The 71,644-nt window shown below is 45.5% G+C and overlaps 2 protein-coding genes across 9 annotated transcripts in view; both read right to left on the reverse strand.

The window, feature by feature from the left end:
• PYGB (glycogen phosphorylase B) overlaps positions 1 to 3,349 on the reverse strand; it is a 63,887-nt gene extending 60,538 nt beyond the window's left edge. For 3 of the 5 annotated variants that reach the window (XM_044919133.1, XM_021700646.2, XM_044919134.1), the window contains exon 1: positions 2,993 to 3,348. In XM_044919133.1, coding sequence (XP_044775068.1) covers positions 2,993 to 3,235 — 243 coding nt within the window. In that variant the 5' untranslated portion in view covers positions 3,236 to 3,348. Of the gene's footprint in view, positions 1 to 2,992 lie in introns of all 5 variants that reach the window. The other 2 variants (XM_021700647.2, XM_044919135.1) reach the window with 2 other exon arrangements.
• Positions 3,350 to 24,328: 20,979 nt separating this feature from the next.
• Positions 24,329 to 51,353, reverse strand: ENTPD6 (ectonucleoside triphosphate diphosphohydrolase 6). Of its 4 annotated transcripts, none has more exons than XM_021700662.1 (13): positions 51,062 to 51,353; positions 47,188 to 47,264; positions 44,823 to 44,966; positions 43,330 to 43,405; positions 42,605 to 42,640; positions 41,610 to 41,698; positions 40,821 to 40,900; positions 40,139 to 40,203; positions 30,617 to 30,718; positions 28,007 to 28,144; positions 26,300 to 26,356; positions 24,995 to 25,107; positions 24,329 to 24,883 (listed from the first exon to the last, which is right to left on the reverse strand). In XM_021700662.1, the coding sequence occupies exons 1-13, from the start codon at positions 51,351 to 51,353 to the stop codon at positions 24,785 to 24,787; spliced, it is 1,368 nt and encodes a 455-aa protein (XP_021556337.1). In that variant the 3' UTR covers positions 24,329 to 24,784. The 4 variants fall into 4 exon arrangements, with proteins under 4 accessions (XP_021556337.1, XP_021556338.1, XP_044774442.1 ...); XM_021700663.1 differs by having other exon boundaries at positions 28,007 to 28,147; XM_044918507.1 differs by lacking the exon at positions 44,823 to 44,966 and having other exon boundaries at positions 28,007 to 28,147.
• Positions 51,354 to 71,644: the final 20,291 nt, after the last annotated feature.

The following is a 71,644-nucleotide window of genomic DNA, read 5'->3' on the forward strand; positions in this document are numbered from 1 at the left end:
CCAGCTCTTTTCTATTCCTGAATTCAGGGTGGAATTCCAGCTCTGGAGTTTTATCCCATACTCCTGGCCTTGCCATTACCTCGGCGAATCCTTGAACCATCTTCAGAACTAAGCACTGCCTCCTGCCAACCGCCACCCTCTCAATTTTAGCCAGGTTTTTTGACTTGATTTGCCATGCTAATTCCCTGAAAAATCTTTCTCTGAGCACAAGTTTCATTTGTTTCTGCTACTGCCAAAAATAGAAGGCTAAAAGGGTTCTGAAACAATAGGTACAGCACGATACTATTTTGTATAATAAAAGCAGTGTTGCTACCAGTGTAGAAAAAAGATGTAGGACACAAAATGTTTATAGCATTTATCATGTTATTACTCGGTGTTGAGAGAGATTAAAATTAATTTTTTCCTTCCGGCTTATCTGTTTTCCAATTTTTCCTCCAATAATCATAACTTGCATAATTGTCTGGAAAACAAAAATTAAGTAAAAGCACTCTAGTTTATTAAATAGAAATCATTCAGCTACCCCAATCAGAAGTGCAGTGGTACAAGTCTCCGAGGTCATTCCCAGGCTGGGGTGCAGCTATGCAAGATTTTTATTGGGAGCCTACCTCCCGTCAGGTTCTGACTCTTGTGGGGCTTGTTTCTGGTCCATTATAAGCAAACATGTAACCTCTGCAGAAAAAGGAGAGGAGGAGCTTATTTTTCAATGTGAATTACCCAGACTGAAACACTTAACTTCCAATTTTCTGTTTTAAATGGCCTTCCTAAACAGAACACGCAAACAACCTTCCACTTACAGGCTGTGTGGTTTCTTTAAAAGACAAAACTTTCCTCCCGTAGTCACCACAGCAAACAATCAAAACTCAGACCTCTCCGTGAGGACTGGGAAAGCCGTTTTGTTAGAGGGATTAATTCTGTTCATGAAAGGTTGCTTCTGTAATCCCTGAGCCTCACTGTCCTTTTCAGGATCTAATTATATGTAAACACTCTAATGGGAATGCAAGGTTTTGGGGTGTGTCCTGGTCCAGGTCCAGGAAAATGTCCTTGAATGTGCAAAGCTGTACCCTTGTCATCTGCTACACTGACAGCAAAAATGATGTTGCAAACCAGAGCTCTGCCATCAGCAAAGGATTCTGGGGGAGCCACTGCCTCTTGGCTAGTGTCCCTGGCAAAGTCATCCTAAGCCCCTGTTGTAAAAACCCGCTTTACCCATTTGGTGCCACTTCTTTCTACGCTGTCTTGCATACTAAATGTGAAGGAGCCCAGTTGGTATTCTAATAAATCTGTCCTTCTTACCATCTCTATTTTAGAAAAAAGAGTGCCCCAGAGTAAGTTTGGAAAAGCAATCAATCTCACTCTTAGCAATTATTAAACATTTAATGCCTCATGAAAATACTCTAAAATACGATCAACAAAGCAACTACCCACTGCCTATGTGTATACTGCAAATCAAATCTTTGCAAACTGGCTTCAGGCCTGCAAGTGTGTCCTTTCTTCGCCAGTCACTCTACCTTAATATCATGGAGTCCAGGACAATATTCTCTACAGTCAAGAGCAGGAAGAAAATTCCCAAACAGAGAGCAGATGGGTGGCCAAGAGTATGATAGGCCTATCAAACTACCAATGGTACTGGAGAAGCATATTTACTAACTTGGAAAGCTACTGAAAAAGTTACAAATGTCAATGAATGAAACAGAAAAACCACAAAACTGTACATGCAATAGACTTTTAAAAATGTGTATGTAGGGCGCCTGGGTGGCTCAGTTGGTTAAGCGACTGCCTTCGGCTCAGGTCATGATCCTGGAGTCCCTGCATCGAGCCCTGCATCAGGCTCCCTGCCCGGCAGGGAGCCTGCTTCTCTCTCTGACCCTCCCCCTTCTCATGTGCTCGCTCACTCATTCTCTCTCAAATAAATAAATAAATAAAATCTTTAAAAAAAGTGTATGTATATTTAAGAATAGAAAAGGATCTGAAAGTACATACACCTTCATTTTAATATGGTTAAGAGTAATGGAGTCACATCAGTGACTTTTCTTTGGCCTATTTTGTCTTTTTCTGCCATAAGCATAAATTTCTGCAAAATATAAAAAGTAACAATTAATCTCTGTGATTAATTACTTAATTTCTGTGAACTTTAACCCAACAATGTCCTTCAAGGTAGGTGTGGAAACCCCTAAAGACTGAGCCTTCTTTGAGGGCTCCTTCTCTGAGCTCCTGACCCCTCCTGCTTTAGCAGGCATCCTCAATGATTTTCTTCCGATCACTGCCTAGCCAAAAAAAGCCCCACAATTCCCTGCAGATGACTGAGCTCACCCACTAACACCACCAAATTGCCCAGGCCTAGTTCCAGGACCCTGTTCTCTCACACTCTGCTGCAGAAAAACAGAAGGTGGGGGGCGGGGGCAGCGGAGCAGGAAGCACCGGGCTAGAAACAGGCTGGAAAATTCCGCCAGGACTCCAGGGCTCAGGAGTCGCGGGGAGCACAGGACTCCCGCAAGATCGAGCTCTTCGTGCAAAGGGTCTGCGGGCTCGCGCCTAAGCAGAGGATGCCGAGGCCAGGCCCCCCGGGGAGCCGAGTGTAGACAACATCCTAATCTGCCTACTTAGACGACCTCCTGACCGCCCGAATCCGCTCTGCGCCCAGGGTGGCAGGGCGGGAAGGACCGAACCAGGCCTGTGCAAAGCTGGCTGACCCCCGGGGAAAGGCGGTGGGAGAGACGTGACCCCAGCCGAGGCTATCCTCTTCGGCAAGAGGCCAGTGCGTGGACCACCGATGGGCTGCGGGGGCGGACAGAGAGTGGCCATGCTCAACTTAAAGACACGCCGCAAGCACTGGCCCTACGTGCGTCTTTCCGGGAGAGAGGCGCATCGCTCTGCTCTCTTCACATGGGCCCGTGGCTCGGGTAACCCGGCACAAGGGCTGCCCTTTTCCGGGGTGGGGCAGCGGGCGTGGCAGGATGAGTACAGTGACCCCGGGCAGGCGACCCGGCCTCACCTTGGGGTCGCGCTCGTAGTAGTGCTGCTGCGTGCGGATCCAGCGGCCCACCAGGTGGTCCCGCACAGTGTGAGCCAGCGCGAAGAAGTAGTCACGGGGCGTGGCCACGTTGCGGTCCTTGACCAGCGTGAAGTGCAGGTGCCGATTGAAGCTCTTCCGCACCTCGGCCACGTCGCCCAGCCCCGCGATGCCGCGCACACTGATCTGCTTCCGCTTCTCGCTGTCGGTCAGCGGCTTCGCCATCGCGCCGGCCGAGGAGGAGTAAGACGAGATACAGAGCCGGGAGGACACGCGAACACCGAGGATGCTGTGGCGGCTGTGGCGCCGGGCACTGCGGCGACGCAGCTAGCACGGGCCGCGCCTGCGCGATGTGCCGGGGCGGGGCCGAGAGGCGAGGGGGCGGGGCCTCCATAGGGGAGAGGAGGTAGGTGAGTCGGGGCCTCCGCAGACGCGGGGCGGTCCGAGGGGCGGGGCCTCCAGAGAGGCAGGGCAGGGTCGCTGGCCCAGGTGGTAGTCCTCGGACGTTGGCGGGGGCGTGCCGTTTCATAGGTGAGGAAGATGAAATGATTTACCCAGGCCAACCAAGAGCGGGGGCCTGCCCCCAAGATGGCCAAGCCCGGCAGGAGGGGAGGAGACTGGAGGAGCAGGAGGACTCGGGAGTCGGAGCGTTGATCTCGCCCCTGCCTGCCCCCCACCCCCAGGGCCATGTGGGGGTGGGGTGTACTCTGCTTTCGCGGCTTTCGGGATTTGGGGGCCGGCGTCCCTCGCCCGGCCAGGATCCCCGGCTGCCGCAGCTGGGATGCCCTGGGTGCTGGGGTGCGGCCGAGGCCTGGTAAATGGGAAGCGAAACCTGGTGCATGCTAGAAACGCACCCACCAACGCCTGGTGGGCTCAATCTCCTGAATTGGGGGCGGAGTGGCTCTGAAAATGACAGCTAGGAATGTAAAACTTTGTTCATACTGAGAAATGCCAGCCTGCCTGCAACCCTCAGACGGGGCTGACACACACGGCTGGTGAACAGGAGACAGCATTCCCCAGGGGTGCTGCGGTCCTGAAGTGTCACAGCGACCCCTCTGAGGAACCACCGCACCTTACTCACTGAGAAGCCTTATTCCCTAAGTCACTGGCCCTCACTTTGCCCTTCAAATTACGACGTCAGGAGGAAAGCAACACCCCACTCTGGCCGAGGATCCGGGTCACTGTGACAGAGACACAGCCTCCTCCATTCCACCCAGGTGCGAGCCCCAGATAAGGGGTGTCTGGACACAGCTTCTCACATCTGCTTAACATGGGGGGTGGGGTGGTTTCCCAAGGAAACTGCACCTGGGCCCACCTTGCATACAGCTCTGCTCTGAGCCTTTGGGAACACTGCTTCATGGGAGTTTCACCCTGACCCCTGCCTTTTCCTTTGTTCCCTGGATGCCCATGGACCCACCCGATTTTGTGCCACTGCAGTTTGCATTTGGTGGTCTCACACTGATGGGCTGTAAAGAATCCCGACTTAGATGAAGGTCAAATTTGCCTGCAAAGATGCCATGAAAGTAGATGCAGGAGTTTTCCTGGTGTGATGCTTCTAAAGTAATCTTACCTGGACCCTCTCCTACATGCATACTTCTTGGGGGACAATAAATGTGGAATGCCCTCTCTGTCCCACCTATTCACACACCCACCCGCTCCAGGTGGCCACTAATATAACTGGAATGGATAATGAACCCCATGGTCATCTCAGCCATTTTCACATAAGGAATTTTTAGATAGTTATAAGTGCCGTGAAGAAAAGCACATTAAGCAGCCAGGAGACGATACCTGAGTTGAGACCAAAAAAATATTAATGAGTAATGAATCTGGGGAAGAAGGAAGTACAAAGGTCCTGAGGTAAGTACCCACTTGGACAGTTCACTGAACATCAAGTCCCGTGTAGGTGGGGCAAAGAGAGCAGCTGAGAGGTATCATAATATGGCACCCTCCAAAATGCCTCTTTGGCTTATAGGTTATTTTGAGCTAAAGACTTCTGAGAAAACAGGAAAAGCAGGAAAAGCTCTAAAAATAGGGTACCAGTTTTCCCTTTGTAAAGGAAATTTACATTTAAAAGGGCATTTCCATTCCTAGAAACCTTTCCTCTCTTGACAGGTCTGATCATAAAACATTACAAACAACTTCTATTTACCGTACTTCTGGTCACCTTCCCATGACTTGCCTCCCTAGCTAGAAGCCCCAAACCCTTTCCTTTGTTTTAGCCTAGGATGATATTTAAACTCAAGTTCTAACCACCACTTTGAGTTACTCATCTCTGGGTACTCCTGGGTGTTTATGTGATGCACATGCTAATAACCTCATGTTTGTTTTTCTCTTGTTAATCTGTCTTTGGCCAGCCAAATTTATAGGGCCCCACATGGAGAACTTGAGATGGGTAGAAGAAAAGATTTTTTCCTCCCCAACACAACCAGTGGGTACATTCAGTCTGGAGGTGGGGAGCCAGGTCAGGCTTGATGAGGAATCTGGATCTTCCAACAAAACTGTAGGGCTTCCGAACAGATAAAATGGAATGAAAGTGGGCTCAGCTTTGCCCCTCCAAGGAAAAGGACTGGCTTTTTTTGGCAGTCTGGTCTCAGCTATGACTAGGCCAGAGCACCTCCTCCCCTAATGGGAGACGGTTGTGAGGCCAGTCAGGGCACCTTGTAACAGTCTGGTTCTCTATTTTTGGGAGATCATTTTAAATATTCATTTACTAAGAAGTGATCCAGGTTCAGTTACTTTTTGTAGTGAGCTATTCTGTATTACGGGAGATAGATTACCTTTAAAGTTTTTTCAAACAGGTATGTCAGACTGTCTATAGCTACTTCTCTGCCTCAGAAACAGACAGAAGATGCCTGTGTGTGGAATGAAATGCTGCAGGAGTTAGAAGAAATTGGATGTGGAAAACAGACACTTGTGGTCTGCTTCAGCTTCTTGAGTGTCTCATTGATCATAAAGGTTCAATAAATGTTGGTTAAGTGAGTGACTTGGACACTCTGCCAGCCTTTGTTGAGACTGCACAAGATAAGGGTAAAGACTGCACGGGACCCCAGCAATACCACTGCCCAATCTGTGAGGGTCAGTTAAGTATTTGCAAATGAACACAGACCTGGCCTTTCAGGAAACAGGAGGCAAACAATAAATGCATTATTTTTGAGAGGTCAATAATTGTAAACCTCAGTAGAATTAAGACCACTAGCTAGAATGATATTGTGGAATTGAGGTTCTCCCTTCACTAGGATATGTAACAGATAGATACTCATAGTGACTTAATGTATTGTAACACATTGATGTTAAAAAGAAATCTGTGGGTCCCTGGGTGGCTCAGTTGGTTAAGCATCTGACTTTGGCTCAGGTCATGATCTCAGGGTCCTGGGATTGAGCCCCTGTCAGGCTCCCTGCTCAGTGGGGAGTCTGCTTTTCCCTCTGCCTCTCCAGCTCCCCCTACTTGTGCTCTGTCTCTCTCTCAGATAAATAAATAAAATCTTTAAAAAAAAAAAATCTGTGAGCCAGAGTATATGAAAAGGAAATAAAATGGGGGTGGGGAGAAAGGAAGCTCTTCTCTACAGAATACCAAATAAATGTAGGAGTGGATGCTAGAACTATCAGACGAAGGCTATAAGTATCACCCCACAGTTACCTTAATAGTTACAAAAAAAGAGGAGGCACTTTACAGTGGAAAAAACTTCATGAAGTGATCCAACCTAGCATTACCAGTTAAAGGGACTAAAGGATACTATATGTTTTCTGATTCAATGCACTGAGAAGGACACATCACTTATGTGAATATAATATAGTATACTACAAATATCATGGTAATATAGTAAAGACACCTAAGCCCCAGCTTATAGAGGTACAGATAACAGCTAAAGCAGTTTCCCAAACTTGCTGATGAGACCTCCCTGTAGGGGCTTGTTAAAAGCACTTTCCCCAAGCTCCAGATCCAGATTCCAACCGTCTAACTTTTAAGGTATTTTGTGTGTATGTGCAAATGTGGGGATCTCCACTCCAGGCAGCATTTCTAACCCAGCACCCAGAGCCCTGTCCTAGTAGGAATGCCATTAATGCACTGCTGGAGTACCCCTGTGTGTGCTAGAGGTGCTAGGGCTTTCAGGAGTGGTCAACTCAGACACTGTCACATGCTCAGCTGGGCCTAAGGTCTGATACTTTTTAATGTTTTTAACATACAGTGCTATATTAGTTTCAGGTGTACAATACAGTGATTCAACAATTCTATACATTACACAGTGTTCACCATAAGTGTACTCTTCATTTCCTTCACCTGTTCCACCCATCCTCCCTCCCACCTCCCCTATGGGCAACCACGTTTGTTTTCTGTATTTAAGAGTTTTTTGTTTAATAAATTCCACATATGAGTGAAATCATATGGTATTTGTCTTTGTCTTATTTCACTTAGCATTAGACTTTCTAGATCCATCCATGTTGTTGCAAAATGGCAAAATTTCATTCTTTTTGTGGCTGAATAGTATTCCATTGTATGTATATGTGTGTGTGTGTATATTATCACATCTTCTTTTTCCATTCATCAGTCGATGGACACTTGGGTTGCTTCCATAAATTCTGTTGTAAATAATGCTGCAGTAAACCTAAGGATGCATAAATCTTTTCGAATTACTGTTTTTGTACTCTTTGGGTAAATACTCAGAGGAATTACTAGAGCATATGGTAGTTCTATTTTTAATCTTTTGAGGAACCTCCATACCGTTTTCCAGAGTGGCTATACCAGTTTGCATTCCCACCAATGCAAGAGGGTTCCCCTTTCTCCACATCCTCATCAATACCCATTCTTTTTTTAACCTGTTGTTTCTTGTGTTCTTGACTTCAGCCATTCTGACTGGTGTAAGGTGATATCATTGTGATTTTGATTTGCATTTTCCTGATGATCAGTGATGTTGACCATCTTTTTATCTGTCTGTTGGCCATCTGTATATCTTCTCTGGAGAAATGTTTGTTCATGTTATCTGATCATTTTTTAATTGGATTATTTGTTTTTGGGGTGTTGGGTTGTATCAGTTCTTTATAGATTTTGGATACTGACTCTTTATCAGACATGTCATTTGCAAATATCTTCTCCCATTCTGTAGGCTGCTTTTTAGTTTTGATTGTTTCTTTTACTCTGCAGAAGCTTTTTATCTGGTTTCAGGCCTCACATTTAGGTCTTTAATCCAGTTTTGGGTTTGTTTTCATGGTTGTTTTTTTTTTTTTAAGTAGGCTTCTTGTCCAGCATAGAGCCCAACACAGGGTTTGAACTCACAACCCTGAGATCAAGACCGAAGCTGAGATCAAGAATTGGATATTCAGGGTGCCTGGGTGGCTCAGCCGTTAAGCGTCTGCCTTCGGCTCAGGTCATGATCCCAGGGTCCTGGGATTGAGTCCCGCATCAGGCTCCCTGCTCAGCGGGGACCCTGCTTCTTCCTCTCTTCCCCGCTCGTGCTCTCTGTCACTATCTCTGTCTCTCTCAAATAACTAAATAAAATCTTAAAAAAAAAAAAAAAAGAATTAGATGTTCAACCGACTGAGCCACCCAGGTGCTCTGGTCTTTAATCCATTTTAAATTTAGTTGTGTGTGTGGTGTAAGAAAAGAATTTCATTCTTCTATGTGTAGCTCTCCAGTCCTAAGGTCTGCTACTTCTTAAGTGATTGTGAGATAGGGTCTAAGGCCAGCAAGAGTCAGTTTAGGAGGTCCCCCTTACTCAGGGGCCCCTCCCCCTGGAAGGGAAGGTGGCACAGACAGGGGTTGGTGAGGGACAGGGTGGTGAACATGCTAATGAGAGGAAACTGGTTACACTCCAGGATCATTGCCCTGCCGTCCTCCAACCAGAAACATTCCCCAACTTTTTTTTTTTAAAGATTTTATTTATTTATTCATAAGAGATAGAGAGAGGCAGAGGGAGAAGCAGGCTCCCTGCTGAGCAGGGAGCCCAATGCGGGACTCGATTCCAGGACCCTGGGATCATGACCTGAGCCGAAGGCAGAAGCTTAACCATCTGAGCCACCCAGGCGCCCAACATTCCCCAACTTTAATGGGGTTGAACTGGACAAACCCTTGCAGTTTTTAGGATTAGCCTGGAATTGAGTATGAGATGGGCTTTCTGCTACACTGGAGTAACCTGGGGGACCAGGGTAAGAGGGCCAGGCATGAGGAGAGCAAGTCTGATGTGCACACCTGCACCCCTCAACTCCTGCTCATTCAGGGTCAGACCCATCAGAAGGAAACCAGCCCTTAGAGGATCAGGGTCCTCAGTATCACTTCTGTCCCTCAGCACAGACCTCCTGACATGGAAAGGAAGATTCCTCAGGCAGGCGTGGTTGTTGTACTGCCTGTCTCCGCAGAGCGTATGTTAAGCTCACAGTGAGAAGACTGTCTCAGCACAGCCTGAATTAATGCAAAATGAGGGATGAGAGCCACCTGTGGAAGTCACCCTGGAAAACAAGTGTCTTGAACCCATGTGCCGCCCAGGGGAGGCCGGGGAAGAGCCAGACTCGAGGTGAGGCTGAGCCAGGCCGGCACCCCTCAGGCTGCACAGGGAAGCCCCGGTCTGCTGCCCCTGCTCCCCAGTCTCGGGAGCTTCCCAAAGTCGCTGGCACTCCTAACACCTGCCGTGCACAGCTCAGGCCGCGCATCTGCTCCACACCCACACAAGACACCAAGAAGGGCTGGAAGGAGACGGGGGTCCAGCCAAAGGGGAATTTTAGGATGCTTTCTGTGCGAGGAGCTGTGTAAAAGTCCCCTAAGAGGACAAGGGTAAATGGCTCCATTATTCGTTCGTTAAGGCTCCTTGAGTCAGATCTCCACAGGAGATCTGACGCACACTCCCAGGAGACCCGCTTCACCTGGGTTACAGTTACAGCAGGCCCCTCAAGTGGCGCTTCCTGGAAGGTACACAAGAATGTCAGAAGGCAGATTCTGGCGGCGCTTGGGTGGCTCAGTTAAGCAGCTGACTCTTGATATCAGCTCAGGTCTTGATCTCAGGGTTTAAGTTCAAGCCTCGAAAAAAAAAAAGAAGGCAGGTTCTGATTCAGCAAGTGTGGGGTATGGCTGCAGTCTGCATTTCAAACAGACCCCCACGTTCTGGGAGCTCACCTTAGGAGGCAAGGCCTTCTGGCATAAGCGCAGCTCAGTTTTTAATGATAGAAATTACTAGAAAGGGGGTTTTGAAGAATCACAATTTCCCACACTCCCTGCCACTGTCCTGAGCAGGGAGGGGAGAACAGCAGTTCCTCAAGGTGGCTGGTCGGGATGGAAGCAGTATATCCAGCTATCTCTTCTGACTTGGAATTTTCAGGCTGTGCTGTGACTCTGAGTGAGCTTACCTGGGGCTGTTAGGGACAACCAGTGCCTTTTGGGGGACCAGGAATGCCACACCATAAATACATCAAATTCTTTTTTTCTTTTCTTTCTCCTTCCTTCCTTCCTTCCTTCCTTCTTCTTTCTTTCTTTCAAGTAGGTTCCACGTGGAGCCCAACACAGGGCTTGAACTCATGACCCTGAGATCAAGACCTGAGCTGAAATCAAGAGTCAGACCCTTAACCAATTGAGCCACCCGGGCACCCCTGTCACATTGTTTCTTAATTGGCATCCCCTGCAACTTGCTACATGACCGTTTCCTGCCATCTCCTTACCCCTGGTTGAATGAATTAGCTGAATTTTTCAGTGTGTAGATCTGAGGATGAAGTCTGGACTTGTGGTCCATACTCCTGCTGGCATCTCTCCTTCCCTCCATCCCATGAGACTGTCTCAGCACCCCTCTGCTCTTGCGCCTCCTCCTCCCCAAAGCAGGGTCACCTGGTTCCTACCTGCAGACCCTGGGCTTAAGGACCCCTTGCTCACTCTTACCAGCAACTCAGGTCCACACATATTAACATCACTGCTGGTGTTCCTCAAGGCCATAACAAGTCCCTGGCTTCAGCCCTGCTCTCACTGATCCTGATCTCATCTTGGCCTCTGTAGTTTCTATATCAACAAGAACACTTATAGATTGGTACTTTGAAAAACTGGTAGTATTCCTTTTTTTAAAAATTTTATTTATTTATGTAATCTCTACACCCAATGTGGGGCTTGAACTCATGACCCCGAGATCAAGAGTCACAGTGCTCTTCCGACTGAGCCAGCCAGGTGTCCTGGTAGTATTCCTGAAAGTTAAACAAATACCTGCCTTGGAACCAGCTATTCTAGTCCAAAGAAAATACCCAACAGAAATGAATGCTTATGCCAACCAAAAGGCATACACAAAAATGTTTGTAACAGCCTTATTCAAAACTGTCCAAACTGGAAACCATGCAAATGTCCATTAACACTGGAGTGGATAAATACATTGTGCATATTCCCACAGCTGAATAGTCTGCAGTGGTGAGAATGATCAGCCACAGCCAGGAACGGGGGCGAATAATGCTGGGTGAGAGCATTGGAACTAGAGCACATCCTGTAGGATTCCATTTACATGATGCTCTAGGACAGGCAAACCTCTAGGACATCAGCCCTAAGAATGGTGTTTGAATTTGAGGGGTGGATACCACTGGGGATGACGTGAGTCTGGGGGGTCTGGGAAAACTATTGCAGTATGGCGTGAACAAGTGTAAAAGTTCACTGTGTGCACACCAGGAGCCAGCCCCTTGTGGGGAACATCTGTGGGCGTGGTGGACACCACAGACCTGGGGCAGAGCCTGGGGGCTTCACACTGTGCAACCCCTGGCCTTCCACCGTCTCCTCACCAGCTTATCCTATTTCCTCCCTCCACAGCCAACCGGGCTCCAGATCCTTTTTTAGGCCAGTGGCTTTCTGCCTACTTCCAGATCAGGTGCCAACACCACAAAGGGCTGGTGGGCATCTTCTCTCCCAAGCTCCCAAGGACTGTCTCAGGAACTGGTCCTCCAAGAAGAAGCCTGGGGCCTCTAGCCGCTTTGTTCTCTGTAGGTCTAGACTCCTTTCACCCATCCTCAGTTGCTCTTTAAGTCCTCCTGCTGGGATTCCTGCTATAGTTTCCTAATGGGTTCCCTTTCCTCGCAGACACTCTCCAGAACTGTCCTACACAGACTGCAGAATTGGACACTCCCTCAGCAGAAGGCTGAGCCCAGTACTGCTCTTACAAACCCCAACGCCAACTGGGTAAGCTTCCTAAGCGAGTCTCAGCCACTCCCTGGCAGGCCTCTGGGCAGGTATGGGGCTGGCCTAGAGGGGGACCTGATGTGCAGGCGGTGATGGGGGGGGCACCTGACTGCCGTGGGCGGGCATTCTGATGTGTCTGATTCCAAAGGAATCAGGAAGGAGCGGGAGTGTCAGAGTGAGGTGAGGGTGGGGAGGAGCCCCAGAACTGTGGAGCTTGGGGCTGCCTGTGTTGCTGTGAGGGGCTGGGAAGGACACACAGCCAGGCTTTACAGGCCTTCCCATTCGGGTTCTTGCTCCACGGCCCCTTGCAGCCTTTCCCTGAGCGGGAGGCAACCCAGCCCCTCACCCTCATGGAGTCCCTTTCTGGAGGAGTGGGATGTCGCCACTCTACCCGCATGGGTACCTGGCCCTCAGTGAAGCTCCTGCCTGGCTTAGGGCTACATCTGAATCGGCTGCCTCTGCTTATCTAGGGCAGGGGCAGCAAACTGCAGTCCTCAGCCCTTACATGGCCCTCAAGCTTGGAATATCTTTTACATTTTTATTTTTTTTAAAGATTTTTAAAATTTCTTTATTTGACAGAGAGAGACACAGTGAGAGAGGGAACACAAGCAGGGGGAGTGGGAGAGGGAGAAGCAGGCTTCCTTCTGAGCGGGAAGCCGGATGCGGGGCTCAATCCCAGGACCCCAGGACCACAACCTGAGCCAAAGACAGACGCTTAACGACTGTGCCACCCAGGCGCCCCTGCCTTTTACATTTTTAAATGATTGAAAAAAAAAATCAAAAGAATAGTAATTCTTGATATACAAAAATTATGAAATTCAAATTTCAGCATCTGTAAATCAAGTTTGGTGGGAACACAGCTGCAGTCATTCTTTTACATTTCGTCTAAGGCTACTTTCACACTTCCACAGCAGAGCTGAGCAAATGGGACAGAGACCACATGCCTGCAGAGCCTAAAGTATTTACTATCTGCCCTTAACAGAAAGAGGCTGCTTCCCCTGACCTGGAGTACGTCCCCAGCACTGCCTCACAAGTGTGGGCTCCACGAGTGTACACTGAATAAAGTAGTTCCAGCGGATCTGTGTGCAGCATGGCAGCTAAGGTGGACTGGGGGTGGGAGAGGTGGCTGGCCCAGGCACGACTCTTGAAGCTTCTTTAGTATATGTGCTGCCTAAGCGAGCACTCTTGAAGCTTCTTTAAAATTCATTACATCACATCAAGGAAATGCATGGTCAAACCACAGCGGGGTACCCGAACTCACCTGTTAGAATGGTTAGCATTAAAATGACCCATGAAAGTACCAAATGTGGGTGAGGATGTGGAGCACTGCTAGTGGGAATATAAGTGGTAATTCACACTGGAAAATGGTTTGGCAGGTTCTTATAAAATAGTTAAACATACACTTACCATATGTCCCAGCTATTCCACTTGTAGGTTCAGGCATACCTCAAAGATATTGTAGGTTTGGTTCCAGACCATAATAAAGTGAATACCGCAATAAAGCAAGTCAAATGAATTGTTTGGTTTCCCAGTGTATATAAAAGTTATGCTTGGGTGCCTGTGTGGCTCAGTGGGTTAAGTGTCTGCCTTCGGCTCAGGTCATGATCCCGGGGTCCTGGGATCGAGCTCCACATCGGGCTCCCTGCTCAGTGGGGAGTCTGCTTCTCCGTCTGCCCCTCCCCCTGCTCGTGCTCTCTCTCTCTCAAATAAATAAAATCTTAAAAAAAAAGTTATGCTTACAGTAGGGTGGCACAGTCAGTTAAGCATCCGACTCAAGTGCATGCTCTCTCTCTTAAATAAATAAATCTTTTTAAAAAAAGTTATGCTTACACTATACTGTAGTACATTAAGTGTGCAATAGTATTATATCTAAAAAATGTATGTACCTTAATTTAAAAATCAGAGCCATCATCGGAGCTGTCAGTGAGTCAGAATCACTGATCACAGATCACCATAACAAATTTAATAATAATGAAAAAAGTTTGAATTATTCCAAGAATTACCAAAATGTGACATAGAGACACAAAGTGAGCAAATGCTGTTGGAAAAATGGTACCAACAGATTAGCTTGATGCAGGGTTGTCACAAACCTTCAATTAAAAAAAAAAAATTATTTGTGAAGTGCAATAAAGCAAAGCACAATAAAATGAGGTACACTTGTATTCATCCAAGAGAAATAGAAACATGTCCACAAAACAACTTGTGCAAGAATGTTCACAGAAGTCTTATCATTAAAGTCCCAAACTGGAAACAGCGCAGGTGACTGTCAACAGGAAGAGGAGAAAACAAAGTGGAGAATACGGAAATAATGGACTCCTACTCAACAATAAAAAGGAATAAACTGCTGATCCACACATTGATATGGGTGAATCTCACAAACATCTTGAGCCGAAAGCCAGACACAAAAGAGCACATACTGTAGGATTCCATTTATATGAAGTTCTGGAACTGGCAAAAGTACTGTGCTGTGATGGAAATCAGAACCGTGGTCTCCAGGGGCCAAGGGTGGGTGGCTTGTCTCAGGACTTTCTGGGCTGACAGAATAGGGGTATGGGCCCCATGAGTGTATTTGCCAAAATTGTTTGAACTGTATAATTAAGATCTGTACATCCTACGATATGAAAATACCTCAACAAAAATATTCTTAAAGAAATTCAGTAGGTCAGAAGTAAAAGCCCAAACGATCTTCAGTTCCAAACACGGTGCAGCCTTTTGCAAATCCAGGCCTGTAGGAAGCAGCACCAAATTCTTTCTAAGATTCATTTTGTGCAGAGGAATTTCAGCTGAAGCTTTGAGCCAACTGTGAAGACTCCATGCAAGAGGGAAGTGAAGGAAGTCTTCTTGCATTAAACCTATTTGCTTTGCTGACAGTTTAACCTCACTGTTTGGCTTGGGTGGAGTCCTGGCCAGGCACTCCCATTGAGTAAACAAGAGGGTTATTGGGTCCATGAGGAAATTGGAGGGTGGGGAGGGAAGGTCAATGTCCCTATTCTCAGAGGTTTTCAATTCTGCTTTCTTTCAGCCAACCTTTCATTATTCAGTAGGCAGGTGAGAGCTCTTCCCCAGGAGCCCAGAACTTGCAGGACCCAGGGGTTCAACAGGAAGGAGCAGACTTGACTCCTCCCCAGGGAGGGGATTTTCTCTTAGCCCACAAGTTCAAGGGGTGTCCATGATGAGAATGGAAAAAGTCTAAGGGTTGTCTTTCCATTTTGATTCCCTTTGCTCTGCAGAAGCCTTTTAGTTTATGTAGCTCCACTTGTTTATTTTGCTTTTGTTGCCTTGCTTTTGGAATCAGATCCAAAAGATCATGGCCAAGGCTAATGCCAAGGAGCTGACCACCTAGTTTTCTTCTGGGAGTTTTATAGTCTCAGGGCTTCTGTTCAAGTCTTTAACCCACTTTGAGTTAATTTTTGTGTATGGTGAAAGAAAGTGGTCCACTTTCATTCTTTTGTATGTGGCTGTCCAGTTTTCCCAATACCATGTATTGAAAAGACTGTCCTTTCTCCACTGAATATTCATCTCCTTTGTCATAGATTAATTGACCATATAATTGTGGGTTTATTTCTGGGCTCTCTATCCTGTACCATTGATCTTTGTGTTTGTTTTTGTGTCAGTACCATATCATGTGGGAAATAAAGGCAAAAGAATTAAATTTCCTTCCTACTTACAGCCCACTGACAAATCCCTGAAACAGGTAGAGTGACCTTCCTCTGGGAGCTCAGCTGCCTTGATGTTGATGCTCAGGGCAAAAGGCAATCTTAGCCTGACCCCCCCCAGGATCCTTTAAGTCTACTTTAACATATAAATTCCTTTGGAAACCTCCTTTATCTCTAACTGCCCCTCCCACCACCACCACCATACATGTTAGCCATCATCCTCCAAGTATATGGCCCACTGATACCATCTGAAGGGTCGCATGACTGAGGGTTTACTAAACAATAATAAATGACCTTTTCCTAACAATAGCTAGCCCCCGCAGGATCCTGGAAACCTTGTTTCCAAAATACCTTGAAGGCTTGTGCTATCCCTAACCCCTCCCAACTTGAAAGTATATAATCAGCCACTCCTCATGACCCCAGTGCAGCCCTTTCTGCCCATGGGTCCTGTCCTTGGCTTCAATAAAACCATCTTTCTGCAGCGAAGATGACTCAAGAATTCTTTCTTGGCTGTTGGCTCCGAACCCCACCACTTCATACTACATCACCACACTGTTTTGATTACTACAGCTTTGTAATACAGTTTGAAATCAGGGCTTTGTTCTCTTTCTTCTTCTTTCCCAAGATTGCTTTGGTTGTTTGGGATCTTTTGTGTTTCCATACGAATTAGGATTTTTTTTTTTCTGTGAGGAATTCTGATAGGCATTGCATTGAATCTGTACATTGATCTGGATAGTATGGACATTTTAACAATATTAATTCTTCTAATCCATAAACATGGAATATCTTTCCATTTATTTGTGTTTTCTTCGATTTCTTTCATCAGTGTCTTATAGTTTTCTGTGTACAGGTCTTTCAAAAGCTTTTGCACAGCAAAGGAAATCATCAACAACACAAAAAGGCAACCTACTGAATGGGCAAAAATATTTGCAAATCATATCTGATAAGGGGTTAATATCCAAAATATATAAAGAAATCATACAACTCAATAGCAAACAAAAGACAAATAATCCAATTAAAAAATACGCAGAGGATCTGCATTAACAGTTTCCCAAAGACATATAGATGGCCAACAGACACATAAAAAGGTGCTCAATATCACTCATCATCAGGAAAATGCAAATCAAAACTACAATGAGATATCACCTCACACCTCTCAGAATGGCTATTATCAAAAAGAGAAGAAATAATGAGTTTAGGAGAGAATGTGGAGAAAAAGGAACTCTTGTGCACTCTTGGTAGGAATGCAAACTGGTGCAGCCAATGTGGAAAACAGTATGGGGTTCCTCAAAAAGTTAAAAATAGAACTACCAGATGATCCAGCAATTCTACTTCTGGGTATTTACTGAATAAACAGAGACATTAACTCAAAAAGATATATACACCTCCGTATTTACTGCAGCATTATTTACAATAGGCAAGATATGGCAACAACCTAAGTGTTCATCAATGGAGGAATGGATAAAGAAGATGTGGTGTGTGTGGTGTCTGTGTCTGTGTGTATACCTTATAATAGATTACTATTCAGCCATAAAAAGAATGGACTCTTACCATTGTGACAATGTGGATGGACCTTGAGGGCATTATGCCAAGTGAAGTAAGTCAGACAGAGAAAGACCATATGATCTCACTTATATGTAGGATCTAAAAAAAACAGAACAAACAAACGAAACAAATAAGCCCAAGCTCACAGATACAGAGAACAGATAGGTGGTTGTCAGAGGCAGGGGGCAGGGGGTGGGCAAAATGGAAGAGGATGGTCAAAAAATTACAAAATAGGGTGCCTGGGTGGCTCAGATGGTTAAGCGTCTGCCTTCGGCTCAGGTCATGATCCCAGGGTCCTGGGATCGAGTCCCGCGTCGGGCTCCCTGCTCCTTGGGAGCCTGCTTCTCCCTCTGCCTCTCTCTCTCTGTGTATCTCATGAATAAATAAATAAAATCTTTAAAAAAAAAAATTACAAAATAATCAAGTCCTGGAGATGTCATGTACAACATGGTGACTATAGTTAATAATACTGTATTGTTTATTTGAAAGTTGCTGAGAGAATAAATCTTAAAAGTCCTCATCACAAGAAAAAAATGTTTAAGAAAAAATATTTCTAACTAAGTATGGTGACAGATCATAACTAGACTTAGTGTGGTGATCATTTTGCAATGTGTACAAATACGAAATCATTATGTTGCACACCGGAAACTCACATAATGTTACATGTCAGTTATACCCACTTAAGGGAAACCTGCTCTTTTAGGCTTTTGCCCTTTTGGAGTTCCCGTCCTCATTTTTTATTTATTTTTTTTACTTACTTATTTTTTTTTTTTTTTTTTTTTGAGAGAGGGGGAGAGAGGGGTGTGGAGGGGCAGAGGGAAAGAGAGGGAAAGAGAGAAACCCAGATTACACACCCAGCATGGAGCCCGATGCAGGGCTCAGTCTCACAACCCTGAGACCATGACCTTAGCTAAAATTACGAGTTGGATGCTCAACTGACTGAGCCACCCAGCTGCCTCTCCAGTCCTCTTTTTTTTTTTTTTTAAGATTTAATTTGTTTATTTGACAGAGAGAGACACAGCGAGAGAGGGAACACAAGCAGGGGGAGTGGGAGAGGAAGAAGCAGGCTTCCCGAGGAGCAGGGAGCCTGACGCAGGGCTCGATCCCAGGACCCTGGGATCATGACCTGAGCCGAAGGCAGATGCTTAATGACTGAGCCACCCAGGCGCTCGCCAGTCCTCATTTTTTTTAAAGGATTTTATTTATTTATTTGACAGAGAGAGACACAGCAAGAAAGGGAACACAAGGAGGGTGAGTGGGAGAGGGAGAAGCAGGCTTCCCGCTGAGCAGAGAGCCTGACGCAGGGCTCGATCCCAGGACGCTGGGATCATGACCTGAACCGAAGGCAGACGCTTAACAACTGACCACCCAGGCACCCCTCCAGTCCTCATTTCTTAAATTGCTGTATTAAGATATAATTTATACACCATAAAGTTACCCATTTAAAAGTGCATGATTCAATGGTCTTTAGTATATCTGCAGACAAGCACACCCACCAAGATAATCTAAGTTTAGAACCTTCCTACCATCCCCCCAAAACCCTATGCCCAGACCACTCAGCATGTACTCCTGATTCTCTCCCCCTCACCCCAGCTCCGGGCAACCACCAATCTGCTTGCTGTACTATCGAGTTGCCTGTTCTGGACACTGTATATGAACAGAATCATGTAATATAGGATCTCTGTGTCTGGCTTCTTTCACTAACTAGCCTAATGTTTTCAAGGTTCAGCCATGATGCAGCAGATGTCAGTACTTTATTCACTTTTACTGGCAAATAATGTTCCAGTGTATGGAGAGTCCTTAAAACCTCTTCATCCCCAGCAAGCTGAAAGCCCTGGGTTACATTCCCACTTCTCCTTGTTGCTTTAGGACAAGCCCTGTAGCCCCCTGAACTTTGGCATTTTTACTTGCAAAACCATCTGATCCTTAGCTGATCTCCAGATAGATCTGGGAAACCACGAAGCTGGTTTTTTGAGCACCTTGGAAGCTGTTTGGAGCCATCCCACTGCCCTGTGTTCCACACCATAAAACGCAGCTCTGGCGCTCTTCTGACCTTGAGAGGCAGGAGGCCATATAGGGGGATGTCTGCTCTGCACTATGTAAATCCGGAGGCAGACATGCAGATTTACAGAGCTGCACTTAAGCTCTTAAGCGGAAACCTTTTTCCACCAATCAGTAACACAGAAAAGTAGGAATCAAATGTCAAAATGTCAAAATTAGATAAAGGGGCATTTAGGTCTAGAGTTAGGTTTAATTTCTCTTGACTGTATAACTACTTTTCTAAATACTCGATCAGTACCTGCTCCATGGGCTGCCACAAAGATGCAATCACCCGTGCTTGATGCATAGAAAGCACTCCACAACAAAGGCCACCGTCATTATTTCAACTCAAAATTCAGGGACATTACATGCAAGTATGCTTACCTGGTCATTATGTTTAAGATCATTTTCAAGGCGAATCCAAAGATCTGGAGTGTGAAGAGGCCTTGCAGGTGCCTGATCCTGACCTCCTATCTGGGTAGGAATCTCTTCTTGAGCACCCTTGAGTGCTGACAGGGCAGGGATGCACACAACTAAGACCTTGTCTTCTAGGACATCTTTCCTTGTTACACAGAAACCTGAAAATACTCCCTGTAACTTGTGCCCACATGTCTGAGCTCTGGCCTCTGCAGTAACACAGGCAAGGCCAGGGTCTCACAATCCTCATAATACTGAAGATGCTGTCAGAGTACCATTCACCCTAAAGCCTCTCTTTCCAGGACTGTGCATGTGATTTGTAACAGGAAACAGATTTGGCTTTCATTCCTGCTCCTGGCTCACAGCTCCCCAAACCCTTGGGATTTCCTAAGCATTAAGAGTAATGGGAGCATCTTTTGTTTTAATACTTGGGTCTTTTGTCCCAGGTTCCGTTCAACCACAGCTCATTCAACTACATCTGAATTTACGTTAATGAGGTGATTTATGGAGAGCCCCTAGGTGACCAAAGGGTGGGGGACAGTTGTCAAGGGGAACCGACTGTGTAATCAGAAGGTTGGAACTTTTAGGGGCGCCTGGGTGGCTCAGTCAGTTGTGTCTGACTCTTGGTTTCACCTCAGGTCACGATCTCATGGGTTGTGAGATCAAGTCCCGAGTCAGGCTCCACGCTCAGTGGGGAGTCTGCTTGAAGATTCTCTCCCTCTGCCTCCCCCCACCACCTCTGCACTCTCTAAAATAAATAAATAAATCTTTAAAAAAAAAAAAAAGCAGGTTGGAACTCTCAGCCTCCCCTAACCCTGACCTCTGGGAGGGGAGAGGGGCTGGAGATTGACCTAATCACCAACAGTCAATGACTTAATCAAGCCCACATAATAAAGCCTCTATAAAAATCCCAAGTAGGGGTTTTGAGAGCTTCTGGTTTTTGTTCTAAGATTTTATTTTTAAGTAATCTCTACACGCAATGTGGGGCTGGAATTTACAACCCCGAGATTAAGAGTCACATGCTCTACCAGCAGGGCAGGGCCAGCCAGGTGCCCTGATTCTGGTTTAGTTAACACATGGAGGTGCTAGGAGGGTGGCACGCCCAGAAAGGACATGGAAACTCCAGACTCCTTCTTCCATGTCCTGTCCTATGTGTCTCTTCCATCTAACTGTTCATTTGTATCCTCTGCAATAAATCAACAATAGTAAGTAAATTTTTCTTCTGAATTCTGTGAGCCTCTTCAGCAATTATCAGATCTGAGAAGGGGGTCATGGAAACCACTTACGTAGAGCCAGCTGGTCAGAAGCACAGGTGATAAGCTGGATTTGTGCCTGGTGCCTGAAGTGGGGGTGGGGGCACATGTGTGGTCTGCACTAACTGCAGGTAGACAGTGTCAGGCCACCCAATTGGTGTCACAGCATTGCTGGACCTGGGGTAGACCCTGCATGTCTAGTGTCAGAGGGAGGTAACGAGCGTAGAGGGCTGAGTGGGTAGCAGGGGAGGAGGAGGTTTTTCCTCCGTAAGCATGACCTGACTGCCCCCGCTTCAATCATTCCTCACATCTCGTGCTCCCCAAATAAGTCATGAAAACAGCTTTACTACGCTGCACGTGCCATGTGGCTTCCCTGGGAGACTTCCCGACACTGTGATTCTGCACACTTCTGGAAGAGCCCTTCCGAAACGGCCTCAGTGCTTTAGAGCCAGCCTTGATTTTATCCAAAAATGGTATTATCCCAGTTTGAATATCATATTTGCCTTCCACTGATTCTGAAATGGTTCTAAAAATCAAATCCATCTTGAAACAATAATTTGCTGTGCCTGAGGATATTCATAAGCATGTACTGGGAGTTCTTAAAGTAATTAAAAAAAAAAAACCCCCAACAACACTCTTTTGTTAACTTTTAGAACTATCTCAGTGGAGAGGCCTTTCTAATTATGATCATGATAAAGTTGTATAAAAATGTAAATTAAATACATAAAAATAGTAAAATTGTGCATTGAAGAAAACACCATAAAGTCAAAAAGTAATAATAAAATGGGGAAAAATTTGCAACACTTTCTATCACAATGGCTAATTTCCTTAAGTATAAAAAACTCCTAAAATCAGGAAGAGAATGACCACAGTCTCTCAGAAAAATTGGTATGGGACATGGACAGACGTTTCATTGAAAAGGAAATGCTCTTGGACATACATACAAGATGAATGAGATCGGTGCACAGTAAAATTACCAGTTATTTTTTACCTGCCAGTGAGGCAGAGCAAACAGAGTAGTCTGTAGCTTTGTTGGTAAGGAGGGCTCAGGGAAGCTGGCATGGGAAGCTGCCTGTAGAGTTGAAGGGAAAACTGACAACATGGTCACAATTTAAAACGCTCCAGCCCTTGGATCTGGCAACATCAGGAGGGCTCATGCACAGGGATGTGGGACTGGAAACCACCTGATGCCATGGGGGTCCTGTCATCCAGATGCGGGACTGCCACCAGCCACTGCAAGACAGAGGCAGCTCAGTGCGCGCCGAAAGTGTAGCCGTTCTGAGAACAGGAAGGTGCAGGACATGTGGGCAGGAGGCAGTGTGTGTGGTGTGCCAGGAAGATCTGAGCACATAGATGCACATGTCTTCGCCAGAGGTGGTGAAATTCTTACCGTATCCCTAGTTTGCATCTTTTACATGTTCGGATGTGCATATGTAGCTACTTTTTTAAAAAACAAGAGCCTAATTTATAATCACAGAAGACAGAGCAAAATGACTTGCATACTTTGCTGGGCCTAAAAATATTCCATGACTTATTTGGTGATCTTCTGGGAACTTCCAGTTGTTTCCATTTTTTCAGATGTGAGATCACTAACCTATAAATGGACCAAATCAATTTTCACTTTTACCTTCATACATATTTGATTTCTGGACTCTGGACTTCTTTAAATATTTAAAACTGTTAGATACTATGGAAGGAAAAGGCTGAGGAGACCCAGGCAGGGGTGATGAGCTGCTGGATCTTCCTGCCCTTGTCAAGCAAAGGTTTTCTAGCTGCAGCCCAAAGGTGGTTTTTTATTTAGGGGAAGCAGCTCTCCTGCTTTGTCTTTTTCTGCTCATCTCACATGTACACCTCCAGACCTCTGCCCCAGGGTTTAAGCTTTGGGGAAACCACTGGGCGGAGGGTGGTTAGTCTCATCTTGTCAGTGGTTTTTGCCCGGGGTGGGGGGGGTGTTTCCCTCCAGCCTTCTGGAATTGGGGCAGTGATGATCAGACCACCGGATTAGGACCCTCCGAAAAGGGGAGAAATGCTCCCCTGTCATGTCCTGTGGGCATAGCACTTCTCCAACATCAAAGGAGGTTTTACGCTTGGACCCCTCCCTGCCTCCACCTGTGGGGATGAAGGGCTCTTGGAGGTGAGGAGTGAAACCAACCTCCTGCAGTATTCTGCAGAGCCCTTTTCCCCCAACAAGCCTCCACTCCTGGGCTCATTTGGCAGTCATGTCCATCGTGGTCCTGCTGTGGCCCTGGGCGATCAAGAGGCCAGGTCCTGTGCTCCTGCCCAGTCTTTCTCTGGTGTGCGACCCCTTTCCAGCTGTCCCAGATTAAAGCCAGGTCCTCACCGAACACACCATGCTGCAGATGCTGCAGGTCAGTCCCAGGGAGGATGGGAGCTCCACTGGGAAGGCGAGCGGCTCCCCTGGAACAGCCTGGGCCTCCACAGAGCCTGCCACCACGGGGACATAGGAGGGCCTGAGGGTGGCCACCATGTGTCCTTCTGTGGTTGTCTCCTCAAAAGGCGCACTGAGAAGACCTAATGTGCCACCTGTCACCCAGCCTGGGCAGTTCTTTGTTCCCACTACAGTGAACAGGGACCTCAGGGGCTTTCCCCCCAGTGCTGAGGTGGATGAACATTGCTGACACTCACTGAGAGGAGTCACCAGACCAGAAACCCTTGTAAACTCTTTATTTTGAGTGGAACACATGATGTTTAGCTTATTCCATGTACCATACATTTACTGCAGGAACGACTGTGACCCTGAGGCCCAGGTCTCACAGAGCTCACACCCCAATGTAGGAGTGTGGGCCAGTGTCCAGTGGAGCTCCCAGGGGATGGGCAATGGCCCCGCACCCCAGCAAAGCCAGAAGGCGGTCCCAGGGACTGCAGCCTGCCTGACCCACAGTGAGGTGGTGTGCATCTTCAATACTGCTCAGTTGCAAATGGCTCATGGTAGCGATACATCCACTGGGGCTCAGAACACAGTTGCTACACGAACACTCAGCAACACACGACGGAGACGTCACACACAGCACAGCCATAAATATTGTAAGCAGTTCACGCTCACATTTGGACCTCCTCTGTAGGGCTGGGGCACACGAGAGGTATTTCCCCCAGCCCCTCTTCCTATTCACAGGGCCAACTCTGACAGTTAGCTCCAAGCCGTCCAAGAACCTGAAAAAACCGACCTCTGGATGACCTCACACATCCACATCCAAGGAGGAGGCAAACATATTCAAGTCTGCCAGACCCCCTGCCCCAGAGGGCATGGTGGTTGCCACTTGGCCCACCCTGAGAGTAGCCAGGACAACCTGTACAACCTCCCCACTGAGTCTCTGGGGAGAAGGTGAAGGTCTGCCCTGGGGATGGGAGGAGACCAGACAGGGGCAGGGAGATAAAACAAGACTCCTATCACAGAAACACGTTATAACCACTCCAACCCTGCAGACAGGGACAGGTGGGGGATGGCATGGCTGCATCACCCTGGCCTTGGCATGTGCCCTTTGCCTGTCTGGTTCACTGTCCACCTGGAGCCAAGGCAGAAGGCACTGGGCCTGGGTCACATTGCAGCCCTCTGCCTGTCCAGAGGCAGGTCTGCAAGGCCAAGGGGAGAGGGGTGGCAGCCTGAGCAGTGGCTTCCTCCCAACATGTCAAGGGGTTCCACAAAGGTCTATTCTCACGAAGGTCTGTTCTCATGGAGGTGGAGCCGCTTCTGTGAGGATGGCTGGGAGCGGCTTGGCTGCTACAAGGCTGGACTCTTCTGTCTGCTCAGGGAGTCGATGTAATGAAAGACGGCCCCCAGAGCCCAGCTGGTCTCAACATTGTTGATATTCCGAGTCAGCTTGAAACACAAAGGGAGGGGCAGAGTGGGCATGGTTGGGAGACTGGAAGCAGTGCCCCCAGCCCTTCAGGCCATAAAGGGCACAAAGGGCACCCTAGAGACAGTCCGTACCTTCAGCACTTTGTTCTCTGGGAAACCAAACTCTTGGAGCAGCAGGCTGATGTAGGTGAGGTCCATGCACAGAAAGGGGTTGCCCTGTGGCCGGGTCTCCGCCGTCCGGCACACTGGGGTGAGAGAGCCCTTTCCCAATCAGATTCCAGGTGGTTCACTCCCAGGCGGGGGGAGGGGGGGGTTGGGGGGGGGCTTGGGCAGACTGGCTCTGCCCACTCCAGGTGCCCACCCTATATCAGGCTCTGTGCTGGCCCCAGGTCCTCATTGGTTCTCACTGGTTTAGACAAGACTACAGCCTAGAGCAGGAAGGTGATTCACCAAGAGCACACCAAAAGGTAGGGTCTCAAGGCCAACCAGCCTCCACTGGGCCTGGCCTCCAAGACCAAGAAGGACTTGTATGTTTTGGTTTGGTGTCATGAGCCGAAGACCACAGTCTCACAGGGCAGAGCTCTGCACCCATGACTCTGGACACCTCTCCCAGGTGTGAATCTGGGCTTTCTGGGGAATGTAAATACCGACAAAGCTGTCTCAGAACATTCTACTATTCTTGAGGCAGATGAACAAACACACCAACAGTCTTCCCAAAATTCTGTTCAGAACCTTTTCCTGTTGAAGAGTCGTGGACACCAGGTATCCATGGGATAAACCCGTAAGTGACAAGAAAGCTTAAAAAAAAATCCACTTGGGGGGAGGGAGGGGGAAAGGACTTTCTATAGAGAAACATATGAAGTTTAACTCTTTTGATCTGTAATTGGGAACAGCAACCAAAGAGCAGAATATTTACAGCCAGCCTTCATTTCATTCCCCATCAGGCTGGATTGTGATGGACAAAGGGGAGGAAGAGGGTCAGCCACCTGCAAATTCAAGGGGAAGAGCTCCTCACCCCCCACACGCTGGGTCTGCTGTGACCATTGTGAATTTGCTGGGACACTTTCAGGGGAAATCCCTGTAACGATCACCTGAGCTATAGTGAAGAAGTGTCAGAAGATGTGAAATCCAGAGAGCCCATTCCTAACACCCTAGGACTAGAAATATGCACTTTCAGAGTTGGGGACACTGAGGCTCCCCTCCCCCTCCCCCTGCTGCGGTCACACAGGACATGGTGGACCTGTGGCCTGGGCCCAGCAGTGACCCCGAGTACCCTCCCCTACCTCTGAACACTCGTCCGGCTGGCTGAATCAGGAACCAAACCTGGAAGCTCCCAGTACTGCCTCACAAGTACTAAGCTGCATCTACCACACGGTGGGGCAGGGTCCCTGCCTCCCACCCTGACCCTTCTCACCTGGAAGGTCAACCACTACTCACCATACTTGGCCGCGATATCAAAGTCTCCGACGACAAGGCTGCCTCCCTTTTCCACATCTGTAGGACAAGACCAAGCACCTGGTCTGCACCAGCATCCCTGGAGCAGCGATGCCACCAAGGCCCTGAGGCTGGCACCCGTGAGGATGACATGGGGCAGTGTGTCCAGCCTGGCTGCAAGCCTGGGTGTAAGCAGGGCAGCGGCCCCACATGCACTGGTCATGTGTCTGAGGTGATGTGGCGGGGGGTGGGCAAGTGTTCCATGCAGGACCACATGGGGATGATTAGCAGTTATGGGTCTTCGAGGGTCCCTCACAGGAAGGTCACCAGGAGCCCTGGACCCCACAGACTGAGCAATCTCTTCATTTTAAGTTAAAAAAACAAAAGCAAAGAACTGGACATGTTTCCTCAAGCTATGGCCCTGAGTCCAGCAATGGCATTCTGGTATAAATTTTCTGAATGTGGGAAAAAAAAATTCTTTAAAAAACGCCAAGAAGTGGTTTGTCAGGTCTCAGATCAAATGGGCAGAGCCCTTAAGGGCTCCCCAGAAGAGAGCAGAACAGAGTGGCCCTAGGCCTCTGTGACATTCCCAGGGAAGGAGGCATGAAAGCTGTGTTCCCCAACTCTCAAGAATGGCAACTGTTTCTTCAATGCACCCCAAAACCTCTACATTTGATAGAGCTGTCCCACACATTTATGTTTCGTTACGAGGCAGCTGCTCAATGAACTGACTTTTCCTCGACTTTGGGCATTTGCTGAGTCAGCAAATGTCATCGTTGAAGATGGATTCCATTTCTGAAAACAGACCCAAGAGCTCTTTCAGAGCCATGTGTAACCACAAAAGGGTGTTGGAAGAGCTTTCTGAACGGCCCAGCATCTCCTGAGGACACTCTGGGACGATGTCGGTTAAAGCCAGGGTGAGGGGCCCCAAACTGACAAGGTGATACTGGGGGGGAGGTCCCTTTGAGCTAGCCTGAAAGGGTGGAGCCCCCAGCACACTGCCAGGCCGGGTTTGCGTGTAGTAGACCCTGAGCACTGTGATGTCCATAGCTGGTAGTACAGATCAACAAACCCTTGTTCCAGCTATGGGAAGCCCGCAGGGGCCCTCAGGCCTAGCAGGCCAAGTAACTATGGGGCCAGCTACTGGGACGTACCCCAGGGACCTTGCTCTGTGCCAAAGACACCTGGGCCCAAGCAAGGGGTGAAGAGGTCACCTTCCACCTGTACTACCCACCCCTGGCTGGATGTGTTGCACACTGGGCCCAGGCAGCAGGTGGCTCAGTGAGCCTTGAGATACCATAGTGCTCATAAGCTCCTGAGGGTGGTCTGTGGAGTGCGCTGACCCCATCCCATGCCAGCCTGGGTGCCATATGGGGAAAGATGGCCACGTGACCATGTCACAAAGGCTCCCTCAGCCAGAGACCTGGGGCCAGACAGGAACGACTAAGGATCAGTTACACAGGTGAGTCAGTTCTGCCTTAGAGCAGAACAACTTGACAGCAAGTAACTGTTCCTGCACTGACAATGTAACTTTACTAAGCAGCTCAAAGACCTGATTTATTTATAAAAAGGAGGCTTACTACTTCCTATATAGATGACAAGCACCTGCCCTCCTGTCTACTTCTGTTACTCTGAGAGTGACTGACAACATGATTACTCTCTGCTGTGGGCCCTCTGCCCAGAGAATCTACACCTCAGCCCCACCCTTACCTATGAGGCCAACATTTGCTGCAAGGTCATAATAGTAGGAAAAAGCATAAAAATCCACATCCTTCACTTCTTCCGTTCTGTGCACTTTGTTTCGAAGGATTTCCAATACTCTGCTGGCACACAGCTCATGGAGGTTCACTGCTGGGGCAAAAGAAAAGCACAAACACAATGGTTAGGGGACTCAGCACCTGGGCCACACAGCCCCTGGGGCCCTTCCCAGTGACTTGAGACCTTGACCTGGAAGGTGAGGCAGGACAAGAAACCTGCACAGCACTTACCCGAGTCTGGGTGCTCATCAACACCACACATGCCAACAGCAACTTTTCAGGAGCCATGGCACTGCGGGCCCAGGTCAAGGGAGAGAAACCCAAAGTGTGAAGGTGGCTAGAGATGGCATGGCCCTCAACCCTGGATGACAACAGCCTTCAGCTGATGTAGCCCAGTGGGTTCAGGTTCACACTGTTTACTCTGTTTACTCTCTGCCGGCCCTTGTGGAGCTCAAAACATGCAGGGCCTTACTCTGTCCCATCAGCCACTTTGGAGGTGGGGCCTGCAACCTCCTTATGTCACAGATGAGGAAACAGAGGCCTAACAGACAGCTTGTCAAGCTCACACAGCTAAGATCATTAAACCCTTGCTTGGAAGAATGACAAAAGAGAGCTCCAGAGGTAAACAGATGTCGATATCCTACCACCCACCCTTAGACTCAGCTTCCCATCTCCACCAGCAGACCTGCCCACGGCCTCAAAGCAGCTCCAGCCAGCTCTCCCTGTGCCCTTGCCTGTTGGACCTTATTTCTCTCCACTCTCCCTTATCAGGACAGCCAGGCAACCTCCTCCTAGTTCCTTAAACACAGCAGCCACTCCAGGGCCTTTGCACATGCTGGTCCTCCAGCCTGGAGAAGTGCTGCTTTCGATCCATGTGGCTCATTCCCCATCTCATGTCTTGGCTCAAATACCACCCCATGTAGCCTTCCCTGGCCATCTATTTAAAACTGCAATCTTCCCCTCAGCCCTCCTCCTTCTGTTTTTTCCTTCAAGTTACTTTCTCATGTGTTTTAACAACTCCTCACACTGAAGTGTCAGCCATAAGTCAGTGGCTGCTGCAGAGCCTGACACGTATCATCAAGTGCATGAGTGGCTGGCTGAGTCACAGTGACCTTCATGGTCAATAGATAATAAGAAACCAGTATTTGGTCTTTGTTCCTGGTCTGGACACAGCTTTCAAAACCCTTGGAATTTCCTGAGTGATGGGGATGAGATGAGCATCTTTCCATTATTCACGATAAGCCCCCTTTTCAAGTATACCTGAGTTTATGTGAATGAGTGGACTCTTATCGGTAGGTCCCCAGTGGCTTCAGGATGGATGCTAGTTGTCAGAGGAGCCAACCATGTGATAGACGGTTGGAACTTTCAGCCCCACTCTCCAACCTCCAGGGAGGGTAGGGGGTTGGGGATTGAGTTCAACCAGCAGCCAAAGATTTAATTAATTAACGTCTGTGTAGGGAAGCTTCCCAGAACCCTAAACGATGGATTCAATGAGCCTCCTGGGTAGTGAACACATGGAGGGCCTGGGAAGTGGAGATCTTAGAGAGCGTGTGGAGGCTCTCTCTCTGCATCTCTTCCATTTGGCTGTTCCAGAGTTGTATCTTTTATAATAAAATAGTGATAGTAAATAAAGTGCCTTCCTGAGTTCTGAAAGCTATTCGGGCAAATTATTTAGGGGAGGGGGCTTGTGGGAACCCCCAGTTGGTAGTCAGCTGGTCAGAAATATAGGAGGCCTAGGACTTGCTATTGCATCTAAAGTGGAGGGTGGGTGGGGGGAGCCTTGTGGGACTGAGCCCTTAACCTCTGTGGTCTGCATTAACTCCAAAGACAGTCTGAATAGAATTATTCATGGATGGAGAATTGGCTGGTGTGGGGAAATTGGCTGGTGTGCCTTTGGTGCCAGAAATGTGAGTAGAAGTAGCTCTGTCACCAAAGGCAAACTTCTTGCCCATGTGTCCAGCGTGGAAACAGTATTTCAATGTTTCTATTAGCACAAACTGAAGGAGCGCAGGGCAACAAAGACCAGCCATGTGGGGCGAGAGGGTCCAGGCTGGTGGGACAGCACACCCACTGTCACAGGCCAGGGGCTACACAGCCCAGAGCAGCCTCTCCTGTGCTCACCATGCAGCCTAAGGTGATGCGTGACTCCACTGGAGAAGAAGCTGTTTTTCCCTCAATTCAGAGATGCGCTCACTTCGCCCCTGGGCCAACAGCCCCAACTTAGCCATTTGTCTTGGAGTGGGAGAATGCTCAGGTCCTTCCTCACTGGAGGCTTGTTAGGAAATGCAGTCTTTTGGAAGAAAGCATGTGGCAACAGACAAGGGAGCCTTGTGCAGAGAGAGCCTGTACCAGCCATTCCCAGTGTGTTCTGGCAAGGGCCCCCTGCAGCCCTGACGGTTCACAGAGCTACTTCCATTTCCTGGACAAGTAAGGGCTTGTCTGTGAATGAGGTCTGGCAACAGCCTCCCTGCTTCTCAGAGGTATTTGGAAGGTATGGGAGAGAGAGGGCAGGCTGCCATTCTTAACCCTTACACACCACTTACAAATGAGAACTCCACCGTACCTGCCTTCTGTCCTGAAATTCTGTATGTTACTTCAGCATGTTCCCACTCTCCTGTGAAACCTGGAGACAAACAAGGGCTGACCAACTCCTTTCCATCCTCAGCTGAAATAAACAGATAAAGAAGAAGAAAGGCACATTACCACAGGAAGACTGGGATGTGGATTCTGCTGAGGGGAGGCCTGTATGCTAGTGAAGGGGAGGTTTTTACTTCTCCCTTAACTACCTAAAAGAATTTAAGTAGGAAGTCTGGCCCAGAAAGAGAGGTATTACCAGAGATAAGTTTTTATCTAAATGACCACTGTGTGGAAGGGCAAACATCTAACGACCAAACATCTTTTCTTTTGTCCTGTGAATCACCCTCCTCCCCTTTATTTTTTTTTTTTAAAGATTTTATTTATTTATTTGACAGAGAGAGACACAGCGACAGAGGGAACACAAGTGAGGGAGAGGGAGAAAGAGGCTTCCTGCTGAGCAGGGAGCCCGATGCGGGGCTCGATCCCAGGACCCCGGGATCATGACCTAAGCCGAAGGCAGATGCTTAACGACGGACCACCCAGGCGCCCCCACCCTCCTCCCCTTTAAAGCCCCCAGGCCCCTTAGCTCAAGATGACACATAGCCTCAATTGCCCAACTTGTCCTTGGGTGTCATTTTCTTCCCATACATATGTAAACTTGCTTTTCTATTAATCTGCCTTATGTCAATTTAATAGACTAAAGAATCTAGAAGGTCAGGAGAAAAACCTTTCCTCCCCAGTGGTTGGTGAGCCAGCCAGGAGAAAGTTCACCGGCTGCACACTGTGTGTTCCGGGGCTGCGGCAGCTGTGAGAGCCTGGGACGTCCGACAGGTGCGGCAGAAATAAGAATTCTTACCCCATCACGCTCCTGGATCCCTGCCTGCAGGGTCCAGTGGAAGTAAGTGGTGAGAAGCTTCCCCCCAGCCCCGCCCTTCCAAATTTAGATTAGCTGGAGAAAATATTTGTGGAACCAGTTCCTTGGGTATAGTGACTGGTAAAGATTTATTATTACTCTTGACTTTTTTATTCATGCGTTTCATCCCAGAAATAGTCACTGCTTTTTATGTTTCTTGTCTGTTGTGTCATTTGTCATAAGAATGAAAACCACAGGGTAGAATGCAGGCCTAGTCCCTAAAAGCCTGCTGTTCACGCTGGACTCACAGACTGGTGAGTTCACAGTTCTCACCAGGCCAGTGTCTGTTTAGACAAATGTTGCTTCGGGTCAATGTGCACATGAGGTGAAGGCAATTACTAGGGGACATCTTGGAAGCCAAAGCCGCAAAACTGGTGGGCATGGGTTGAGAACTTAAAAGCTTTTAAGCACTCCCTACCTAACCCAAAGACTCCTACGTTAGGATGAGTTAGTCACACTACAGGCCAGGCTGACATTAGGTCACCCGTCAAACTCAAGAAAATTTCCATACAAGGAACTCTGTAAAACCTCGCAATCTCCAACCCAGCAGCACATCCCTCTGGTACAGTTTGGCTCTGAGACACCAAAGGCCCAGCCAAGCTGTTAATGTGCCTAGGAGGGGTTTTCCTTTTGTCCTGTTCATGTCTTGAGAGGTTGTCTTTATGACCAGTGAGAATGTTCTCTCTGCATATATCACATGGACCTCGGTAGCCTGGGGTTTTGAGACTTTAAGTCACAAGCAGCACTTCCTGTCCGACTGTGCCAGCCTTCAGGAGAGTTTGTTACAGGGGTCCTGGTCCATAAGGTTTCTGTCATCTCACCTTCACTGTTTTGTTAGTGCTGGAAAAGTCCCATTCTAGTAGTGCCTGCCTGGTGTCACAGATTCGCAGGTCTGTGACTAGAGGTGCCTCATGTTCTCACAGGAAACCGGAGACAGCATTTTCACTACACCATTCTTATTGCCCATAGCAACAGGGCTTTACTGTCTTAGACTATTTCTGGAAGTAAACTTTCTGGATCTTATAAGGGCTACATCTTTTGCACCCTCTTTTGGGATACCTCTTGTATTCATGGTTAAGCCATAAAAAGGCTTATTAAGGTTTGTGTCATACTGAGATTAATATAAGATCCTGCTCACCAATGGCCCGACAATGGATCTTTTGAATTGACAATATTTGAGAGCTCTCCTCCTAAATAATTGTCTTATTGATACCCATGAAAAAGCCAAGTTAAAAAAAATAGACACAAAGAGATGTAACAGCTAAGCTTTAGGGACTCCCTTAATAAGATGGGGGGGAGATAAATTAGACTTAGAACAAAAATTAAAGTCCCCATCCAACATAAATTTCCCTCATTAAAATCTGGCCCTGTCTCCTCAGCAAATTCTCTTAACTCTCAGACTCCTCCACCTTCCCCAGAAAATCCCTTAAACACCCAGCTGCTTATTTTAGCTTCCCTTTTCCTTAAGATTTACAGACAGCAATCTGGCCTGATCTCTAAGCCTAGGGTATACAGGTTACTCATGTAAATACTAAAAGCCAGAGAGAATTTAACAGAAGCACCCAAGGTAGATAATAAGGTTTATACAGAAGGCTCGTTTTGCAGGCTCTATAATCAGGCTCTGCCAGCTTCAGGCCTTCCTGTGCAATGTCCTTTGCAGCTATATCCTAGGCCCCCACCCAAATAATTCATGTCCCCTAGACAACAGCATATTTTTAAAATTATAAAGCCCTTAAAATAGACTTTTAGAGGATCCTACCAAATTAAAGTTTAAGTTGAATTAAACAGATTGATGTCCATCACAACCCCACTCATAGGGACTTTGGCTGCTAAGGGGTGTTCTTCCCACCCATGATTATGATTATATTGTAGTTATCAGACAAGCCAGATGGCCCCCTGGAACCAATACTACCCCCGACCAGGAAACAGATGACTAGCATTTCTCCTAGGCCTTCCTACAAATGATCAGCTGAAGGCTCATGTTAGGGGCTGACAGAGAGGCTTTTCTTCCTAAGATAAAGGTTTAAGGTTGAAATGTGCACTCAGAAAGGAGGCCTTTGTTAAAATGCTTTATGTAGACTTTATAAAGGCATACTCCATTAATCCCAGAAAACACCTGCTGTTTGTCCCGACTGAAAAATGACAAGATATTTAAGAGTTTTTTAAACAGCTCTGTGGTTGGAGACTGGCCAGCCTGGAAGCTGATATTCAGAGCCTGATAGGATTTTTTAGGTCTCTTCCCCTAAGCTAAAATGAAACTATGTACCCAGAGGGAAAGAAAAACCTTCTGAAGCCTCTGTAAAAGGATTTACTAAAACATTCCAAAGCTCCCTGATATAAAAAACACATTGAAGATAATGTGGTTGGATGGGTGGATCAAACTATGATGACATTTAGGTTGCAACCCTATTCTTTTAAGGAATTGAGAGCAACTGTGCTCATCTTACAAATCTTTGCAAAACTAAAAATGCAGCTCTAGAGGCAGCTCAGAGTTCACCTCTTCCAATCCCCTCTCCCCAATTTATCTTAAAAGACCTGTAATGGGCATTTTTCCTTGTGATTTAAAAGTTAAAGTACAAAATTCAAAATTCAGGGAGGTAATTCTTATCAGAAGAAAAACAAAAGAGGGAATTGTCACTTGGAACTTGGGCTCACAGGAAATTTTAAGTGTATGGAAGCTGTAAGGTCTCAGTTTACATCTGTCTGTATGTTTATGTATTCTATATATATAAGAAGTTGGGTATAATCTTCTTTTTTTTTTTTTTTTTTTTTTTTTTTTTTTTTTAAAGATTTTATTATTTATTTGAGAGAGAGAGAATGAGAGAGAGCAAGCACATGAGAGGGGGGAGGGTCAGAGGCAGAAGCAGACTCCCTGCAGAGCAGGGAGCCCGATGCGGGACTCGATCCAGGGACTCCAGGATCATGACCTGAGCCGAAGGCAGTCGCCCAACCAACTGAGCCACCCAGGCGCCCTGGGTATAATCTTCTATGTCAACAAAATTAATTTGTAAGAAAGCTCTACTTAATTGATTTAAAGAAATTAAGTGCTCATATAAATTGAATTCTCAGGAATATAATAGAAACTAGGGACCCCTGGCAGGCGCAGTTGGTGGAGCCTGTAACTTTTGATCTTGGGGTTGTGGGTTCAAGTCCTACACTGGGCATAGAGTTTACTTAAAAAATTATGAAAGAAAATCTTTTTTTTTTTTTTTTTTAAAGATTTTATTTACTTATTTGAGAGAGAGACAATGAGAGAGAGAGCATGAGGGGGGGCAGGGTCAGAGGGAGAAGCAGACTCCCCGCCGAGCAGGGAGCCCGATGTGGGACTCGATCCCGGGACTCCAGAATCATGACCTGAGCCGAAGGCAGTCACTTAACCAACTGAGCCACCCAGGCGCCCTGAAAGAAAATCTTTTAAAAAAAGAAAACTAACCCAAATGTTTTTCAAGTTCATGTGATTTAGTATTAACTTTTAGTAAATAAAAACTAGTTTAAGTTTGTTGATTAAGATAGGCATGTCCTCAGAAGTTATCAGTATGAAATATAATACTTTTATTCTACCTTGGTTTACTAAAGGTCACGCTATCTCTTACAAAAATCTGTCAGCAAGAAACATAGCTTGGGATGATGGCTGACTTTGTCTAGTGTCTCATGAAGCAGTTTAAACACAGTTGTTAACTTGTTAAGTTACTTGTTAAGAACAAGAAAATTAAATAGGTATAAGTAGTATAAAAGGTTTTTAGGTGAACTTTTTAGCAATAAACTATGTTTTATGGTATGTGTACTTAAAAATGGTTTTCCCAAATCTTTCAGGTAAGCTGAAGCTTTAAACTTTTGCTAAATGATGAATTAAATTAAATTCACTGAATATCCAGACCATTTCTAAATAAGATAAAACACCGAACATAGTTTTATATACTTTTAACTGCTGAACAAAGATTTAGACACTATTACTTCCTTTTACAGAAGAACTAAAAGGCATTTGGGTCATGAGTAAGCATATGTCTCTAGAAATTATTAAATGCATTTATAAGTTTGCCATTTTAAACAATGCTGGTGTGACACAGTTCACTACTGCTTATTTCTTAGTCAAGGGTTCTAAGGGTTAATTCTAATTAATATATGTAACTAAAATTACTAGAAATAATATAAGAGAAACAACTCTGTATGCAAGGAAAGTAAGATGTGTTTTCAGTAAGAAGAGGTATGAGGTATGAAGAGGCATTTTTGTTAAGGGAAAATAAGGGAAAGTAAATTTGTCCCAAGTAAAACTGGTTATTTCCAGATGGGAAAGAGGAAAATAAAGACAGATTAAATGGAAAGCTAGAAAGACAGAGAAAATCTTACTTTGTGTGGTTAAGTTGGCTAGACTGAATGAATTTATTTTAATGGCTGTAAAATGAAGCTTTAAAATCAGGAGTGTACTTTTACGAAACCAAAATTGAATGTTCTTTCACCTGAAAGGACAGTTTTCTGGGACTACTGGCCTGCTCCTGATAAGACTGTGAAAGGCTTTTTGTCACCTTCTAAGTAACCAGTCTTCAAAAAGCAGATTATGTTTTATCAAAATAATTTTCCATGTTTTATCAGGTCTTTGATCAGTTTTGCTCACAACTATGTAACATTCTGTATTTGCCCTTAAAATCCTTTGTCACTTTGGTTGAACAGGTAAGTAATGCTTCGTTATGATCTGTGATCCTATTTAGTCAAGTGTCCAAATCTTGTGATATTTTTGACAAATTTCCAACATCATATTCTAAATGAAGTCTTTTATGGCCTTAAACTCAGTTTGAGATTTTTTAAGAGGGCCCCTAGAACATCTCAAAAAATATGTGCTCTCTCTTTACAAAAAGAGATGAGTTTATCTGATATGTTAAATTACCTGGTAGGCATGTCAAATAAGTGATGATAAGCCTTCTTAGGTTATACTATATAGGTAAATCTTACTAACATAAGTATTATAAAAATTGTATGAAATTCCTAAAATTCTGATACGCCCTGGTATAATGTTATCAGTCATAATTCTAGCTATTACCTTAAAATATTGCATACCACAGAAATAACCAGACTTGTCAATTCTGCTACAATGAACTCTCATCAGATCTTTAACAATGGGCATCTTAAGTCTTTTGTCACTTACAGTTACTGTATCACTCTAATGCTTTGTAAAGTGTTCCTGCAAAAGCACTTCCCTTCAAGGAGATTCAAGAAAAGGACTTTTGACAAGTGGACTTGTCAAAAACTTGTCAGAAACCTCCAGGTTTCTGATAACATTAAAGACCATAAAACTGGGCTGGGTAAGATTTTCCAGAACTAAAGGGAAAACTAGGTTTAAGGGGAACAACTATTAATTATATGGAACTGAATAAACAGAGGAGGATTATAATGTTTATGAGTTTTTGTTTGAAACACTGCCTGTTGTTTTATGTTTCATTTTTCCAGATTTAAGGAAACCTTTTACTCTTTTCTCCTAAGCTACCAACAATTTGGTAAGATATACCTTTGTGAACAAATATGAAACAATTATTTTTTCTCTCTACCTTATCCTTCCACAATTTGGCAACAGAATATTCTTATTTTCATGGCAATATAGTTATGTGCACCTCTTCTCCTTGTGTCTCCAGGACACAACCACAAACACTGGTTACATTACCAAGGCTTTGACTGGAATGTCCTATTTGAAAAGGATGTGTGTAAATTCTGATATAGCCAGACAGCTTTATGGAACTAAGGGTGACCACTCAGAAAGATCATCAAAGACATTGAAACTGCAACAGGAAAACCTATCAGTTTGCCGCTGCCTGCCCTCACTCTGTCTGAAGGTGCTTCAAGCCCGACATCTAGAAATCTTGTCAACTGGCTTGCCTTCAGAATGCAGAAACTGGGATTATAATCTGTTCCAATCATTAACCACTATTTTTTATTTCCACAGAAATGGCTTTTATTAAATACCTGATTTCTTGCACCACAGGCCTAACTTTGGGAGCCCGCCTGCATCACTGCCTCCTGAAATGAGACACAACTGTCTAACTGAACCCATTTTTTATCGGCACTAAGAACCTGGTTCAGTGAGATGGAGCAATCTAGCAGCTTCACTTCTGGACTGTGAAACTTCCTAGGGAAGTTTCAAAGATAGGACTGAGAGGGAGTAAAATACATGACCCCAAAATATGCCACTTCGGCATGTGGACTATTTTGAGCTAAAGACAATCTAGACCTAGCAGATTCAGGAAAAACTTTTACCTTTCTCTTAACTATCTAAAAGAATTTAGATAGGGGAGCTGGCCCAGAAAGAGAGCTGTTAACAGAGATAAGTTTTTAAGAATGACTTCTGTATGCAAGGGCAAACATCTAATGACCAAACATCTGCTCTTCTTACTGTCCTGTGAATCACCCTCCTCCCCTTTAAAGCCCCAGTCCCCTATCCTATTCCTTAGTTCAGGATGGCACATAAGCCTCAATTGCCTGACCTGTCCTTGGGTGTCATATTCTTATGGGGCTCCTGTACATACATAATTAAATTTGTTTTTCTAATAATCTGTCTCATGTGAATTTAATTAATAGGCCAAAAGAATCTTGAAAGGTAGAAGAAAAATTTTTCCTCCCCAATACTAGTAATGAGGCATTGGAGGGGCAAAGGAACACTCTTCCTTTCTGCCAGATGAAACCCGACCTGTGGAAGCATTCCAGGTCAGCTAGGGGAGGAAAGCCTTTCTCTATCACAGAAGCCGCCACAAAGCCTCATCAGTTTTAGAAACATAGTCTTTCCTAGCTTACACGCACTGAGGGGCTTCAGGGTTCCAGGCATCGGGCCAAGTGTTGTTCAGTTAACTGTCACAACCACCCTAATAGAAGGGGAGCCAACACTACCCAATTTTATAGATGAATGAGGCTGCAAGTAACCTGGCAGGGCCAGGACGATGCCACCATGCCATGTATCTGTGCTGCCCCACAGCACAAAATCTGGGGCCCCACAAATAACAAAGGAAGTGTGGTGGTTGGCCTCCAAAGCTGGCCCCATGATGCCACCCCTCAAGGATGTGCATGCTGAAAAGTGAATCCCTATGTCTGCCCTTGATTCTTGCCTGGGCCTGCTTTCACCAGCAGAATGCGCAGGATATGACAGCATGTGACTTCAGGGCAGTCTCCCTTCCTGAGCTGCCAGAGAGAAGTGCAGGCTGCTCTGCTGGGGAGGCCACATGGGGGAGCACTGAGGTGTAAGACATACACCCAGCCACCCCCGCTGTCACCACACAAGCCCCAGGGATCCCAGGAGAGGCACTGCCCAGCTCAAGCCTATGCAATCATGAGATATCTGCTCGTTTTGACCACTCCGTTTAGTGTGTACTTGTGCAACAACAGATAACACAATAGGGAGATGTTTCCTCTGGGGCAAGGAGCTGTCCATACCCTTCTTGGCAGGTATTACAGCCCTATGTGTCCCAAGTAGGTACTTTATGTAGCTGATGGGTTTAAGGCTAGCCATGGACAGGCAAATGGGTAACTGCCTTCTTCCTGCTGGCTAAATAGGTGTTTTCTGGCCACACAGTGAAAACTGCTAGTGTTTCTGAGACATGGAAATGTTTTTGGTTTGCAAAAGAGGAATACCATAATGAGGTTAAACACCTGGATTTGAAATAAGATGTACGTGAAAAACAAAAATTCCAGTTAGAACAACTAGGCCCTTGAAAGAAGTGCAGAGAAGTGCTAGGCCTGTGGAGGGGAGCAGGTGTGGGGCAAGGAGAGGCAGGGCTGAGGGAAGGGCATGTGGCTAGAGGGTATGTATGGGCTCGCACACACACATCTGGACCAGACGCATGGGTCAAGGCCTTTGGGCCCTAATTGATGTCATCAGGAAAGACAGGCCAATGCCAGCCTCAGAGTAGTGTTCCCCTACTCCCAAACTGGGACATAATGATCCCCTAAGACCTCCTAAGAGCTCATGTACCCTGGTGGCCAGCACCAGGCTTCTCCTCAGCCAGGCCAGTCAGGAAAGATCAGAGAAGGCCTGGGAAGAAACATCCTCACCTGGCCATCTCCGGTTCAATGCTGTGTCTGTAGGAGGGGCCAAGTTCATGTTTAATGATCCTTCACAGAGCAAGAGAAGATGGAGGGACATCCTTATAACACTAGAATCACTGTGAATGAGGGAAAAACTTTCCCCAGCTTCCCAGTAGCAGCCCCAGAATCACCTCCTCATGGCTTCTCCTGTACCATCATGAAGAATAAGATTCCTTTCTGATGCTTAAAAACCAGTCCACTCCAAACGCAGGTGATGACTAAACACAGTTACTTGGTGGCTAAAATCCCACAGCTCAGTGTTTGAGAAATGACTTCTCCAGCATCTCTTCCTTTTAAAAAATAACTTAGCATGTACACAGGTAAAACACATTACTATTTGTCACCATCATAGTGCCCACCAACATAGTGCACACCGACGTGTGCACTCTTCCCCACACGTCCCTCCTAGGCTCCTCTAGTCCTGAGGACCAGGGCCCAGTGGGCTGCTGTGACAGTGGAGGGCAGAAGCACCTTTCCTGAAAGGCTCCTCAAGCCTGCTGAGCAAGGAGGGCTCTGAACTCTCATTCCACTCACCAGGTTTCCCCTCCATGCCACCCAGAATCGCCAGCCGCGCCGACATCAAACCGAGCCCCAGGTAGCTGTGGAAAGAAAATCCTGGGTGAGGGGCTGGCCTGCCACAGGAAGCGCTGGGTAACATCTTCAATCCTGCCTCCAGTACGTTCACCTGGCCTGAATCCAAAACAAGTGGGAAAGGGAGGAAACCTGTGGCGAGGCAGTAGACTTTCTGCTTCTAGAAGCCTCTCTATGGAGGTTAGGGCATTCAGTTCAACAAATGAAAGCCTATTACCTAACAGGAGCTTGCCTAGGAGCTGTGGATGCCACTGAACGACACAGATGTGCCCTGATCTTTATGGAGTATATATGCTTTACACCAAGAATCGACTGAAGGTGCCATGTGGTAAATAGATGGCCAAGAAAATTCCTGCACAATCCATGGGCTCTTCCCCACCTTTTAGAAACCTCCTCCAAAGCAGAACAAAATAAGCACAAAAAAAAGGGAATGTGATTTTACTGTAGGTGAACTGAAAAATGAAGTGGGGAGAAGGCAGGAGGAGGAAGGAACAGCAAGGGAGGAGGAAGTATTGGAGGGAGAGCCCCCAGCAGGGGGGTTTCCGGGTGCTCTGGTCACTGCACAGGGCTGGCTGAGCCACACTCCTGGATGGGCAGCCTCTCCACCCCCACTCCCAAAACAAACCTGTAAGAATAGAGCTTGTAGGTCCGATTAAACATCTGGAGTGATGTCAGGTAGCCAGGCGGGGAGGTCTGGAGGGTATCCTGTGGAAGAACATGAGGAATGCTATCCTTCCTGCTGGTCTTTCTTTTGAAAAGACCAGGGTACTCACAGATGTATTCAATTAAATTAGTTTTTCATTAAGTCACATGTTTCAAAAGAGTTTGAACAAGCAATGAAAAATAAAATGTCCAAAATGAAAAAATGTTTTTCCTCTTTATAACTAACATTTACCATTCTGACAAATATGGCCCAACCAAGACAATTATGAGTAAATTTAAGTGCTTTTCCATTGTAAATTAAAAATAAAAACAATAAAACAGTGGTGGGTGAGGAAGGCACTGTGGCTAAAGCAGCAGACAGTCTAGATTGGAAGCATTTTCATCTCCTTTATAACGTCCCATCACACAGGGCTTGAGGCTCTCTCCCCATCTGGAGTCAGACTAAGTAATGGCCCTGTCTCTGGCTTGTCCTGGGGGAAAAGGGAACATCTCACATCCTATGGCCCTGAGGGTTCCAGGTAGTTTCTAATTTATCATCCCACTGAAGATCACATTTCCATTTTCTCCCCCAGGCAGAATAAAATCAAGCGAAGAAGAATTAACTGTGAATGAATCTGGCTGTGAGGATAGGAACTGACTGCACAGGCCCAGAGACACCAGGTCAACAGGCCTTCCCCCAGGGGCTGCAACTCCTGGGGGCAGGTGGCCTTTGGAGGGTGGGGGCCACAATGGGGTGGCAAAGGCCGGTTACCTCAAGTCTTGGAAGGAAGGTGATCTGAGTGGATCCTCCGCCCAAATCCAGCATGCCCACACTGCTCCTTCCTGGGGTTTTCAAACTGCCTGGGGCACAGTGAGTACAAACCAACACATACTGTCACATTAGTAAATAGATGAGAACAGCTGAAAAAGTAAAGGAAGTTTAGGAGTCAAGCCCCTCAGTGGAAAGAAAAACAGAGAAACAGCTGTGGCTATTTAACAATCTCCATGGAAGGATGCACATGTTCAAGGGGCATGAATGCAGCTCTGCCAGCTGTGGCTTTAACAATATAAGACAACACCGACCTTCAGCAGAGAAGCCGGGCCTGCCCTATCTACTGCTCACCCCCGGAGACAATGACTTTTATCCTGTCCCTTCATGCACAGAGGCACGCCTTCTCCCAGCACTGGGCTCCTAATGTGTCCCTTAACATGGCTCTCCATCCCCAAGGGGCAAATTCTGCCACAAAGCCTCTTTTTCATATATGCGTTTCACACACACTGGTTTTGCCATAATTACAATAAAGGGACAAAAATCAACCTGTACTGAGAATAATCTAAGAAAAATGACTCCTTGCCATCTTGTTCTAAGAACAGATGTTTCTGTTCTCTGTTCTATCTACAGCAGAGGAATTCAATTCTAAGGCGAAGAGCATTCCCACCACATTTAATAACTGAAAGCACGACTGGTTTTATTCATGACTTCCCTTAGAAATGAGAGGACAGGGCCCCTGGCTAATGTGGCTGCAGTCGAGAAGGGGCAGGAGCTATGCTGGAGAAAACCAGGCCTACAGAGAAGCTCCTTTCCCTAGCATTTTCATCTGCAAGCTTGATGCCCACTCTGATGAGCCCCCACCCAACCCAATGATCTACTTTGAACCAGCACCACTGGAGAAACCCAAGGGGTCATTTTAAAGAGTAGAAATGAGACCTCTGCCATCAAGAATGGCATCTGTGGACTGTCAGCTTCAGGGAGAGGGAAGAATGTACCTGTTAGGAAGTTGACAGTGATCCACGCTGAAACGCCTACAAGAGAGGGTCACAGACGGCACGTGAATCACCTGAGATGCTGTAAACAACACACGCACTCAAATGACCACTTTGAGATTCCAGAAGCAGAAGTGAGCGCCCCTCACTTCTCAGCCTCCAGATCAGCTACAGGAAGAGGCATCAGTCATCAAGTCACCCAGCAGCTTCTGGCAGACTGTTCCAGAAGATGCCATACTAAAACACTACAATACTCTGTCAAATGTCACATCTCTCCCTCCTATTCTATATCATGAACTTCCTCTTTTTGGAAAGAGAACCAAATGTTGCTCTCCCCTCCCCTGGTCATATTTTAAAATCAGGGGCTGGTGAAGAACCTAACGGTCTCTCTCTCTCAGCATTAACAATGCAACAGCAAACTTCTAAATATGGTAGCAATTGGGGATTCTCTCTAAATGTTCTTAAAGCTGAAAAGATGATTTGTTTTCAGAAACTTCATCTGTGCCAGGTTTAGAGATAGTCGAAATGTGAATCTGTCTCTAATACTGGCCCCCCAAAGATCCTCTGAGACAGTTACACTGTGAACGGAATGAGACCATCACTTTAGTTCTTGCCTGCCCACGTCTGACTGAGGAGAACGCTCCCACTTGGAATGCCAATAGCAGCCCTGAACACAGCCTTGTCTCCCAGGACAGTCTTGTCGCACAGCAAGCTTCTGGAGACCCTACCTTCATCTGTTCCGTTCATGATGGAAACACAGTCATCTCCTACAAGGAAGGGCGATGCCTTAAACACTTCTTTCACCTAAATATAAAGGGAGACAAGTCTTTATCCTTTACAATCTAAACTCAAAGTTCCCAATTACACTGTGCTTTCAGCAGGTCATGACAAAACAGCAGAGGGTGTCAGCTGGTGCTGTGAAGAAACAAAGCTCATGTTTTGTTTTAAATTTCTCGAATCCTCTGCAAGTGATATCCTTATCTACTGTCTGGGCTGGCGAAGGCAGATGCTACCCTGAAGAGTCCTGTCTTAAAGCCACTCTGGGCTGGAAGAGCTCAGGGGTCCCCCTGAGCCTGCTGGGCCCCCAAACACTGCCCTGCTTTAGACTGGAGATGAGACACTGGAAGCCCCTCAAGGCAGAGCTCAGCCTGGGACCCAGGAGTTAGCTCCACAGCCGGGAGGCAAAGAGAGTGAGCAGCAGCATTTGGGGGCACTTCCCTCCCCATTTTTTAGCAAGTACTGACACACAGAAACGTCAGTCCATCTGCACATTCCAACTGCACTGGTGGCCCACAATCAGACTCGAGCATGTACAGGTAACTTTTACAAGGGACCCTGACCAATGTGCAACAATTCAACATTTAGTGGCCGCACAGTTTAGAAACAGTACAGAGGATGAAGGGGACCATGGTGGTGAAAGCAGTTTCCCTAATGTGCCTGACAATAACCATCCAGGCACCTGTAAGAAACAGGGTTCCAAAGTCTTTCTGCAGGGCTGCCACTAGGCCTGGGGGGGCAATCCCGGCCATGTGAGAGCCAGACCCTGGCAGGGGAAGGCTAAAGGACTCTTTAGCAATTACATCTGTGGATCAGATCAAGAGAAGAACTGGCAGTTTCCGTGAGAACACGGAGGCTGGAGATGAAGTGTCAGGAACTCAGGCTTCTACAACCCTCTACAAGGATCTAGTCTCTGCACGGAAGGAAGCCCTCCAAAGGCTTTCAACGTATTCTTTTTTTTCCTTTTAATTCCCTTGTCTTCAATTTTATGAAGCAGTTTGCTAAGAATTGGTATTATTTTTTTTCTTTTTTAAAAAGATTTTATTCATTTATTTGACAGAGAGAGACAGTGACAGAGGGAACACAAGTAGGGGGGGTGGGAGAGGGGGAAGCAGGCTTCCCCGCTGAGCAGGGAGCCCGATGTGGGGCTTGATCCCAGGACCCTGGGATCATGACCTGAGCCGAAGGCAGACGCCTAACGACTGAGCCACCCAGGTGCCCCAGGCTTTAACGTATTCCTAAAACAGAGTTGGCATTATTACACAATACAGGTTCATTCTAGAAAACAGGAACAGCTAAAGGTGATGCTGTTAACATTTTGATGTGTTTTCCTCTTCAGGAAGTTTCTACATAGCCCATTCGACTGCTCAGACACTGGCTGAATATTTTGTATTTTCAGTTATCATAAGCTATCCACCCCCCAGGGGGAAATGGGTAAGATCACCTTTTGCAGTAACTTTTGAGCCTTTTCTCCTGGTAACAGACGTAAACCAGCTGTGGCCTTGAGCACCAAGGGGGTGGCCTTCCAGAAGTCAAAAGGAACGTCTTGTTTAGCAACATCCAGTAATTCCTGAATTCCTGAAGTGCTCTGTGAATGTGGTAAAAGCAGGGTCTGTCAAAGCTCAGCATACAGGGTCACAGATGCTCCCCCAACCCTTTTGGTTTTATTGACTTATAAACACATTTTCTTCTAACTTTCCAAATCGGCAGAAAACGACTTAAGTGGTGCTAGTGAATGTGAGGGACCAGGGACCCCAGGCGAGTACAGAGCAACACCCCTAGCAGTGGAGCATGGTGGGGAGAAGATACACAAGGGGGGTCCTGCAGATCTACACTCTGGCAACCAAAACCCTGCTCAGCCCCGTCACCAACCCTCACCGGGTGACCTCAGATGAGCTGTGATTCCCCTGGACATCATGAATGAATTCTGGGATTCCTCACGGTGCTGAAAACCCCAGAGGAATCATTTATGCCTGCCAGAATGCTTGAAATCCAAAAGTTGGCTAAGGCCCTGTGTCAGGGCAGAGCTGGGATAACAATTTTAGTAAAGCACTGCTGGGTATTACCAACAGCTACAATGCTGCAGGAACAATTTGGCAATGTCTGCCCAGTGAGAAAACGTACCTTCCTTTTACTCAGAAATCTCATTCTAAGAATTCATCTGAGATGGATGCCCTTGCATCTGTGGGTAATGAAGTTCAGTGAGGTGACAAACTGTAGCCTTTCTTAGACATTATTTGAACGTCCTTCAGGAGGGGACTGGTTCCATAAATTCAAAGTGCCTGTACACACTGCAGTATCATTGCCAGAAAAATCAAGGAAGCTCTTCACATCCTGATAGTAAATAATCTCTGTTATATTGTTGAGTGATGAAAGTGAAGTACGTAACGACATGAATGCCATTCTATTGTGCACGTGAAATAAAAAGGGGAGGGGAAGAATATAGATGAATTTGCTCATAGGTATGTCAACTAGCCCTTGAAAGACACATAAGAAACCAGGGACACCAGCCCTCCTAGGGGAGACTGGAGCTGGAGGGGAGTTCTCAGCATCTGCCCTGAGAAGCTATGAAATATGTCCCACTTGAATGTGTACTGCCTACTAAAACAAGTACGGTTTTAAAAATCTTATGAGTTTATTTTAAAGCTATCTAATTTACTCATGTGTAACCTTATAGTTACTCTAATATCATTGATTTTGATTTTTGTTTTCAATTTTTTTTTAACCAAGCCACAGGAAAGCAGGGTTATGACTTCACTGTGTGAGATCAAGATGCACCTGTGGGCAAGAATGAAAAAATCTTTTTAAGATTTTATTTATTTAAGAGAGAGAGAGAGCACAAGCAGAGGCAGAGGGAGAAGCAGACTCTGCACTGAGCAGGGAGCCTGATGCAGGGCTCAATCCCAGGACCCCAAGATCATGACCTGAGCCTAAGTCAGACGCTTAACTGACTGATCCACCCAGGGGCCCCTATCTATTAGCTTTTATTTTTTTAAAGATTTTATTTATTTATTTGACAGAGAGATACACAGCGAGAGGGGAACACAAGCAGGGGGAGTGGGAGAGGGAGAAGCAGGCTTCCCACGGAGCAGGAAGCCCAATGCGGGGCTCGATCCCAGGACTCTGAGATCATGACCTGAGCCGAAGGCAGACGCTTAATGACCACCCAGGCGCCCCTGTATTAGCTTTTAAAACATGCTTGAATCAAAAGGAACTTGTAGCTATGTTACTACCTTGTCCATTTCATCAGCGCCTTAGTGGAAATACAGGTGTCCTGTATTAGTGCAGCTGTAAGCTTTAAGGAGTTGAAAAGTATAAAAGCTACAAATTTACAAAAATCATTATTTGACAGTTTAAGTAAATTACTTTCACACTTATTTGGTTTTGTGGATTTTGCATAATACATTTTTAACTTCAGTTTTTTTTAGTCAACTTTTGTCATCTTCAGTCAGAGGAACTGAAACAAAAACAAACTCTCAAATACTGCTTTTTATCAGTTTGTAGCCTGTGTGCTTTTGATTCGCACCAAGACTTCTGGGTGGCATGCCTGGTGATTGGAAGAAGGGCCTGGGAAGCTGGGGTGTAGGGGAAGGTGGGGCCTGGGGGTAGCAGTCCTCCTTTGGCCCCATGTGCTGTACCAGTTTCCCCCATCTGGCCACCCTAAAGAGCATGAAATGTCCCAGGGCAGCACCATCAGAGATGCCTTCCTCTGTGCATAGGCCTATGCACTCAAGACAAAGGGAGCGGGCTTTAACAAATTGCACGCTGGAAGACAAATTTGAAGAATAGACGTGAGAGGAAAGCATTACCTTTTCAACATCATCAGCATAAGCAGAAAGACCTGGCTTCAGTGCTTTGAACGTCTCATGGGTCAAAGTGGGAGTTTCTAAAGGGAAATCATGTTTAAAAAACAAGAACAACTGTGAACATATACATGAATATATGAATATATACAATTATGGCTAGCCACACTTTTTAAAGGCAGATGTCTGAAATCAGACCAATCTCAGAGTGACTGGAACACTGCTTCTTTAGCCCAGATAAACAGGATGAGTGTTCTACCTAATGCTTTGGCCAGAACTTTTTTAAAAAACCCAACTTTCCTGAGGTATGATTTACATACAAAACTATATCCATCTAAACTGCTAAATTTTAACATGGTTAATTCTCGTTACATTAACAGAGGAGCAGGGCAGATGATTCTAAACTGCAAATATAGAAGTTATTTCTCTATCCTGGGATGGATGTAGTATAGGTTCTAAAGAACATTTTTTTTCCCTTCTTTTAAAAAAAACGGAGTGTCTTAAATTATGAAGGCCCTGGATTCATGTGCATACAGCAAGGGAGTGTTCAGAGGCACATGGTGGCTGAGGGATGCTGGCCCGAATTTGGACATGAAGACCCGAGGAAAAATCAGGGACAGAGCTTTTTTTTTTTTTAAAGATTTTATTTATTTATTTGACAGAGACACAGAGAGGGAACACAAGCAGGGGGAGTGGTAGAGGGAGACACAGGCTTGCCTCGGAGCAGGGAGCCCGACGCAAGGCTTGATCCCAGGACCCTGGGGTCATGACCCGAGCTGAAGGTAGACGCTTAACGACTGAGCCACCCAGGCACCCCCACGGACAGAACTTTTTGAAAGGATGTCTCTTTGGAGATAAAACACTGGAATATGGCTATTAAAGGACTACAGGCTGACAAGTTGTCTTAAAACTTAAAAGTTGTCCTAACATCCGAATCGGCAAAGAAGAAGTCAAACTCTAACTCTTTGCAGATGATATGACACTTTATGTGGAAAACCCAAAAGACTCCACCCCAAAACTGCAAGAACTCATTCAGGAATTCAGTCAAGTGGCAGGATATAAAATCAATGCACAGAAATCAGTGGCATTCCTATACACCAACAACAAGACAGAAGAAAGAGAAATTAAGGAGTCGAACCCGTTTACAATTGCCCCTAAAACCTAAAATACCTAGGAATAAATCTAACCAAAGAGGCAAAGAATCTGTACTCAGAAAACTATAAAATACTCATGAAAGAAATTGAGGAAGACACAAAGAAATGGAAAAACGTTCCATGCTCATGGATTGGATAAACAAATACTGTGAAGCTGTCAATGCTACCTAGAGCAATCTACACATTTAGTGCAATCCCTATCAAAATACCATCCACTTTCTTCAAAGAAATGGAACAAATAATCCTAAAATTTGTATGGAACCAGAAAAGATCCCGAATAGCCAGAGGAATATTGAAAAAGAAAAGCACAGCTGATGGCATCACAATTCCGGACTTCAAGCTCTATTACAAAGCTGTCATCATCAAGACAGTATGGTACTGGCACAAAAACAGACACATCGATCAAAGGAACAGAATAGAGAGCCCAGAAATGGACCCTTAATTCTATGGTCAACTAATCTTTGACAAAGCAGGAAAGAATGTCCAATGGAAAAAAGACAGTCTCTTCAACAAATGGTGTTGGGAAAATTGGACAGCCACATGCAGAAGAATGAAACTGGACCATTTCCTTACACCACACACAAAAATAGACTCCAAATGGTTGAAAGACCTAAATGTGAGACAGGAGTCCATCAAAATCCTAAAGGAGAACACAGGCAGCAACCTCTTTGACCTCAGCCGAAGCAACTTCTTCCTAGAAACATTGCCAAAGGCAAGGGAAGCAAGGGCAAAAATGAACTATTGGGACTTCATCAAGATAAAAAGCTTTTGCACAGCAAAAGAAACAGTCAACAAAAGCAAAAGACAACCGACAGAATGGAAGAAGATATTTGCAAATGACTATCAGATAAAGGGCTAGTACCCAAAATCGATAAAGAACTTCTCAAACTCAACACCCAAAGAACAAAGAATCCAATCAAGAAATGGGCAGAAGACATGAACAGACATTTTTCCAAAGAAGACATCCAAATGGCCAGGAGACACATGAAAAAGTGCTCAACATCGCTTGGCATCAGGGAAATCCAAATCAAAACCTCAATGAGATACCACCTCACACCAGTCAGAATGGCTAAAATTAACAAGTCAGGAAACGACAGATGTTGGCTGGGATGCGGAGAAAGGGGAACCGTCCTACACTGTTGGTGGGAATGCAAACTGGTGCAGCCACTCTGGAAAACAGTATGGAGGTTCCTTGAAAAGTTGAAAATAGAGCTACCATATGACCCAGCAATTACACTACTGGGTATTTACCCCAAAGATACAAATGTAGGGATCCGAAGGGGTACGTGCACCCCGGTGTTTATAGTAGCAATGTCCACAATAGCCAAACTATGGAAAGAGCCAAGATGTCCATCGACAGATGAATGGATAAAGAAGATGTGGTACATATATACAATGGAATATTATGCAGCCATCAAAAGGAATGAAATCTTGCCATTTGCAACGACGTGGATAGAGCTGGAAGGTATTATGCTGAGCGAAATAAGTCAATCAAAGAAAGACATGTATCATATGATCTCACTGATATGAGGAATTCTTAATCTCAGGAAATAAACTGAGGGTTGCTGGAGTGGTGGGGGGTGGGAGGGATGGGGTGACTGGGTGATAGACATTGGGGAGGGTATGTGCTATGGTGAGCTCTGTGAATTGTGTAAGACTGTTGAATCACAGACCTGTACCTCTGAAACAAATAATACATTATATGTTAAAAAAAAAAAAAAAAGAAAAAGATAGCAGGAAGCGAAGAATGAAGGGGGAGGAAATTGGAAGGGGAGACGAACCATGAGAGACTATAGACTCTGAGAAACAAACTGAGGGTTCTAGAGGGGAGAGGGGTGGGGGGATGGGTTAGCCTGGTGATGGGTATTAAAGAGGGCACGTACTGAATGGAGCACTGGGTGTTATATGCCAACAATGAATCATGGAACACTACATCAAAAACTAATGCTGTAATGTATGGTGATTAACATAAAAAAAAAGTTGTCTTAAAACTTAAAACTCACTGGCTAGAAGCTGGAGGGTGACCCTCAGAGCTGGAGGGTACAAGAGGTGCCAGGGAAGGAGATCAAAGGGAGAAGGGATGAGTGCAGAGCTGGGCAGGGACTGGGTCTCCCCAGAGGAGCAGCTACGGGGAGAACACACAAACTTCTTCTTCCCTCTTGCCGGAAGCCTGCAGGCCCCCACCCTGGGGTTATAATGGGGCTCAGGCTCCAGCTCCCTCCTCACTGCTGAGGCCACTCTCATCGTCACTCTGACTGGACCCACTGGGCAGCACCATGTCAGTCTAGGTCCTAGGTCCTTGCTAGTTCATAACTTTCCCAGACTGCCTCATACTAGCCTGCGTCAGGGGCAACTTCCTGCCTTAAAGTCTCCCAATGCAGCTTCTGGCCTAAGTCACGATCCCAGCCATCTGACCTGCTGCTGAATGCTGGGAAAGGACAGGCTACCCAGCACCCTCAGGGATCTCAGCTGCCCTCAGATGGTCACCAGAAACTACTGTGAGTAAGGACAGTCAGGGGCTCCTGGGAAATTTAGATTCCTGGGCCCCAACCCATGCCTGAGCCAGTCTCTCTGGGAACCTGTATTTTTGACAAGCTCCCAGGTGAGTCCGAGGCAGGGCATCCAGCCCATCCACTGTCTCTAAGTGGAAGAGATCCCAAGAGCTCTGCTGTGAGTGCTCTAGGAGAGCCTAGCAGTGAGTGGTCAAGGCCTTCTACCCAACATACCTCCAGGCTGCCGGGCAAACTGGAAGATATGGACGCGGGTGCCAGTGCTTCCTGCATCAAACATGATGCCATAGAAAACCTCGTGACCACGTGCAGCTGTCCCTGGGGGACTGTGAGCCTGCTGGCCCCTCCGGGCCCCCGATGCCACCTCAGTGATGCTGAAGAAGGCCTGGGTGGCAGAGGCCCAGTGCCACTTGATGTAGGCGACATAGATGAACAGGCAAATGAACAGCCCCAGGGGGTACGCCACCTTTGTCATCTTCAGGTGTCCATTATTTGGTATTTTTCTCATTTCTCTGTCTGCTGAGGACTGTGCTGCAGTTGCTGGAGGAAAGGGAGGAGAAGCAGGAAAAACATGTTAGGCTACAAGCTTCTGGGGCAAGTCAGAAGTCCCTGTGCTCAGGGACAAAACATTGAGCCAGAAACTGGTCTGCATTTTCCCCCTGGAATCAGAAGCTTCATTCAGTCCTCAAAGTGCTTCCAGAAGGTGTGAGCCCATTTTACAGAAGAGAACAGGAACTGGGTTTTACAAAGACTAGATAACTTGTTTGAGGTGGTAGGTCCTGGAGGGTCTGACTTGGGGCACAGACCCACAACTGCTGGCTCTAAGGCCTGAGCCTGGTCCCCAGCAAGTGCTGTTCCAGACAAGTGGCTTTGGGACTTGTTGCCACTTCAAACAGCCACATGTAAATGGTGTCCCCAAACCTTTCAAGGTACAGGAACACATGTCCAATCCATTCTTTAAATTCTCACTTCCTCTTCTATACAGATATTTAATTCTTAGAAGGCTTAAAGTCTCATCCCTTGGGGACTACAGAGAGCCCCAGCCATGTCTGAGAAACGCAGCTCATTTCTCTGGAAGTTTTACAGGAGATGTCTCTTTTCACTCATGTACTACACTCCGCCAAGGAGGAAATAATGCCTGTGTGCTTTCCAGCCTATGAAAATCTTACCTGAGTAGCAAAAGAACTAACTCAGCACCACTGTCTTTGGTTCAATGCTCCCTGTGCCCCCAAACGAAAGCATTTATTCAGGCTTTCTTAGCAGCTTCTGGTGTAAGACACCATGCGGGAACCTGAGGCTTCAAAGGACAAGAAGTGAGGTGCTTGATTCTCAGGGATACCCTACCCTTGGGGAATGTCCACCTGTGTCCATCCCTGACTTTGTCAGTTGTGGCAAGTGCAGTGGACACTCCTAGAGGTAAGGAGACAGGAAAGTGCCATTTTGAAAGCAAGACACCATAAGACACCAATATGAACATGGATGCCAAAATTCTCACCAAGATACCAACCAATAGGATTCAACAGTACATTAAGAGGATTGTTCACCATGACCAAGTGGGATTTATTCCTGGGCTGCAAGGGTGGTTCAACATCTGCAAATCAATCAGTGTGATACAACACATTAATAAAAGAAAGGATAAGACCCATATGATCCTCTCAATTGATAAAGAAAAAGCATTTGATAAAATACAGTATCCTTTCTTGATTAAAACTCTTCACAGTGTAGGGATAGAGGGTACATACGTCAATATCATAAAAGCCATCTATGAAAAGCCCACAGTGAATATCAGTCTCAGTGGGGAAAAACTGAGAGCTTTTCCCCTAAGATCAGGAACACGACAGGGAGCCCACTCTCACCACTGTTGTTCAACATAGTACTAGAAGTCCTAGCCTCAGCAATCACAAACAAAAAGAAATAAAAGGCATCCAAATCGGCAAAGAAGTCAAACTGTCACTCTTCGCAGATGACAGGATACTCTATGTGGAAAACCCAAAAGACTCCACCCCAAAATTGCTCTAACTCATACAGGAATTCAGCAAATCAGCTGCATTTCTATACACTAACAATGAGACAGAAGAAAGAGAAATTAAGGAATCGATCCCAATTATAATTGCACCAAAAACCATAAGATACCTGGAAACAAACCTAACCAAAGAAGTAAAGGATCTGTACTCTGAAAACTATAGAACACTTATGACAGAAATTGAGGAGGACACAAAGAAATGGAAAAACATTCCATGCTCATGGATTGGAAGAACAAACGTTGTTAAAATGTCTATGCTACCCAGAGCAATCTATACATTCAATGCAATCCCTATCGAAATACCATCAACATTTTCACAGAGCTGAAACAAATAATCCTAAAATTTGTATGAAACCAGAAAAGACCCCAAATACCCAGAGGAATGTTGAAAAAGAAAACCAAAGCCGGAGGCATCATGATTCAGGACTTCAAGCTCTACTACAAAGCTGTCATCATCAAGACAGCATGGTACTGGCACAATAACAGACACGTAGATCAATGGAACAGAACAGAGAATCCAGAAATGGACCCTCAACTCTACAGTCAATTAATCTTCTACAAAGCAGGAAAGAATATTCAATGGAAAAAAAGACAGTCTCTTCAATATATGGTGCTGGGAAAATTGGACAGCCACATGCAGAAGAATGAAACTGGACCGTTTTCTTACACCATACACAAAAATAAACTTAAAATGGATGAAAGACTTAAATGTGAGATAGGAATCCATCAGAATCCTAGAGAACACAGGCAGCAACCTCTTTGACCTTGACCGCAGCAACTTCTTGCTAGACATGTCTCCAAAGACAAGAGAAACAAAGACAAAAATGAAATACTGGGACTTCATCAAGATAAAAGCTTCTGCACAGCAAAGGAAATAGTCAACAAAACCAAAAGACAACCGACAAAATGGGAGAAGATATTTGCAAATGACATATCAAATAAAGGTAGTGTCCAAGATCTATAAAGAACTTATCAAACTCAACACCCATGGGCACCTGGGTGGCTCAGTCAGTTAAGCATCTGCCTTCGGCTCAGATCATGATCCCAGAGTCCTGGGATCCAGTCCTGCATTGGGCTCCCTGCTTGGCTTCTCCCTCTCCCCTTGCTTCTCCCCCCTGCTCATGCTTTCTCTTTGTCAAAAAAATAAATAAAACCTTTAAAAACCAAAAAACTCAACATCCAAAGAACAAATAATCCAGTCAAGAAATGGGCAGAAGACATGAACAGACATTTCTCCAAAGACATACAAATGGCCAACAGACAAATGAAAAAATGCTCAACATCACCTGACATCAGGGAAATCCAAATCAAATCCATAAGATACCACCTCACACCAGTCAGAATGGCTAAAATTAACAAGTCAGAAAACAACAGATGTTGGTGAGGATGTGGAGAAAGGGGACCCTCTTACATTGTTAGTGGGAATGCAAGCTGGTGCAGCCACTTTGGAAAACAGTAAGGAGGTTCCTCAAAAAGTTAAAAATAGAGCTACCCTATGACTCAGTAATTGCACCACTAGGTATTTACTTCAAAGATACAAATGGAGTGATTCGAAGGGGCATCTGCACCCTAATGTTTATAGCAGCAATGTCCACAGTAGTTAGACTGTGGAAAGAGCTGAGATGTGCATTGACAGATGAATAAAGAAGATGTGGTATATCCATACAATGGAATATTATTCAGCCATCAAAAAAAAAAAAAGAAATCTTACCATTTGCAATGACGTGTATGGAACTAGAGAGTATTATGCTAAGTGAAATAAGTCAATCAGAGAAAGACAATTATCATTATGATCTCACTCAGAGGTAGAATTTAAGAAAAAACCAGGATCACAGGGGAAGGGAGGGAAAAATAAAATAAGACGGAATCAGATAGGGAGACAAACCATGAGAGACTCTTAACTATAAGAAACAAACGGAGGATTGCTGGAGGGGAGGTTGGTGGGGTGGATGGGATAACTGGGTGATGGGCATTGAGGAGGACATGTGATGTAATGAGCACTGGGTGTTATATGCAACTAATGAATCACTGAACTCTACCTCTGAAATGAATAATACACTATATGTTAATTGATTGAATTTAAATAAAATAAAATAAATTAAAAAAAAGAAAGCAGGATATGGGTTTGTGTTCTGTCCACAGCAGCATGTGACTGTGGGCAAATTAAACTTCACAGGGGGCTGGGGTCCTCATCTGTAAGGTAGAAAGCCACCAGATGACGCTGTCTGGGGATACAATGAGATGTGTGATGTGCTCAGAAGAGGACACAGAGAACACATACTGAATGCTGGCTTTACAGCAGGGCCGTGGGAGGTAACATCCCCTTAGAAGCAGGGACAGTGACGGGCAGGAGTGCTGGAAGATAGTGTGACTGCACTGTCTGTGGAGGGCCAGGGCTAGAAGTGCAGGGGTCAAACCTGTGGTGGTCTTTACACCAACCTCGAGGGTACCAGGGAAGAGGAGAAATGTAATGAAAGTGGCCCTTGGGGCGGGGGTGGGGTGGGGGGGTGGGGGGGACAGAGTCCAGGCCTTCTGCAGCTACTCCTTTCCAGGATCTAGCCCTGCAGCCATACCTGGATGCCCTCAGGTCTGACGAGCACTGCCCAAACCTTTGGGCTGTCTCTGTGCTCCTACCTAAGGAATAGGCTTCTCCAGCGGCCCACCTCCCAAGCTTGGGCAGGGGGTAGGACAAATCACACCCGCCCTCCTGAGCATCTGCTGTGCACAGGGCTGTGGGAATGCCTCTGCTAGCAAGACCAAGGAGCAAGCCTCCTTCCCAAGCCCCTGTTCCTGCCAGACTTTGGGCCTCTCTTGAATCTCACTGCACTTAGGAGCTTCCTACTGCTCTCAAGATCATGTCACACCTCTGGGTGGGCTTAGCTCCTTACCAGCCTCTGCAGCTTTCCATCACCCTCTCTTGTCTTTGCTCACAGTGCTCTGAGAACCTAGTGTCTCCTTCTGTTCTGTGTTCCCAGAATGCTCGTGCACCAACCTGGCTGGCCAAACTTGTCTTCATCCCCAAGCCTCAGCTGATATGTTATTGTCCCCACTTTCCCTGATCACCCACAACTTGAACAGCCTTCACCCCCATTATGCTCTCTCTGCACTCCCTGCCCTCTTCTGACCTGGCACCACCATAATTTATAACAATGTCAGGGTCTGTGGGATTAATTCCTAAAGGTCCAGGTCACCCTCTAGGCTATGAACTTCCAAGGGCAGGGACTTAGCCTGTTTTGTGCCACTGCAGCTCAGTTGAGAACATAGGCCCTTATCTAGAAGGGTGGAGGACGCTCCTCTATCCCCATCTACCTCCCATACTGTTGCCAGACACACAGAAAAGTCCCTGTTTCAAATCCTTTAATGAGAAGAGGATGTCAGCAAGATGGTGGAATAGGGGGCCCTAGGCCTTTGTTACCCCATAGAAATATTAAAAAAATTGGGACTTGTTAAAATATTTTTTATAAGAGTCCTGAAAAACAGTCAAAGATCTATAGATCTATAAGCAAATGCCCAATCAAGAAGTCACATTCAGGGACGCCTGGGTGGCTCAGTCAGTTAGGTGTCTGTCTTTGGCTCAGGTCATGATCCCAGGGTCCTGGGATTGAGTCCTGCATCGGGCTTCTTGCTCAGCAGGGAGCCTGCTTCTCTCTCTGCCTGCCGCTCCCCCTGCTTGCATGCTCTCTCTCTCTGACAGATAAGTAAAATCTTTTAAAAAATAAACTTAAAAAAAAAAAGTCACATTCAGAATGGTCGGAAGTTTTGTGGTGTTTACTCACCCTTGCTCCACCACTCCCTGCATAGCATGGTCTAAAGGAAGCAGCAGTCCAGTGCCTATTTCCTTCCCTCAAACTGGAGAGAGCAGAACAACATCCTAACCTGTCTTGGGGCTGGTCTCTGTTTTGCCCAACTTAGAACTCAGAGCTCAGATGGGGGAAAAGTGTGGAAGGCCGTTGTGGGTACCACTTTTTTTTTAAAATTTTTATTTATTTATTTATTCATTCATTTATTTTAAAAAATTTTATTTGTGAGAGAGAGCGCGCACGCACAAGCAGGGGAAACAGCAGGCAAAGGGAGAAGCAGGCTCCCCGCTGAGCAGGGAGCCCGATGTGGGACTTAATGCCAGCGGATCATGACCTTAGCTGAAGGCAGGCGCTTAACCGATTGAGCCACCCAGGCATCCCAGTTGTGGATACTTCTTGTGAAAGTCACAGGGTGACTACAGAGCCAAACATGCCTGAGGCAAGAGGCTGGGTATGTGTTTGGGGGGAAGAAATAATAGAACATCAAAGGCCTAAGAAAGAGCATGGCTGAAACTGAGAAATTAAGACATTTAAAAGCAGCCATAATATATGGGGGAATTGAAACTGACACACACACAGGCCCAGGCAACACATGTTCAGAAAAAATCCTGAGAAGACCTTAAGCCTTTGCCTTGGGCTGACTCCAAGGCTCAGACACATCCTGTTAATTAGTGAAGGTCTTTCATGGCACAGAGCCAGTCTGCAAAGACTGGGAGAGGTGGCTATTTTCTCAAATGCTCAATTTTTCAACAACAACAAAGATCACAGGGCATATAAAGAAACAGGAAAATATGGTCCATTCAAAGAAGAAAAAGTGGCAGAAACTGTCCCTGAAGAAATACAGGCATTGGATGTACTAGATAAAGACTTAAAACAACTGTCTTACATATGCTGAAAGAGCTAAAGAAAACATAAGAACTGAAAGAAACTAGGAAAATGATATAGGACAACAAAACGAGAGTATCAATGAAGAGACAGAAATTGTAAAAAGGAACTAAACAAATTGTGGGGGTGAAAAGTACAGTAACACATTATAATCAAACTGCTGAAAGCCAGGAAAAAAAAAATCTTGAAAGCAGCAAGAGAAAAATAATTCATTATGCACAAAGGATCCTTAATAAGATTATCAACTCATTTCTCAGCAGAAACTTTGGAGGCCAGAAAGCAGTGGGATGATATATTCCAACTGCTAAAAGAAAAAAATCTGTCAACTGAGAATTTTGTATTCAGTAAAACTATCCTTCAAAAATGAAGGTGAAATTAAGGCATTCCAAGATAGATAAAAACTGAGGGAGGTCAGCAAATGCTAAAGGCTGAAATGAAAAGATGCTAAACAGCAACTGAAAGCCATGAGAAATATAAAGATCTCCAGTAAAGTTATATACATGGACAAACACAACAACCAGTATTACTGTATATTTGGTTTATAACTCCACTTTTTATTTTCTTCAGTATTTAAAAGACAAAGGCTGTGATATCAAAAACATAAATTAGGGAGACATACAAATATAAAGGAGTATCATATGCAATTTGAGCTAGGCTGGGATAGACTGTTATAATTTTAGGATGTTATAGGTAATCTCTGTGGTAACCGCAAAGAAAATACCTAGAAATATATACAAAAGGAAATGAGAAGGCAATCAATACTATCCCTAGGAAAAAATCAATTAAACACAAAGGAAGGCAATAATGGAGGAAATGAGTGACAAAAATAGCTAAGACATACACAAAATAAAATGGCAAAAGTAGTTCTTCCCTGTCAGTACTTTAAATGTAAAAGGATTAAACTCCCCAACCACAATGCATAGAGTAGCTGAATGGATAAAAAAACAAGATCCAACCATATGCTTCTATAAGAGACTTACTTTAGATCTAAGGGCCCAAATAGACTTAAAGTAAAAGGATGAAAAAAGATTCCATGAAAAGAGTAACCAAAAGAGAGGAGAATATCTACACTAATATCAGACAAAACAGACTTTAAGTCAAAAACTGTCACAAGAAAGGGCGCCTGGGTGGCTCAGTTGGTTAAGCGACTGCCTTCGGCTCAGGTCATGATCCTGGAGTCCCTGGATCGAGTCCCGCATCGGGCTCCCTGCTCAGCAGGGAGCCTGCTTCTCCCTCGGACCCTCCCCCCTCTCATGTGTTCTCTGTCTCTCTCATTCTCTCTGTCTCAAATAAATAAATAAATAAAAAAAAAAAAAAAAAAAAAACTGTCACAAGAAATAAAAACATGTATCACTGTATAATAATAAAAGGATCAAGTCACCAGTAAAAAAAAATAATTGTAAACATATACACCAGAGCTCCTAAATATATGAAGCAAACAGAACTGAAAGGAGAAGTAGACAGTCATACAATAACAGTGGGAGAATTCAGTATCCTGCTTTCAATAAAGGATAGAAAAATCAGACAGAGATCAATAAGGAAATAGGGGACTTGAACAACACTAAAGACCAACTGGACCTAACAGGCACATACAGACCACCCAATAGCAGCAGCATATACGTTCTTCTCAAGTGCACATGGAACATCCTCCAGGATAGATGACATGACAGGATACAGAACATGTGTCAATATATTTTAGAAGATTACAGTCAAAGTATATTTTCTGATCAAAATGGAATGAAACTAGAAGTTAATAGGAGAAGGAAAAATGGAAAATTCTCAAACACATGGAAACTACACACCACACTCTTTTTTTTTTTAAGATTTTATTTATTTGAGATAGAACAAGAGAGAGAGCATGAGCGGGGGTGGGGCAGAGGAAGAAGGAGGCTCCCCACTGAGCAGGAAGCCCAATGCAGGGCTTGATCTCAGGATCCTGAGATCATGACCTGTGCTGAAGGCAGACGCTTAACCAACTGAGCCACCCAGGGGCCCCTAAATACCACACTCTTAAACAACCAATGGGTCATAAAAGAAATCAAAAGGGAAATCAGAAAATATCTTGTGACAAATGAAAATGAAAACACAACATATCAAAACTTATGGAACGCAATGAAAGCAGTACCAATAGGGAAAATGATACACGTAAATGCTTACATAAAAGGAGAAGATTTCAAACCAACAACCTAACCGTACATCTTAAGGAACTAGAAAAAGAACAAATTATTTATTTATTTATTTTTAAACATTTTCTTTTTTTTAATTTAAATTCAATTAGCCAACATGTCATTAGTTTCAAATGTAGTGTTCAGTAATTCATCAGTTGCATATAACACCCCATGCTCATCACATCAGGTACCCTCCTTAATGCCCATGACTAAGTTACCCCATCCTCCCACCCACCTCCCTCCCTATTTTTAAATATTTTTAATTTTTATTTATTTATTTTTAAGTATCCTCCACACCCAGCATGCAGCCCAATATGGGGCTTGAACTCATGACCCTGAGATGCAGACCTGAGTGGAGATCAAGATTCGGACGCTTAACTGACTGAGCCACCCAGGTTCCCCAAAAAAGAATTAAACACAAAGCTAGAAGAAAAGAAACAATAAAAATTAAAGCAGGATAAATAGAGGATAGAAAAACAAGAGAGAAAAGTCCATGAAACCAAGAGTTGGTTCTTTGAAAAGATCACCATAACTGAAACCTTTAGCTATCTTGACTAAGAAATAAAGAGAAAAGACTCAAATTATAACTAAAATCAGAAATGAAAGAGGGAACATTACTACTGATTTTATAGAATGAAAATGCTTATGAGAGTATTATGAACAGTTGTACACTAATAAATTGGATGACCTAGATGAAATCAACAAATTCCTAGAAACACATAACCTACAAAGAAGAATTATGAAGAAATCTAAAGACCTATAACTAGTAAGGAGACCAATCAGTAATCAAAAATCTCCCAACAAAGAAAAGCCCTGGACCAAATGAATACTGACTTGTTAGTCACCTCTGATTTTACCAAACATTTCAAGAATTCCAAAATCTTCTAAAAAAAACAAAAACAAAAAACAAAAAGGGCGCCTGGGTGGCTCAGTCGTTGAGCGTCTGCCTTCGGCTCAGGTCATGATCCCAGGGTCCTGGGATCGGGTCCCACATTGGGCTCCCTGCTCTGCGGGAAGCCTGCTTCTCCCTCTCCCGCTCCCCCTGCTTGTGTTCCTGCTCTCGCTATGTCTCTCTCTGTCAAAAAAATAAATAAAAATCTAAAAAAAAAAAAAGAATTCCAAAATCTTCCCAAAAAATGAAGAGAAGGGACCACTTTTTAACTCATTCTATGAGGCCAGCATTACCCTAACACCAAAACCAGACAAAGACACTACAAAAAAATATAGACCATCATTCCTTATGAATAGTGACGCAAAAATCCTTGACAAATAACAGCAAACTGAATTCAACCAAACAGCAAAGGGACCAAGTGGGATTTATTCCTGGAATACAAAGATGGTTCAAGACTTGAAAATCCATCAAGGCAAATATATCACATTAACAGAATAAAGGGGAGGGGGGGCGCCTGGGTGGCTCAGTCAGTTAAGCATCCAACTCTTGATTTTGGCTCACGTCATGATCTTGGGGTCGTGAGATCTGGCCCCACACTGGACTCTGTGCTCAGCACAGAGTCTGCCTGTCCCTCTCCCTCTGCTCCTCCCCTTGCTCCCACACACTCCCTCTCTGAAATAAATAAAAATAAAATCTTAAAAAAAAAAAAAACAGAATAAAGGGAAAAATTGATATGATCATCTCAATCGATGCAGAAAAAACATTTAATCAAATCTGATACCTTTCCATAATGAAAACAACCAACAAACAAAAATAGAAGGAAACTACCTCAACATAATTAAGGCCATATATGCAAACCCAACAGCTAACATCATACTCAGTGGTGAAAAACTGAAAACTTTTACTTTAAAATCAGGAACAAGAAAGGAGGTCTGTTTTCAACACTTCCACTCAACATAGTATTGGAAGTTCTAGACAGACCAATTAGGAAAGAAAAAGAAATAAAAGGCATGCAAATTAGGAAGGAAGAAGTAAAATTATTTGTTCATAGATTACATGATCTTACACGTAGAAAGCCCTAAAGATTCCACAGGAAAGGAAAATAACTGTTAGAACTAATAAATTCAACAAGGTTACAGAACACAATATTAACACACAAAAATCGGTTGTTTCTATCCATTATAATGAACAATTTGAAAAAGAATTTAAGAAAACAATTCTATTTACAATAGCATCAAAAAGAATAAAATACTTAAGAATAAAGTTAACCAAGGAGGTAAAAGACTTGTACCCTGAACACTACAAAACATAGCTGAAAGAAAATTAAGAGTCAAATAAATAGTATAAAGATAGCCTGTGTTCATGGATGAGAAGACTTAATATTGATAAAGGTATCAATACTAGCTACAGTGGTCCACAGATTCAATGCAATTCCTATAAAAATCCAAATGATTTTTTTTTGCAGAGACAGAAAAAAAAAAAATCCTAAAATTCATAAGGAATCTCAAGGGACCCCAAATCACAAAACAATCCTGAAAAAGAACAAAGTTGGAAGCCTCATACTTCCTGATTTCAAAATAAAGCCACAGTAATAAACAACTTGTGGTAGTGGTATCAAGACAGGCACAAAGACCAATGAAACAGAATAGAAAGCCCAGAAATAAATCCTCACGTACATGGTAAAATGATCTTTGACAAGGGTACCAAGACCATTCATGGGGGAAAGGACGGTCTCTTTAACAAATGGTACTGGGAAAACTGGATATCCACCTAAAAAAGACTGAAGTTGGATCCTACCTTACACCATATGCAGAAATTAACCCAAAATGGATTGAAGACCTAACTATAAAACAAACTCCTAGAAAAAAATATAGTAGAAAAGCTTCGTAGCATTGAATTTGGCAATGATTTCTTGGATAAGTACCAGAAGCAAAAACAGGACAGCAAAAGCAAAAAGACAAATGTGACAAATTAAAAAAACTTCATGCATCAATGGACACTAACCACAGAGAAAAAAGGCACCCCACAGGATGGGAGGACATATTTGCAAATCATATCTGATCAGGGATTAATACTTGGAATATAGAGAACTAAAACTCGACAATGAAAAAAAACCAAGCAACTTAATTCATAGTATGAATACATGCAGAGCAACTGGATACACACCTCTTTAAAGATATATAAATGACCTACAAGCATATGAAAAGATGCTCAACAGCACTAATCATAAGATGTGCAAAACCACAATGACTTATCATTTCACAACCATTAGGACAGCCACATAAAACAACAAAAAATAACAAGTGTTGGAAAGGATGTGGAGAAATTAGAACCTCTGTGGGATATATTTTAAAGATTTTATTTATTTGACAGAGAGAAAGAGAGTGCTTGCGCACAAGTAGGGGGAGAGGGGGAGCCGCAGGCAGAGGGAGAGGGAGAAGCAGGCTTCCTGTTGAGCAGGGAGCCCAATGCAGGGCTTGATCCCAGGACCCTGAGATCATGACCTGAGCCGAAGGCAGACGCTTAACTGACTGAGCCACCTAGACGTCCCCCTCTGTGGGATTATAAAATGGTTGAGCCACTACTGAGAGTAGTATGGAAGTTCCTCAAAAACTAAAAATAGAATCACCATATTGATCCAACAATCTTATTTCTGCATCAGAAATGCAGAAACGCATTATATCAGAAAAAGAATTGAAAGCTCACTGCCACATTATTCACAATAGCCAAGAGATGGAAGCAGCCCAAAAATCCATCGATAGATAAATGGGTAAAGAAAATGTGGTGTACATACACAATAGATTATTATTCAGCCTTAGAAAGGAAGGAAACTGACACATGCTACAACATGGATGAACCTTGAACACACTATGCTAAATGAAGTAAGTCAGTCACAACTGAACTAATATTCCACTTATTATGAATTACCTAGAGTAGTCAAATCCAGAGACAGAGAGTAGAACAGTGGATCCAGGGGTTGGGCTAAGGCAGGGAATGAGGAGCTATTGTTTAATGAGTGCAGAGATTCAGTTTGGGAAGATGAAAAAGTTCTGGAGATGGATGGCTGTAATGGGCACAACAATGTGAATGTAATGAATGCCACTAACTGTACACTTAAAATCGTTGAAATGGTAAATTTTATATGTATTTTATCATAAGAAAAAAAAATCCTTTAATGGCTCTGAGGCCAGGCAGGTAACATAAATGAGTTCTGTGGGCACAGGACTAAAGGCAGTGGTGGTGGGAGAAGGAAGAGGGCTGGGCCTGCTCATTGCATCAAATGTTTTAAAGTTTCAGTCCTGCCTCACTCTCTCAACAGCAGTAGCAGGTCATGCCTTATTGAGATTCTTTCTGCCTTAAACATTTTTTTTTTTTTTTTTTTAAAGATCTTGTTCTGTTGGTCCTTTCTCCATACCCCTACAAAATCTACCCAAGATGCTTACTGCCACTCTGAACCTTGGCAGCTAGAGGCTTCTCTCTTGGGCTCTTTGGTGCTCTACACACTGCCACTCCCTAAGTAAGCAGTATGTGGAGCTATTCATTTGTGCCTTTCTTCTCTCTGGTTAGGGTGCCTCTCTAGAAACAGGGACCAGCCCACTCTTCCCTGGGTCTTCCAACCCTGACACAAGGCCAGAGCCCAGCAGCCACTCAGTCAATACTACTTGCTGGTGAAGGAGGCTAGCTGATGGAGTCATCAGCAATGCTTCAGGACCCAGACGATGACCACCAACAGAAGTAGGCCATTTGGGCAGGAGACTACAGTGACCAGGTTTTCAACATGTCAAGTCTGAAATGACAGCAGAACATCAGTCAGAAATGGAACTGACCCTTGTGAGATAGCAGGTTTGGGGTTGGGACCTGGGAAATGATCCTCAGTAAAAGGATGTTAGCTAAGATCAGGAGTGAAGACATCAATGACAGAAGACCCAGGGACGAGCAGAGGCTGAGATGTGACCTGGGGAATGCCCGTCCCCAGGTATCCAGCGCTCACCCTACAACTAGCCTTCTCACAGGCCCCCTTCGTTAGGTTACTGTAACCCAGTTTTCCATTGCTAACAGATCATTAAACAAAAAGTATTTATAGACAATGTTCTAAAGCAGCTATCTCTAAGGATGAATAAGGACACAAAAGTAATACTAACATAACTCAGTGTTTTATAAGATCCTTTTTTTTTTTTTTTTAAGATTTTATTTATCTATTTGACACAAAGAGACACAGTGAGAGAGGGAACACAAGCAGGGGGAGTGGGAGAGGGAGAAGCAGGCTTCCCGTGGAGCAGGGAGCCTGATGCGGGGCTCGATCCCAGGACCCTGGGATCATGACCTGAGCCGAAGGCAGATGCTTAACGACTGAACCACCCAGGCGCCCCTAAGATCCCTCCTTTTTTCTTTTTTTTTTGCTTGCTCTCCTGTCCCTCTCGACCAGTGGGCCAGGGCAGCACAGGTATAAGACCCTTTTACATAATCAACTTTTATCATGTCCTATGTTACTCTAAGAACCATCCCTACATGATCAGATTAACAGGTAGTATAGCAAATTTTGAGGCAAAGGTTGCTCTTTGTTAAATTTGTCTACCCACTAAAAAAATACCCTTTACATATGCTACATCCTGTTAACAGAGACCCACAAGGCCAGCACTTATACCACACAACAGACAACAACTTATTTACATATAACAGCGCCAAGGCCCAGGGAATATCTGGAAACAGACTTGTCTGGAATCACACAGCTGGCATGTGGCAAGGCACAGACAAGACTTTCTGGCTTCTGTCTCCAAATTAAATGTGCTCCATCATTTCACTTTCCCTATTAATGTTAAGACTCTAGACAACCAAAAAATACTCACATAAAATTACATGCATATAATTGTCACAGTTACACACCAACAGGCTCAGCATGACATAAACAGAGTCCAAACCGAAAATAACATTTAAGGGAGCACAGAGCCAGGAAGAGCCTGGCCCATAGGTACCTCCATGTCCTAAAGGCTCAAACCTAAAAGCCAGTTTCACTCCATTGGGTTAAGGTGTTCAGTAATACTAAGTACTATGAGACAACTTCCAGAGGAGCAAATCACGTTTCCATGAGCACCACTAACACCATAGTGTAAATGTGTCAATCAGGTCCTTCCTAGAGGTCCACTCAAGAAAACAACTCAGCTTTAATTTTGTCCTTTAAAGGAGAGAGAGAGAATCTAGAACAAGGCTATAAGGAAGGTAAGCCAGGTGCGGAATAAGGAGGAGGCTGGGAGTAGGGTGGGGCAGGATGTAAGGTGCACAAAGGCCAAGAGAGGTTTGGCTCAGCAAACTTTGCTCCCATCTGGCTCCTGTTGGGGGCTGCCCTGTGTCAGGTGGAGGTTGGGGTCAGGGAGAATTTGGGTGTGGAGTAGTGATGCCGGAGGCAGGTGCCTGCCCCATCCCTCAGCTAGCTTTCTAGGAGCTGGGGAAGGCAGGTGAGCTCTTGGGAGATACAAGCTTTATCTGATTTGGATCAGTGGCCACACAATCTGTTAGCCAGTTTCTTCAAGGTTTTCAGTTAAAGTACACAAAAGAGCCATGTGTGCAATGACTGCCACATATGCTAAAAACCTATCCAAAATTAAACGACATTAACAAACCACCACTTATTCTCCTAGAGGTTTAAACTGACTTTTCTCTCCTCTGAAAAAAAGTATACATACATGAGTCAGCCCTGTTAACACCACCAGTTGTCTCCTTTTCACAAGACACAGTGGGCGGGGAAGCTCTTCCAAGATCTCTTTACATGGTTGTCCACCTCTCTGGTTTTCATATTAGGTTCCACAAGGGAGACAGACACACATATTAGCCAACTGATGCTTACGAGGGAAGGAATGGGGGGTATAGAAAACAATTTCTGGGTTTATACTACTATGCTCCCCCCCCCCAACAGAACCTTCCCCAGACAAAACCTAATCCCCCATCCATCACGGCTCCTGCACAGTGGGTCAGAAAGCCCTTGTAATCACAGTTGCTATCCACCCATCCCCAAGGAACCTCCCTCCTAGAGTTTCAGATTCCCTCACTGGGGGTGCGGGGGGTGGGGTGGGGGTGGGGGAGGCTATGGGCTAGGACCTCCACAGGATCCTGAAGAATGTACGATGTATGGCCTGGTATGCATGATCCTGGAATACACGTGTGTGGAGGGACAACTGGAGCTACCCAGGCACTTCTGGGTGAATGATTCTTTTGGATGGACGCCTGGGATATGGAGGACTTTGCTCATCATAATCTACAAAAACAATTCAGGCTTTCCTCCAACCCTTAAAACCATTCTATGGCTCCTAGCTGAACTTAAGATAACCACCACCCTTCCTTCCATGGCCCCCTGCCCATCTGTCCCTTCTCTTTTACTCTCCTGCCTCTTCAAGGCTTTCCACTGAAGGGAGTCGAGCCTGGTGTCCAGCTCTATCCACCTCAGGGTCTCTCTCTCTCTGGTAGCCTGGAGCACTGCTGGCTCATGCCTCAGCTCAGGCAGAACCACCTTGAGCTCTTCTTCTGGTCACCACAGCAATGTCAGAATTTATTGTCCTCACATCTGCAGTACTGTCAGAATGGCACTATCTTGCCTGTTACTTGGGCTTCCCAACTGGGCTGTGAGGCCCAGGAGGGAAGGGGCCTTGCCAGTCCTTCCCCTATTGGATCTCCTGCACCTGGCACAGCCCTGGGAAGCGGGTCAGCAAATGCTGAATGAATGAATGCAGCAAGCTCCAGGATTCCTGGGGGTAGAGACCCTTGCTGTCTGGCCCACCCAGTTTCTAGAACACGGATTGTTCCCCTCACAGGTCAGCGGAGTCCAGAGTTCTGGGAAGACTAATGGAGCCAGGACAAGAAGGCAGCAAGAGGGAAGACCCGCCTGCGAATAACCGAGAGTCCGCCTGCAGGAGCCACTGCTAGAGACCCAGGAGCTGACAGGTGTGTGCGTCTGGACCCCCCAGGCCCCGACCCTCCTCCACTCGGACCCCTCCTCCACCGCGCCGCACGCCGGGCTGCCCACGTGCAGCTACCTGGGCCCGGCGGACCCCGCCAGCCCCACACGCGCCTCAGGCCCGCCCTTACCCTGCAGGGTCCCCTCTGCCCTACCACGGAGGGAGGTTCCGTTTCCCGGGAGCACGCGGGCGACCGAGGAAGCTTCCCTGCTCTCGCTCCCGGGCCGGCGTTACCAGGGCCTCCGCCCACAGGCCGCGAGCCGGCAGATCCCGGGAGCCTGAGTCCCGCCCACGTGCACGTTGTGTCACAGGCCGGGCGGAGCTGGGCGTTTGGGGCCCAGCGCGCAGGCGCGGCGTACGGACGGGGCGTAGCGGGCTCTGCTGCGCAGGCGCGGCCGTGTTTTCTTGTTGGGTAGGTCTCGTTCCCTTCAGGCTAGTTTCGGCTAGTGTCGGCTCTGACCCCGGTCTTTACCTGTCTGGCTTCCAGCGCCCCAGTGCAGCCCTCGCGGGCCGGATTCGGCTCCTGTCGCAGCTTGTAGGGGTTCCTCTGCGCGGCAGGGCAGGCTGCGGTGCTGGCCGAGGAGTTACACCATAACCTCACAACCTTGACCTTGACCAGCCTGAGGAAGTTTTGAATTTTCCTTGGGTCCCTCCATACCTAAAGCCCCCCCCCCCTTCTTTTTTGAAGGTAATACGTGACAGAAAATGCAACTACAACACAATAGGCAGTGCGATGAATCTCTCTTGTTCTTGACCCCCATTTTCCTAACTCTTCCTAGGTGCTGCCAAGGTGGGTCGTCAGCTCCTGACTTGGGTTAATCATCCACGTAGGCTCCCAGTTTACTTAAGGATCATGGTGGTAGGGTCTGCCCAGATGTCCGCTCAGTCAGTCCCATTTTGCTCTGCCCAGCCCAGGAGCTGCCTTCCCAGCTTCTCTTGCGGCTCGGCTGCCCATGTAACAGCGTCTAGCCAATGAGCTGTGCGCGTGCCTCTTCTCGGGCTGGTTTGGAAACCCACCTCATCTTGAGGTGGTGTGGGGCCAGTGATGGGGAGACTGTGGGAGGACCATTAGTGGGTTCCTGAAGCACACGGGGTTCCTAAGTCTGTGGTCAAGATGGTGGCACTTTCGAGAGTGAGTCTATGCTAACTAGACAGGATGTAGGGGCAACATACGTAGACCAGGACTGGGCATGGGGCATGTCATCACCGTAAGCCCCTGGTTGAGCACTGCCCTCCTTCACCAGGTCAAACCGCTGAGACTTGGTTGTTTATACCTCAGTTAGCTCATATGGTCCCTTGTTCCCGATGCTTGCTATCATGAATAATGCTACAGGATCCTAGAGGACTATTTTTGTGTGCATGTGTGGTTATATCTATAGGAAAAATTCTTAGAATTGCTATGGTAAAGAATATGTCCCCTCTCCCCCTTTTCTTTTAAATATTAGATACATATGGCTAAATTGCTCCTTAGACATTTACTAACTGACACACCCACAGTAACATATAGGAGTGTGGGTTTCCCCACATTTCCCCAGTGGAATCGTTACAAACCTTTGGATCTTTGTCAATCCACTGTTTGAAAAATTCTATCTCACATACAGTTTCAATTTACATTTGTTCTAATATTTTGAAAATTCTGTTCATGGAACTGTGATGGCCTTGCTTTGTCCACCTCACTCATAAAATCACCTTCACCATATTTCATTCCTAGAGCCTCTAGAATTTGTCAATTTTACTGACATGAGCTTTTGTATATGCCATTCACTGCTTGGAAAGCTCTTCCCCCAGGTCTTTGCTTAGCAAACCGCTATAGTTTGAATGTGTACCCCCCCAAATTCATATGTTCATATAACCCTGAAGGTGATAGTATTAGGGCCTTTGGGAGATGAATGTGATTAGTGCCCTTATAAAAGAGACCCCAGAGAGATCCCTTGCCCCGTCTGTCATGTGCAGTTACAGTGAGAAGGCAGCACTCTGAGGAAGACAGCCCTTAGAAATTGAATCTGCCAGTGCCTTGATCTTAGCTTTCCAAGCCCCCAGAACTGTGGGAAATACATGTTTGCTATTTATAAACCACCCAGTTTATGTTATTTTTGTTATAGCAGTCCCAATGGACTGAGACATAGATTCTTCTCATCCTTTAAGACTCAACTCAAATGTCATCTTATCAAACCATTTTATCTAGAGTGGTTTCTTTCCCCCCCCCTTTTCTTTATTTACTTCATAGTACTTTTCAAGCCCATCATTATTTATTTGCTGATTTGTGTATTGGTATGTTCTTTTTACCACATTGAAAAGTAAATTCCATGGAAGTGAGGAAATGGTTTGTCTTGATAATTGTTGCATGGCCAGCACCTAGCACTCTGCCTGGTATGTGGTAGGTACATGGAGCAGACACTATTGTTACCTTATTCCCTCAGTCCACTTCTGACTTCAACTCTCCAGTGGTGGTGGAGAGTTCCCATGAATGCTGCCACCTCAAGTAGCTCTTTGTTGTCCTCTTTAGAGCTTACCTTAGAACTTTCTCTGGCAGCCTTGGGAGCAGGCACAATCTGGAAGTTCAGGGAAGTTAACCCTTAACTAATTGGGGTTGAATGCTTCAGCCTTCCATGCTTCATAGGAGTTGGATGGAGCCTCAGTTGCTCACAGTGGTAACCAGCTCATTCATGCCCAGCCCCTTGGGTTGGCTTTTCCTTCTTCCTTGGCTCCCTTTCCCAAATAAACTACTTAGATCTAAGCTCTTGTCTCAGACTGCCTTTGGGGAAACCCAAAGCAAGACAATGCCCAATAAATATTTGTTGAAGGAATGCATAGATTAATTATACTGCTTTTGTAGTTTTCACTGGTCAACCAAGAAGTAGCAGTTCAGTCCTGCAGGTGAAAGATGATGGAAGCCAATTGGCACCTGTTCTGGACATGCAGGAAATGGGACAGATACCAACGATATGAGATATGGCAGAAAATGTGTGCAAGTGCTCTGACAGCAGGGAGGCATGACTGGCCCTACCTTTGGGAGGTGAGGAAGTTTTAAGAAGAGGTAGATGAGTTACTAAGTTGCCTCAGTTTGCCCAATGTGACTAAGGACAGAGTGGAGGAAGCCCATTATTTTGTGCAGATGCTTGTTCAGATTTGTCCACCTATGCACATCTGTCCAGGAGGACAGCTGCAGATCTGTTACATGAAACAGTATAACATGGACTCCACAGTGCCCTGGTAGCAGAAGGTACCAGTGCCCTTCCTGCCCATATCCTTCCCACTGCAGTCACTGGTGATTCTCCCCATGACAACTTTCTTTTGGCTCAAGCATGCCCCAAAACTGGAAGTGCCAGGGAGCTAATGCTGCCCCTCAGCCAACAACAGGTGTGAATACCCTGGATCCTTTGCCTCTCCCTTCCTTGCGCCTCAAGTAGGACAACACTCTGGCAAGTTGTATAGTGGAATTGAGCCCCTGTTGCCCAGAGCAGTGACATATACTGGCTTATTCCCTGTCCCTGTCTTATTTCCCACCCTACTAGTGTTTTCTGGGGTCACCTTCAAAGTAAACTACTCGTACTCCTTTTTTCTTTAAGATTTTATTTATTTTTATTTGAGAGAGGGAAAGGGAAAGTGAGATAGAAAGCATGAGTGGCAGAGGGGCAGAGGAAGAAACAGACTCCCTGCTGAGCAGGGAGCCTGATGTGGGGCTCGATCCCAGGACCCTGTGATCATGAGCTGAAGGCAGATGCTTAACAGATGGAGCCACCCAAGCTCCCCAACTACTTACACTCCTTCTTCAGCATTTGTTTTGGGGGAATTTTTTTCTAAGACACCCATTGCTCATAGGTCATTTTGATAATAGAATATCTTAGTCACTTCTGATTCCCTGAAGAGTATAACCACAAATTACTGCCTTCCCATTCAAATTCTTCTTTCTTAACTCTCCAGAAAAGTCAGATCCTCTGCACTGATGGCTAGCCTTCCATTTTCCAAAATCTAGTACATGCATGCAAAATGTGAGGGAGACCTTCCTCGTGCCTAGAGGAGGTTAGCTTTTATTATTTCTGCCTGCTACATTGGCCATTACAAGGTCTCCTTTGACTTCCTG

This window comes from Neomonachus schauinslandi, chromosome 10, assembly GCF_002201575.2.
Source record: "Neomonachus schauinslandi chromosome 10, ASM220157v2, whole genome shotgun sequence".
Lineage (NCBI taxonomy): Eukaryota > Metazoa > Chordata > Mammalia > Carnivora > Phocidae > Neomonachus > Neomonachus schauinslandi.

Excerpts from the sequence above, each read along its gene's own strand:
- ENTPD6 (XM_021700663.1), bottom strand. The coding sequence starts at position 51,353 with ATGAGAAAAATACCAAATAATGGACACCTGAAGATGACAAAGGTGGCG. Across the intron at positions 44,967-47,187 it reads ATGCTGATGATGTTGAAAAG|AGCACTTCAGGAATTCAGGA; the intron begins GTAATGCTTTCC and ends CCACATTCACAG. Across the intron at positions 28,148-30,616 it reads AATTTCAGGACAGAAGGCAG|CAGTGAACCTCCATGAGCTG; the intron begins GTACGGTGGAGT and ends CTTTTGCCCCAG.